General features: G+C 36.7%; 2 non-coding genes across 2 annotated transcripts; one reads left to right on the forward strand and one right to left on the reverse strand.

Moving 5' to 3' along the window:
- Positions 1-13,366: 13,366 nt before the first annotated feature.
- Positions 13,367-13,530, reverse strand: LOC141422726 (U1 spliceosomal RNA). Its single transcript, XR_012447473.1, has one exon. It is a non-coding gene; the product is annotated as a U1 spliceosomal RNA (small nuclear RNA).
- A 20,244-nt stretch (positions 13,531-33,774) lies between these two features.
- LOC141422936 (small nucleolar RNA SNORA38) lies at positions 33,775-33,899 on the forward strand. Its single transcript, XR_012447627.1, has one exon. It is a non-coding gene; the product is annotated as a small nucleolar RNA SNORA38 (small nucleolar RNA).
- Positions 33,900-72,089: the final 38,190 nt, after the last annotated feature.

The following is a 72,089-nucleotide window of genomic DNA, read 5'->3' on the forward strand; positions in this document are numbered from 1 at the left end:
GGTCCACAGCACCTTAGTGCAATCACCAAGGCTTTACATGTGAACCTTTGGTAGACACTCATCCAAGCCAGACTGAATGGTATTGGCAAAATTGAATTGCACTAAATATATTTAACTGATTGGAGTAGAGGAAACATTTTAATGTATTTTTTCAGGGGTCAAATCCTAACCATGAGAGGCTCATGCCATGTGGCATGTAGTAGGTCATGATAAATTCTCCAGATTATAGGAATAGTTGTTCAAGTTGATTTCCTGTTTATTTGCTTTTTTACATTATAAGCAGATCTGAGTTGCACCAAAAATTGTTACAATTTGTATCTGTAAGTATCTCACTTGCTAAAAATAAAACAAAACTTCTACAGCATCACTGGCAGAGTAACTGGTATCTACTTATCCTTTCACACAGAATGTAACAATAAAAGTGAATACAATCCATAAGACACATTGTTGATGTCATAATATGAAGTACAGGACTATCATTCCTGAAAAAAGTGGAAAAACACTAGGTGAGGCCCATGATTTTGTATCTCTTTTTTTGCCTGGAAGTAGAAATATCTATCCACCATGAAATCCATTTTTAAAAAAGACCAAGAAATAATGAAGCCCTAGCAGCAAGAAGTATAATCACAGCCAAGTCTTTTTTTCTAAATACCATTCTTTATTAAAAGGAAACAAGACTTGTTGGGGGGGGGAAAGGATGATACCAGTGCTAAAACAAGGAAAGTAATGATGAGCCTGGGTTATCATGTACATCTATCAAGTAATGAAACTATCAGATACAGCCAAAACACACAGGAGCAAGGTTGAAGGTGGTCCTATGTCTAAACCTGGGACAATTAAGCACCTACATAATGACAGCAATAAATAAAATATGAATTTATAAAACTATAAAACCACTGGGTTGAAAAACAAGTGAAAGAATGGAAAGAAGGAAAACTATTATGTATAGAAGGCATGATTAAGTTAAAAAACATAAAGATATTCTAATATCAGTAGATTATTATTTAAGACACATCATATTCATATGTATTTAAAGTATCCCCAAAAGAGTAACTAATTTGAAAAGTAAATTGTTAACTTTATAGTGTAGATTCCTGGTGGCCACCACCTTATCCAAGTGATTAAAATTTAGTATCATCAAAATTGGGTCTCACTATCATCATGTGATTTGGTGATAAACTGAGATGACAACTTCACTAAGAGAAAGCATACAAGGGTCGGATTGTGACAGTTAACCATGGCCTTTAAACTGGCTAAGAGTTGAGGAAGAGAAACTCAGGGATGTCATCACTTTCAGCTGATGACATTGAAACCCATTAGGCCAACTGGTCTATTTAAGTTCAACTGGTAAGTCCCAAATATGAGAACAGTTCTAAGTCCTACACATTTTACTTCTTTTTGTATAATTTCAAATAAATAAAAAATGAGATTTAGTAATGTGGATTCAATGGGTTTCTGTCCAGTAAAAATGCACCATTTTTTATTTCCAATGTCCTTGCACCTCTATTAACATTGTCAGCTTACAATTGTATTTTGTAATGTAAAATGATTATGACACCAATCTTTTTCTTTGTGTTAGCCAAACTCCAATATGCTTGCATCAGGTAAATCTATCCTTTGTGAAAATTTGAACATATTCAACATTTTAAGATGAAGTATAAATACATTTTGAGATTTTTTGTTTTTCCTAAACTGTCAAAGCACATGAAAAATTAAGCATCAAGACTTACCATATAAAGCACTATGCCTATAGATATTTAGTCCATTAGGAAGAAACTGTCATTTAAAACACTCTATGACTCAAAAGTACTTACAAAATTACCCTCCAGAGTTTCCATATCTCTATCTCAAGCTTCATTTCTGTTTGGAGATAGTTATAAATGATTATTCAAATAAAGAATTCTTTAAGTTAATGTCAATTCTTTTACTTTAAAATGTAAAATGGATATGAAAGTTCTTAGTTTCTCAGAAGTTTTATAGGAGGAATAACTTATAAAATATAATTATGAACAAAACAGTATTAGAATGGAGAACCATGAAATGTGACACTACGTCAAATAGTTTAGTCAAATGTGACAGACATGGTACTTAATATGCATGCATACACAAGTAGAAGACTTCACAGTTACAGAGAATCATGTCAAGTTTAATAGTGCAAAGGCAAAAGAAACCTGGGTGGAGTTTGGAGTCAGAATATAAAAAGAGATGTTTGGATAAGGGAAGTTAGTTCAACAGAAATATCCAAATAGAAAATAGAACTGAATAAATTCTGAAATATAAAACCACAGGCCAGCTCATTATTGAACAGCTGTACATAATAATCTATAGGTAACCTATTTTTTATATTTATGAATGGGTGTATGGAAAAACTTATATGAAGAAACACACTGAGGCAGTCGTCCCATTCTCAGCCTTACAGTGAACCTGCAGGCTATCTAGAACAGGAGCAGAGGAGTCTGTCAGTGGTCCAAGAAGGGGTCCTTCTCTCCCTTCCTGCATCCCTTCTCCATCCCCCAATTCCCACACCCTTCCTTTTCTACCAGAGCCCTAACTGTTAGGATTCTGTGAATCTGATGAAAAAATATCCTTACCAAACATTGGCATTAAGGGAGAACAAAGTTTCTTGTCATTACAGGAGAAACATCAAGACTCCCTGATGTACTAGACTATAAACTCTGTAGTAGCTTATGCCAATGAAATAAAAACAGTCAAGCAGCACAAATGTGTTATGAAGTGTTTGCGAAAGTGATTGCACCAACACTAAAGATACATATTTTTATTGACTTAAAGAGCAGCTTAACAAGGAAAACAAATGACAACAAGAGAAATGTCTAATACATTGAAAGACAAGTCAGGAGAGCATTCTGCATGAGACTATGGCAAAATAGTTATCAAAAGGAAACAACAAATGTTGGCGAGGACTAGGGTAGGGAAACAAATACTATTGATAATGTATGTAAGTGTAGCCACTATGGAAATCAATATAGAAGTGCCTCAAAAAACTAAAAATAGAACTTCAATATGATCTTGTTAAATCACTCCTGAGCATATATTAGATAGAATATAGAAAAACAAACAATGCATACCCATGTTTATTCTAGCACTATTAATAGTACCCAACTATAGAATCAGCATAGGTACCCATGAACTGATGAGTAGATAGTGAGAATGTGGTATATCTACACAACAGAATACTTATTCAGTCATAAAGAAGAATAAAATTGAGTTATTTTCAGGAGAGTGGGTGGACCCAGAGATCATCATAAGTCAGATTCAGAAAGACAAATATCCCAGGTTTTCTTTCATGTGTGGACTCACATGAAAAAGTGACAAGAATGTAAAAGGGTAATTTGTGGGGGGACAGAAGTGGAGGAGAGAGTATGAAAAGAGAAGGTGATGAGGGTATAAATTTTCAAACTATGTTACATGTATATATGGGAATATCATAAAGAAAGCCATTAAAAAATGTATTTTAAGAGGGGAGATTAGGGAGACAAAAGAAGTAATAGAGGAGATGAATTTGATCAAAGTCTGTTACATGAATACATGTACAATGAAACTTCTTTGTACAAATACACTAATAAAAAAGGAAAGAAAAAGAAACAAGGAAAAGGGTAAGGCAGAAGGCATTGGATGTAGAACGAATACTTTTCTGTTTTTTTTTTTAATCTACCTTGGTATTTGAACATTTGTACAAAGTGCAGTATTAAAATAAACATACAGTTTTGTTTATTATTTATGACATAATAGTCATTTTCCTTTAGAAAAAATCTGATGGTAGAGATAAAGTACAATCAGTCTATGAAGAGAACAATCATCAATCTGCTACGCAAATTGTAATTTCCATAGATAGAATGCAATGAGTCACAGCATTTTCCCTTTTTCTCCCATTGAATCATTTGCTCCAAACAGGGATTCTACTCTTGCTTACTTCTTGCTCTTGCCTTTTGCAATGTTAAGTTTTATTTCACTATACACCAAACAGTCAAGACTTTTCTTTTGTTCTTCCTTTAACAAATATCATTCCCGTGCTGACCAGTATGAAAGTCATTACCTACATGTAGCTACTGAGTGCTTAAATGAGGTTAATTCAAATTGACATTGCTGTAAGTGTTACATATACTATATTTCTAATATTTGTAATGAAAAGAATAGAAAGTGTAAATATCTCATTAATTTTTTATTGGTTACATGCTGAAATGATATTTGAATACAGGAGGTAGAAATTTCATCAATTTCATTGTGAGTTTTTATATGAATCTGAAATAGCATAAGGGTCTTGCATGATATCTACCAACTCAAGTTCAGGAAGTAAAAGTGCCCTCTGAGCCACTCTGAGTGTTATCACACAGTGTTTATCGCCTCTGCTCCATTCCCTCCATCTCTAACTCGTTGTGCTTATGGAAAGCAATGGCAGAAAGAACTTATTGGAAAGATAAATAGATTTTGAAAGGCCATCCAATTTGTTTTCCAAGTTCTAGTGAAAAGATTTGAAACTCCACCTCTGTATGCCCCACATGGTACTTTAGCCACCTAGGGATGACTGTCACACAGGTCAGCACAGGAAACAAGAACTTAAAAATGTAATTGTCCTTTTCCTAACATTCTTTAAAAGCCAAGCTCTTCTGAACACCAAGTTTATATATTAAACTAAGTTTATGCATTAATACATTTCAAATAGACTGTGAAACATTCAACTTAATAAAAAAGAAGTAATTTTTTTTTTTGGTGGGAGGGCAGTATTGGTGTTTGAACTCAAAGATTCACATTTGTTAGGCAGGTCTTCTACCATGTAAGCTAACCCCCCAACCTTTTTTGACTTTAGATATTTTACAGATAGGGTGTTGCTTATTTGCTTGGGGATAACCTCAGATCATCCTCCTCCTACCTATGCAGTAACCTACGTAGCTGGTATCATAGGCTTGTGCCATCATACCCGGTTTATTGATTGAGATAAGGTCTCTCAAACTTTTTTCCCAGGTTTGTTTCAAACTGGGATTATCCTAGTCTCTGACTCTTAGGTAGCTGAGATTACAGGCATGGGCCACAATGCCCAGCAAAAATAAGTCATTTCTAATGTTCAAAGTATTTTAATGTATGTTTACTGTTCAGTAAGAACTTATTAAATTGGGAATCATATGTAATAGTCTAATTTCTATTAAAGATAATGTTTGGCTTAACATTTAAAAAAAAAGGACTAATTGCATCAAATGTGTTATTTCATTGACTAATTCAGGGTTAACATGCTTCTGTAATTCTGTAATTATGTCTAGTGGCTGTTTGTTGTCTTATGAATGTGTTTGCTTGTCCAATTTAATGATCACCTAGGCTGTCTCATTTCCATCTTTCATGCTTGTTTTAACATTTCTCCTCTGCCATTCAAGGTACAGTGTTAGCAGAGCGCCCTAACGTCATTTCTATAAATGCCATCAGTTTGCATTAAAGGTTTTGTTGTAAATTAAGAGCCCTAAATTTAAACTCCAGCATTGACAGTGCAAGATTGAAAAGAGAGATCTGCATTAGATTCAGAGATTAAAGCCAGATTCCATTTTTATAATTAATACTCAGACAATTGTGAAAGTGTTCAGAAGATGGAAGCCAACTCAGATTTAATGTAATTAAGTAAACAACATGTTTGTTTTTAGATATCATTATAAGCCACTTGAAATCATTTTTGGATTAAGGCTTGAACATAAATAAGCTAAAATAAGATGTGTGTTTTCATTTTGGGAGAAAAGAGCTTCTGATCTTGGAGACTGCCATGAGAACAAAAATCAACATCTGCAGGAGAGGAGTGATGACTGTAGATTGTTTATGTTAGACAATTTTTTAAACCACCTGCTATACCATCTGTACCAAGAATCCTAAAAATTGAAAAGAAAATAGATGTGGAAATGTGCAAGCTTAGAAGTAAATAGTCTCCTCTCCCAGATCCAGTTTTACTCTACCACCAAAAATATGTATTCACATGTAATTCAAGAATGACCTATTTCAGATCACCCTTGTCTCTTCTCCATAAGCATGTATATTGTTTTGCTTAGATGAGTCAACAATCAGATTTCTTTTTCATGTTGATTTGTTCTAACCAATTTTAACAGCAAATCATATCTTATTCAAACTAATTACTGTTCCATATGTTTGTCTTCCTTCTCAATTACATTAAAAAAATTGTAGGAGCAAGCATTTTATCATTATGATTTTTTACATTTATGCATAAATTTAGTAACTCATTAGTCATGAATTAAGTATTTATTAAATAGAAAAGTAACAGGAATATATATATGAATAAAATCCAAACATCACCAACGAAGAGGTTATATCTAACTGGAAGTGTGATATTTGAACAAAGAGCTTCAATTAAAGATAGTGAATAAAAGGGAGGAAGAGACAGTGTTTGGTGCACATTGAAAATACCGGTAATCAACTTCATGTTTTCATTCTGAAACATCACATTATGAAGTAAATGGCCTTAAAATCCTATTTTAGTAGTTGCCTGCTTATTTTTAGGGCTTAATTATTAGAGTGAGGAAAGTGAGCATATTTTAAGGAATACCCTCCAAAATGCTAAATTCAATTTTAACCTTTTTCTGGGTGTAGGAAGGAAATTTCATAGTGTTCATAACAGGCTGGACTTCTGCTATAAGTTCAATAAAGATGGCTTGAATATTGGAACTGTAAAGCTGTGAAGGAGCTTTCTCAGAGCCCTTTCTCAGGTCCATTTCTCAGACCCCCTTTTCTAAGCTTTTCTAAATTTCTCAGATGATTGGTTTGTCATGCTCACTGATACACTCATAGCTATATGTTGCCCACTGCCAAATGGGAGTTGTGTTGCCTAAGAGGTTAGTCCCTTGTGGTATTGTCAATGACTGATTCTCATGAGATTGTAAAAGGCCAACATCCTTGGTTTGGATTCTTCCTCAATTGTACAATTTTTGCTACAGAGTTCCCATGGGAATCAGACTGAAGTGAGATACCAACTTATTTGTTTAGCTCCTTTCTTTGTCTTGTGCTGCTTTTTTCATGCCCTGGCTCCTGAGAGCTCTACCTTCAAAAAAAGAAAAAAATCTCACACACTAGTAGCCTTGACTTAGTTTTTGTTTCTTGAGAATCTAGTTTCAGATAGAGATTAAACTATGTTAAAAGTACTTGTGTGCAGAATTTCTGACTACAGAGAGTGTTCCTATAGAGAATGCACAGTAAACTTACTAGTATCTCAAGTTGCCATTTTCCGTTCAGTATGCAGGGCTTATAATCAAGTTCACTGATATTTGCATAATAAAGGGCCAAAGGAGTTCATTAAGTAGCTTCCTTTGTATAGCATTTCCCTTTAGAAAACCTAGATTGAGAGCTCAATAGACTTGGTGAAAGATTCAGGAATGATTTAAAAATGCTTTTAAAGATTACCTGGGTCAGAGAAATGCAGGGGTATTGAAGAGTAGAGATAACTGGGCCTTAAGAAGCCTATAACTAAGAATAATAGAGAGCAATGGGCTTGGGGACTCACTATATAAAATATCAACATCTTTACCCACCACCCTGAGTAAAGATGAGAATGAAAATAACTATCAACAATACAAAATAGAAGAAAAATATTTGTTTTAATAAATGTAATTACAATTGCATGAACAAAGATGAAAATATAGTAGAGAAGCTTTTTATATTAATCTTCAGAGTGGTGCTGATGATTCATGTAATGTATCTTTAGATAGTTCAGAGAAAAAATGGGGGGTGAATGAGGAACAAAATGATGAAATAAGCAAATAGAGTGAAAAGTTAACAAGAGCTGAAACTGAATAAACATACATGCCTGCTCCTTCTATATTTTTATTCGGCCACATTCTGTAAGTTGAAAGTCAAAAGTATATTTTCAATAAAATAGTACAGATTTAGAGACAACTCATGGTATGGGCACTCTATTTCAGATATTTATTGCCTGTGATTCTGGAAGCCACTGCAGAGTACTCAAATCCATAGAGTTCAATGGGCTATATTTTCTCAGGCATGGTATAGACTCAAACTCTCGCAGGGACATTATCGTCTTCTTTTTACCATGGAACAACTTTGGACTAAAAAAGTATAATTTTAAGTAAACACATTTATTGTAAGTATATCATTCTTCCATAAATGGCAGAAGGTGAAAGGTAAAGGAAAATACATGTAGCTGTGAGGGAACTTAGGAAATGCCTCCTTAAATATTCCACATTAGAAGGTTGGTGTGACTTAGGGAACAGCAAATACAAGGAGGAGCTTCTTCTGAACTTCCTTTAACCAGCCTATAGACAGTACTCCCCAAAAGAACTCAGTTGTCATCACTCTTTCTGCAGAAAATCTCATCAAACAGATAAGATTGACTCATATTGAGGAGAGTAGACTTTGGCATTGACCTAGACAGACTTTATCATAGGCTATCATCTTTCCTTCTGAAGGTCCACTTATCCTTCTTAAAAGTCTTTTGCTTTCCCCTAAATTCCATACATCTCTCTTTTCCTCTACTCTATGAATCCTGTAGGTAAGATTCTAGAGCTCACTGGGTGAGCTTCCCTCATGATTTGTTCCTACTCATATAGTACATTTGTATATCCTTGCCCGGTTAGTCTGTTTATTTCAAGTGATTTCATAAGCTCGGTTGTCAAAGCATTCAGAGGGTTGAGGGATTTTTTTTTCCTCCAGTACCAACCATTTTCCTCACATCCCTCCATCACTTGCCTCTTACCTCATCATCCTGCAGCCACAGGTGTGTTCCCTGTAATGATTACTTTGTAACTTCAGACTCTGGCAAATAGAAACAGCTCTTATTTCAGAATGTGTAAGAACATCTCAACTTTTCCTTCCCCACCCAACTGGGAAAGATTTCTCCTTCTAGGCAGTTAGAGTGTTTTGTTTCTATGAAATCATGGTTAGTTTGCCCATGGGTTAGAAGCATTTGGTTAGTATATAGGGAGCATAAAACTTAAGATTGATATAATATTTGAATGTGCCTACCACTAAAATTGTCTATAAAAGGAATATATGAAAATCTGGTTTTGTTTTGTTTTTGTTTTTTGAAGGTACAAAGGTATAGGAGATAGAACTGTAAAGATTGGATAGGGTTAAAAGCACAAAGGAAGGAAGATAAAAGAAGTTAAGAATATGAATATGGTTGGTGTACTCTCTATATAAGAATGAATATAGAACTCTTAAGCCTGTTGAAATCACTATAAGAAGGGGAAAAAGGTACAAAGAAGAAAAATAGAGGAAATGACCTATTTGGGTTATAATACATATACACACGGAAATGTCACAAGGAAACTGTCTGTGTAGCTATCTTAAACAAACAAACAAAAAATGTTACTTCTTTTTCTTTTACAAAATTGGAAAACAGGAGGCCAGAACAAGTCCTGTATGGGGGTGTTGGTACCAGTAGAAATGAAGAGGAAGATAGCCTTGAAACAGGGCTGTAAAACAAGGTAAACTGTCAATTAAAAGCTGTAACCTCAGACAGAGCTGTGAGAAATTGCCCATTAGAGCCATGCAAAAGTTCAGGACTGAGATGAAAGGCATCATGCAGAGATAAGCACCATTCCTGCCTTTCTTTGTCACCACTTGTAAGTAAACTTTCCAAAGCAGGACTCCCCTGCTGTTCTTATCTAAACCTTAGGTCTCTAACCCACTACTAGCCCTACTTTATGGGAGAGCACATTCCTTGTAACCTAATGCCCTGCACTGCCTTTTAAATATCCTGTGAATCCTTTGTTCAGGGCTCAGACAGAGGTACACATCTGGGCCTGCTAGCATAAAAATTAAAATCTAAGTTCTCCACTCCTCCAAGTGTAGCTTGGTTTCTGCTCTGACTATATTGCCACAACAGTAGGGGGTAGGATGTGAGGAAAGGGTGTAGGAGGGTGAATATAGTGCAAACTCTATGTCTACAAGTATGTAAAAGCAAAAATAGTACATGTCTAAACTATTCCAGGAACGGGGGCAGGGAGGATAAAAGAAAACTACAGAAAAGGTGAATTTTAAGTATGATATAATTGATATATTGTAAGAACTTCTGTAAATGCCATAATGCACCCCTTTCCAGCACAACAATAAAAAATGTTTTTAAAAAGTGCAAAGGAAATTCAACAAGCAGGATAGTGTTTGAGGTTGTATACTACAAGAATTCAAACAAGATTACAGCTGTATACTACAGCAAGAATCTTGGAAATTTTCCCTCATATGTGGACATTAGATCAAGGGCAAACACAACAAGGGGATTGGACTTTGAGCACATGATAAAAGCGAGAGCACACAAGGGAGGGGTGAGGATAGGCAAGACACCTAAAAAATTAGCTAGCATTTGTTGCCCTGAAAGCAGAGAAACTAAAGCAGATACCTTAAAAGCAACTGAGGTCAATAGGAAAAGGGGACCAGGAACTAGAGAAAAGGTTAGATCAAGAAGAATTAACCTAGAAGGTAACACCCAGGCACAGGAAATCAATGTGAGTCAACTCCCTGAATAGCTATCCTTATCTCAACCAGCAAAAACCCTTGTTCCTTCCTATTATTGCTTATACTCTCTCTTCAACAAAATTAGAGATAAGGGCAAAATAGTTTCTGCTGGGTATTGAGAGGATGGGGGGAGAGAGAGAGGGCGGAGTGGGTGGTAAGGGAGCGGGTGGGGGCAGGGGTGAGAAATGACCCAAGCCTTGTATGCACATATGAATAATAAAACAATAAAAAAAAAAAGAATTCAAACAAGATTATAGCTGTATACTATAGCAAGAACTTGGAAACTTGGAAATTCATTTAGAATAGGACAGACATTATCTGACTTGTGAGCAAAAATGATAAAGTGGTCCACAATGTGAAGGAAAAATTATAAAAGAGAGAAAACAGAGCAATCAGGTGTCTTTTGCCACAATTACCTCAGTGAAGAGCTGCTATAGATAGTACATTGAGGGTCCCCCAGTAGTCTATTTGTTAAAAGCTTGGTCCCTGCTATGGCAGTGAATTATTAGGGGGCATTGGAATGTATGAGATGGGACCTAGTTGGAATTCCACAGATCATTGTGGAAAGGGATCATTCCAGGTCATGCTCTGGAAGGGGATTTGGGGATCCTGGCCCCTTTCTCTTTCTCCTTTTCTTCCTGGCTCATGATATTATGCCCTCCTGACATATGTATTGCCTCACCAGAATCCTAAAACATTGAATCCACTTCATCATGGACTGGAACTCCTGAAAGCATGAGCCAGAATGAGACTTTTCTTTACCTAAATTAATTGCCTCAAGTATTTTATTATAGTAATGGAAAGCCCAACACAAGGATGGTGAGGATCTGAACACGAACCAAAACATTTGATCCAGGGAACATCACCTTCATCTGTATGCAGGAAAGGGGAAAAATCTAAAATAGTGCTAAGTTATAGAGAACTTTGAAGTTCATGTTTATGGGTACTGAAAACGTGCAAATTTGGGATTAGCCCAAAATCTGATGAGCTTTGGGGCATGTACATAGCAGTAACACTGTCGTAGGGTTGGTTTTAATGTGGATAGATAAGAAACAAAATAAAGAAGTAACTGTTACATTTTCTTCCTTTAAGTATTCATTTTTGCTCTCTTGTTATTCTACAGCTAAAATGACCTAGTGATGACATCCTGTATTCTGAGAGAACATTTGAATTTCCAATGTCTTTCTATCAGTGCTGTTTTGTTTTAATGAATGACATTTGCCTTCATTGGGGTATGATTTGAGTATGTCATATGGAGTCAATGATTCTTCAGTGGGGTTCTATTATACTAAGAATGCCTATAAATATATCAATTATTCCTAATTGAAACAATAGCATTCATTATGCAGCCTTGGAGACTGGTAATATTATCATCTTAATGCTAATTGTCAACAATCTGTAAATATACATGCAGAAGTAGAAGCACCAGGTATATAATTTTTTTCTCTTTCTCAAATTACATGTCTTGCTAGCAGACTATTGTTAGCACTGAAATATAAAAGGAACCTTTGATATCATTTATATTATTACTTGATCTAGATTATGTCTGTTTTAAACTGGCAATATGCTTTATTATTGTGTTAGTGTGTGATCATTTTAAGATGAGTGCATTGTTCCAGTCATATCTAAAGTCTTTAGAGTGCAGATTAGCAAGTATAAAGCCTTAGTGAATAACCTGGAGGTTAATTAAGTCTGCCAAACTAAACTATCCTGTTGCTTAGACTACTATGTTGAATTGTGAAGTGCCTACTCAATTTACATTCTGCTCACTAATTTCATTAGGATTCTTTAAAATATTTTATATATGAGCTGGATTTTAAATAATATTTTTGGCAAATAGAAATATACATTTATAAGATAACTTTTCCATATTGCCTCAAAAATTAATATAATCATATTAATTATAATGATGTCAGATAAGTCTACTTAGAACTTTTATATTCACTAAGAACAGCATTAACATTTTCATAAGCTAGCAGCAATTGGTAATATTCCTTGGATTTTTTTAACTTTCTTCCCACGACTGGAATGAGTTTATTGGAACTAAGAACTAAGAATCAGAATGAGCTTCTAAGAAATAAGATGACCATTATCCATTGGGTTAAACAATTTTCTACTGTTCTATTATTGTGAAATTTAACAGAAAGAATCATTTTATTTTACAGGGACAAATTTGATAAAATAATTTAGACTAGTAATTTATAGATATGACTATGCATCAAAATAATCTGTGAGTTCTGTTTAATTTTAAATTTCAGATATACCAAGTGGAATCCCTCATTCACTGAGAGTTTCTTAATCCACGAACAGACGGGTGTTTAGGAACCTCTGATGTGAACAGCTCTATCCCTCTTTATCATTATCCCTCACAAAAGTATTCAGTTATCCTTTTAGTAAGTCACACTTATGGGAAAAGTCAGCATAGTGTGCTGGCCTAAACCAAGGAATTTATTAGTTGTTTTGGGATTAAATTTTGTACTGCTTTTCTCGGACTATGTTGTTACTTAATATCTCTGTGTTTCACTTTTTTGTGTGTATAAAATCTTGTATATGTAGATTAATTGAATTAATATGCATGTTTCAGGTTTAGGGTTATACAAATGATTGTTAAATAAATGAGGTATTTTGCAGGTTCATTTATAGTGACACAGGAATGCACAGTTTATCATGGCATACTTTGATTATATTAGGGAATGAATCCTTATATGAAAACCATCATTTCTGATAGAAAAATGTCACATATTAGTGAACAGTTTGTTGGCCTGAAATGAAACTATTGTTTTTGTTATTGTCTTTATTGATTCAACAATTATATCCACACTACAAGAGTTTGTGGTCTAAGTTCTCTAAATGTAAGAATAAGATGTACTTTTCTTTTCTTTTTTTTTTTTTTCAGGGGAGAACACGAATGCAGTTCCCCACTACCACAAATTATGCAGTCGAGTTTCCCTCATTTGGGGAAATCTCAGGGGTCAGCACATCCAGAGTGCATTGGATAAACCTCGCCCTGGGAAAACCACCTTCATGATCATGGTATCTCCCCTGCCAGGTAAGTATAAGATGTACTTTTTGTATAAATTAGAGGAATGAAATGTCTTGTAATTGCTGTAAGTGGAACAGGGAAGGGGGAGAGGAAGATGGTGGGGTGATATAAGCTAATTCAGAATTGTCACAATGAATGCCCCTTGTATACTGAGTATATCCTAATAAAAAATGAATAAAACAACCAAATACTTTTAAAAGTAAAAAGAAAATTAAAGAATAAAATGTACTTTTGATATTCAAGAAACTATCACTAATTTTGGGAGTCAGTATGTAAATTAATAATTTCTGTATGATAAACTAAGTAAAAAAATAAATAAATTCTGGATGCAAAATGCTGGCAGACAAAGCAGAGGCATTTGATTAGTGAAAGAATTATGTGAATTCTGTATAGAATCAGTATGTTGTAATCAACAGTGTTGTTCACCAAATAGTTTTAGTTCTTCCATCTTTGTGACACTTCCTTCCTTCTTCCCCATCTTCTTGGGTGGAATCTGGGTCAATTCTGCCCAATGACATGTGCTCTTCCTTTTGTCTGGAGGCTGGCAGAAGATGGTACCTACTCTGTCTGTTGTGCCTTTGTGGGATGAGCCTATACCCAACCCAACAAATGTAATAGTTTAGCACTATTATTACTAAACCATAGAACAATTCAATGCCAAAAAGTAGAGTAGATGGGGCCTGAATGTATGAGTCAGGGTATTTGAAGGTATTTGGGGTAACCATTATTAGTATGTTAAAGGTTAAGGTGAATTGACAAGGTTCAAGAAAGAAGGAACTCCAACTCAGTGATTTTTTTATGAAAATTATGCATTGGAAAATTACATTTCAAAAAATGATTATAAGTTATGGAGCAAAATAGTAATATTTAATAGCTACTAAAATTTATCAACATTTTGGTAATGTGGAAATTACATTCAAGGAGACCAATTTTGAAGACAGGATGAGAAATTAGCAGATTGGAGAATCCTGATGTTTTTCCACTGTATCTCCTACACTAAAGACAAGCTTCCCTAATCATGATTAATGCCAGTCCTTAAAATATTTCCAGTGTAACAACCTATGTAAAATGCCAAACCAGCAAAAAGCATGCCAAGTAATAACTGGGAATACATATCAGTTCCCTTCCTCTGAAAAACTATTATATGTAGGATATTTTATCATGTTTGTGAAGGGAGCTCTACTTCCCTTTTTGTAGCTTAGTGAACAGCTGTGTTTGTTTTCAACAAAATAAGGCTAGGTAGTGGGAAAACAAATGTGTTAGAATACATGGACCCATGATGCCTGTGACATTTTTTTGTAATCCTTAGGTCGTAATGAAGACTCTTTGATGAAATTTTAGTCAGAATTCTCTGAGCTCTCTTCCCAGCTAGGATTCCACCTTGGCTCTGGTCCTTGCCAAGTTCAATTTTAGCAAAATTCTTTCTAAGTCAGTTTAGCAAGAATCCCTCTACCCTTGATGTCTCCTCTTATTTATCCACTGTCCCCTCACTTTGTTTGTTAGCTATAAATCCCAATGTGTCTTTGTTTCTTGCAGAATTGAAGACAGTCTCTCCTCACTATTACAGTAGTGTCTTGACACCTATTTCAAATATCCCACATATTTGAAAGTGTTAGAATAATTTTCTCTTTAATAATAACAGGATAGTGATATTTAGTTTCTCCATATAATGGAGTCAATGATTGAAGATTTGTGAGGGAGGGCGCAGGAATCAGGTGAGAGGCCAGAGGTCATAGGACAGCCATGTTTCAGTTATGGCAAAAGGTCAAATAGCAGTTAGAGAAGAGGAGGTTGAAGCAGTTCTTTTGATAAAGAGTGAATTCCAGAAGATACAATAAATGAACGCTCAGTTTATCAAGGGCTTGATTGTAGTCATTTTTGGAAATACTTAGAGCCACAGTGTAATGATAGCATAGGAAACTGGGAATCATATAATGATCTTGGATTTCCTTCAGAACCTGAGGAAAATAGGGATTTTAGGCAGAAAACAGTAAATGATCCTCAGTTTACAATGTGGGTTATATCCCAATAAATTCATTGTAAGTTGAAAATACTAAGTCAAAAATTCTCTTAATACACCTACCCTTCCAAACCTCAGGAAGCTGATCGGAAAAATATAATGTACTGTATGGACTGTTTCCTCTTGTGTCTGTATGTAACAGCCTGGGAGGTATGGCTCACTATGGGTGCTCAGTATGGAAAGAGAAACTTATACTGCATATCACTAGCCCAGAAAAAGATCCAAATTCAAAACTAAAAATATAGTTTGTACTGCATTCATATGTATCACTTTTATACCATGTTGAGGTTCAAAGATGCTTAAATCGTTGAACTATTTTAAGTCATGGTAGTTGTACCTGACTACTGCTTATACAGACTGTGTATGGTTGTGTTTATCTCTCTGGCAAAGGCAATCCACATTTTGTCTATTCTTCGAAGCCCTTTTTTAGGCTGTTCCATTGACAACATATTGGACTGTACCAATAATAATCTTCTGCATTTCAGTTTTACCTTCTAATAATTTTAAGCAATAAGTAACATAAAACTAGGAAAATGAAAGAGAAAATAACCTGAGAATAATAATTGCAATAACTAGTATGCATGGTTCTTATGCCAATATTTTTAGCTACTTTTGAGTTATTTCCCATATTTTTTGTCAGTGTCCAAGCTACTATGAATGTGGAATGATAAACTCTATTTAGATATGTTGTAATTATTACTTAAGTTTCATGTAGTAGAAAGGTCACAGGATTTGGAATTAGACTTCTACCTTATTTGCAGCTCTTATCTCTACAGTTGTGTTTCTCCATCAGAGCGTACATTAGAAGCACCTGCTGTATGAGCTCAACTTCATGTGAATGTAATCATCTTGACTGCCGTAGAGTAACCCCAGTTAGTTCTTCTCATGGTATCTTAGCAAACTATAGAGAGACAAAATCACTACAATGGCAGGTGGAGCTTTACAAGTAGACCCTGGCACCCGGAATGTGCTTGACTCTCTTGATAGTAACTTAAAATAAGTTAGGTACATTCTAAACTCGATGAGGTCACTTTTGTCCTAACCAATATATCTGCCCCTCCTTCTGACTGAAACTGTGGGGATCACTTGGTCTTGTGGTCACCCAGGAGCATAGGTCTGTCAGTAAGACCCCAATTAATTGTACTGTGTGCAATCCTAGATCTATCTGATTTTGTTTCTTCAATTTCATGGCACATTTGGATTGGTTCTCATACATTAGAACTAGGTTGCTCCAGAACAACCAGACATGTTTAAAAACACCAATACCCAGGACACATGTTACAAAAACTGCATCAAAATTTCTAGACTGGGGCCCAGGCAACAGTAGGTTTTCAATGTTCATCTTAACAGTTCATTACTTAGCCCACACTGAGACTCTTTACTTTACAGCTTACTGAAAACTGCTAATGTATACTTGTAGGTATAGCTAACCACTTTTAAATTCAATTTTACCTATCTAAAAACAGAAGTGATTATCCCTGCTTGATTGATTACTAGAAAATTACATATTAATTCTTCAAAATTTAGCTTTGACATTTTAAATAGAACACATAATGCATCTATAATAATGGCATACTTTCTCATAATCAATTTGTTTGCCACAGCAAACAAGTTTTGGATTGTAACCAAAATAATCACTATACAGACAACAAATGGCTTCAGAATTATGTCACAAATGATGATTTGTTAATGTGTTTTTTGTTTAATTATCAAAATTATACTTCAAAACCACATCTTTGTAGAAATAAATATAAGCCTCATTGTTTAGTTAGGTTGTTTTGTTTTATTTTAAACACATTTCTCTTGACATAATTTCAAATTTAAAGAAAAATTGAAGGAAAAACAGAAGGAATTCTTATGTATCCTTTACCTAGGCTCACCAATTATTTACAGTTTGCTCCATTTAATTTAGAACTTATAATCACATTATCCTGAAATTTTTGAAAGAAAATTGAAGATATCATACCCTGTACTAGTAAATAGTCAAGTACATATCTTCTAAAAATAAGGACATTTTCCTATAAAACCATAGTATTGTTTTAAGTTTTTCTGGAATAGTAGAAAGGGCAGTATGTCATAGCATTGAAGAAGATAATGCTTATAAAATACTTAACAAAGTATCAAACACAAAGTGAATATTCACAGTAAATTGTTTGGATTAATTATTAATTGTGAGGCCAAGAATTTCCATATATAGATTTTTTTTCATATCCCACAAGAATAGAATGGTGCTGAAGTCATAGGGAAGTAATATCAATCCTGATAATTTAAACTGAGTAGTAAATAATTTATTTATTAGAAACCCATAAACAATTGCAGAAAAGGGTTTATCTATAAATAATATTGGTCTATAATCAATACAAAATTTTCTCTTTCACTAGTATGTAAAAGTTAATTTCATTTACTTAATTTTATTCTAATATTCTCTCCTTTAGACTCTGGTGAGATCACATGCCTTATTTTGCAGATAATATCTATTATCCATATCACAATGAAGCAAAAGAAAAAAGTTATGAATGTTATTTTGTCAATATCATAAAAATTTACCAACATGTAATGAATAAGAATCTGGAAATTACTAATAGGTAGTAATTGGTAGAAAGTCCCCTAAATTTAGGTAGGGCTTGAACTTTGGTGAATGGAAGATCAAATCCTGAGAAATCAAGTGTCAACATCTACAAAATACAGGAATAATAGCATATACCTCATAAGTCATCATGAGGTTAGTGCAAAACTTTACGTGAAACCCATTCAGCAATGATGAAATATACTTAGTTCTTAATCTGACAAGTTCAAAGACATGGCATTCAGACTTTTGACACTATTTCTCGTGTGAAGACAATGGAATCAAGAGTGAAGTCCCTGTATACACTGTAAAGGAAGACTCTATTTAACAGCATGCTAGTTTCTTTTACATTTGTTTTAGATGACACTTTCTCTTCCCTTTAGGCAATGGGAAGCCTGGCATATGCTCAAGTGGAAGAAAAGCTCATACAGCAGATTTTCACCAAGGAAGCGTGTGCCTTCCCAGATTTATTTTTGAGGCACTGATCTATGTGATTGTATAGGCTATATGATCTATATGATTGTATGGGCTAGAAGTTGCAAGTTCAAAATTTTCAGGGAAGACCAGCAGCCTGGCAGCACAGACAGAGAAGTAGATGAGGCAGTCTTGAAGCAAATTCTTTCTAGGGAAAACCCCAGTTCTTACTCTTAGGTCTTTCAGCCTATTGGATGAGCCCCATAGACATTTTTAAGGCTAATTTCTTTTACTTAAAGTCAACTGATCATAGATGTCAATCATATCTACCAAATAGCTTCATAGCAACACAAAAAGAAATGTTTGATTAAACAACTGGTACAATAGTCTCACCAAATGGACAAATCAGAATAATCGTCACCTGATAAGTGTGTCTGTGTGTATGTGTGTATGTGTGAAGCAGCAGCATAGGGTATGGGCTCTTTGCTTGTAGAACAATTCCATGCTAGAGAAATGAAACTCTTGCATATAACAAGTGATAAACTTAGCTTATGATTTCATGTTTTGATTTCTACATATGCCTTCTGTGACTTCACTTCTCTCTTGCCTCCTCGTATTCATGCTTCTCTCCTAATAACCACTGGATATGCAGAACACAATTCCCAATACCACTCTTCCTGGCAAAGAATAAGCCTTTAAACTGAAACATTTCTCCATCCCATGTTCATGGAAGTGTAAAGGAGAATGAGTAATATTTTCTCCTTACCTATCACCGATTTCATGGTTAAGACTTCCTGGTTAAGACAACAAAAGAAAGATTAACAAGAGAAAAATCATACACATTTATTTCAGTTTTACCTGAAATAAATTATATCTTCATTTATGATGATAAATGAAGTCCCCCAAACCTAGGTGAAGTGTGTTTTTATGGAGAGTCCCACCAAAGTGTAATGGAAAACAAGGACATATGATCTAATGGAAATAAATCAAGAGAAACCGGTTTGTTAGGTCCTTGTTGATCCCCATATGGCATTTCTTCCCTCAAGTTTTAGGCATGACACCTGTCATGTAAGTATTTTTAGGGGAGAAAGGAGAGAGAGGGTCAGAAAATGATCATTTTAGGTTTTATGACTTGCTCCAGAGTAGGAAAGGGAGGGGAATTTCAGTTTCTATGGCCTGTTTCAGGAGGGTTTGAAAGGTGAAAGACCTTTGCTCCATTTTCTTCAGTATATAATACTTGGCATGCCAGGGGCCAAGTTTTAGGGAAGTACTTCCTGTAACCCATCAGAAGCTACTGATTTTCCACATACTCTATTCTTGTATGACTTTGGTTGACAAGTTAATGGATTGATTGTTCTTTTGTTTTGGTAAAATTCAATGAAAACAGTATTGATTTAGGGTATATGTGTCTTGACTTCAAATGTTTACTTAACCACATAACAACCATATGACTTTGAAAAACTTGTGTAATCTCATTGAAGCAGCCACATTGCAGGAGAAAAAGGACATTCTGTAAAGATGTAGCCCTTTTGTTCTCAATCAAAGACTAGAACCATATGCTTTTTTCTTAAATTTAAAACATGTCCTATTAGTGTGTTTCATTAAAGTAAACATTTTAAAATTTTAGAGTAGTTTTAGCTTTGCTTAGTATGTTTGATTTGGATAAATATTTCTCTTCCTTTATTCTTCCTACTTGATTTTGTAATAAATTCCCATGAAATATGTGTTTAAAGCAAAATTTTGAACAAATCAAAATTGAACAAAAGTAATTATTCTTGATTTCCTGAGGAATGAAGGAAATTCAGCATGATATTAAGTCAAAGAGACACTGTATGCTCAAAGAAACAAAGAAAGAAAAATAGGAAAATGAAAAAAAGAAGCTGGTAAGATAAAAGGAGGAAAAAGTTAAAATCAATATATCCTATAATTGTAACTAATTTGCATGTGCTTTTGAATGAAAACCTTAGCATATCACATATTTCTATTATGATGATGACCAAGCCACTTACATTCTCTCATTCCTCAGTCATTGCTGAGTATACATGATGAATATGTCCCATTCACCTTTCTTGTTCTTATTCGGGCGCTTTGGCATATTGGATTTTAGGAACAACTATAGGTAATTAATTTTCCATGTCAAGATGCTATTATTTTCCCATAGCTGAAGATGTGCACTCTAATATTGATCTCTATTGTCTTCTTATGTGTGAGTTTCATTGCCAGAAGGAGACCATGAAATCATTACAAGCATTGATTATGCTCTGTCCCTCTTTTGCCTTTCCTAGCTACAGTATCCACAGAGAGCTGGACTCTAAGATTTGGCAAAACACTTGTCTATTTCACCATCAGTATTTTTTTCTATCTCTTTATATTACAGAGTATCAGAAAAGAGGAAAGTTCTATATTAGTCTTAGTAATTGTACATGATATTGGTAGTATAGTAGTCTAGCTGAGAAAAGTACAGAAAATATTTTGTGTAAACAAAAAGACTGAAATTCTCTAATATGTATGTGATACTGAAATCAATTACAGTGCTTGCTTTCTGTGCCTTAAAGGCCAGATTCCTCTATAAGGATAAATATCATTCTGTTACCTAATGAACAAAACAAATATTTGATAAACTAGTGACTATTTGTTATCTACAAGTGTGTGTCTGTGTGTGCATAAATGCTTAACAGGATTCCATATACTTTATATCACAGTAAAAATTACATGTTGTTTAGAACTCTAAAATCATTAAATACGTCATGGATAAAACATAATATAGAAATGCTCAATTACTCTAATATTTAATATTACCTTTTACACATTTACAACTGTGTGAAATTATTGACAAAATATACAGGAAACCCCAGCCTTACTTTTGTTTGTCAGTTTGCATTTAACCTAGAGCCAGAGCACTCAGGATTCCCAGCGAAATACTCTGCTAACCACAGTATTCAGAGAAAAATCACTATTCTCAGTGATTGTACCAAAAATGAACTAAAATGTGTTAAATACCTTAAGAAGTATATATTTTACTAATGACACACTTTTTCAGTTAAAGCAAATTTACAGAGCTTCCTCAACGATGCTCAAATTTTGAATGGCTCCGATTATGTAGCTGATTTTACTCTTGAAATTCCTTCTAGTACCTAAAAAGGAAATCCTCAGGTAAACCTTGAATTATACAAACATCTTTCTGTCCATATCTGACTTAGGCTTACATGTGTTTAACTCTACCAAAGTACTTCATCATCAGTTTTTGAAATGACAACCTAAAGATGAAGGAGAGGCAAGGGTTTTGTCCATCTGCTCCAGTGATGCTCTGCTTCTGTGAATCTGAGAATAGTTTCTTTGCTCTACTGATCTGTCCAATAGGTTTGGCAGGCAATTGTGGAGACCAACCTTTTCTGTTACATCAGAGTTCTGGGGTCAGCTATAGTAGACTTAGAGAAGAGTCTTTTCTTTGAATGTTGGAGCTTCCACCTAGTGTGAAAAACCCACATGACATTGTAATTTTGGGGAAGAGTAGCAATGAAAGACATTCTGCTTGGTCTGAGTAAAACATCACTCTTTGAACACTTTTGCAGTCAGTAACACTGTCAGACAAGTGCAGAGAATTCTTTTTGTATGGAGTTTGTCTTTTCATCATATTCTTCTGATGGAGATCTGCTGATTATCACATCAGGCATTCATCTCTCCAGACACCATTCTTCTGGGAGCTTGACTGATTTTAGATGAGAATACATGTGCTAGCTACATTCACAGAAGAGATGAAAAATTTAGAGATGCAATCAGGAGAAATCACTACTTGGAAAAAGTACCTGTCCTTGCTTGTCAGTTTATCTTTTGCTATAGGCTTTCTCATTCTGGAGCTGGTCCAAGCAAACATGCTTTTGCTAGCAGGCTGAGAAGATATTGACAACATGATTTCAACCTACAGGTAGATTGTGGGTCTCTGGCTGTGAGCTGAGTGAAGTGTCTCCTCTCAAATACTGGAAAGGAATTTGCCTTTTACTAAATTAGACAACTTTCATTATGTCATGCCATGGTCAGATGTCATTGTTATGGCAACAGGTGTTAGTTAGCTGCATTCCAACTTTCCCTCACCCTGTGATTCACGCAGCTCCACTAACTTAAGGCAGTAAAAATGTTTTATATAATATATATGAAACATTGATTGATATATGAAACATAAATATATAGATCATATAATTATATATATGATATATCATATACATATTTACACTCTGAGTGAAAATTTAGGAATGGAAACATTAAGGTAAAATTATTCAGCAAATATATTTTGAAAAATGCATTTATACCAGTGTGTGTACTTTAGGTTTGCTGCCAAACTATAAGCAGGATGGTACAAAAAGGGTTGGCAATGTACAAAACAGTGCAAGAAGCATTTAGATATGATTGGATTCACTGTAGGAGGCATGGTACATAATTCACTGTGTCTTTTCATTGATGACATTTGTGTTGAGTTCATGTGTAAAATAAAGTTGATTTTATTTCCAAAAGCATCTTGAAAGTGCAAAAAGGTGTTTTAAATGGTAGGCAAAAGATACTTTAAAGTACTAGGAAACAAATTATTTATTTATCTATGGTTCTTGATAACACAGGAATCTGTCATTTTATATTAAGCATGTAAGAGAGACCCAGAAACTTGTTAATTCACTTGGAAGAATTAAAAGTCACAGAACCTGACTTTGGGTAACATGCACATGTTCTTGAAAAATAGATCATATGTGGGGGGTTTGTCTCAGTAGGAGGGAGGAGAATACAAAGAAAGGGGGTAAGACCGTGAATATGGTAGAAATATTATGTACTCATATATATAAATGGAAAAATGAGACTTGTTGAAATTATTCCAGTGATAAAAGAGAATGATGGAGGGTGTGTATTAAACTCTGACAAGAAATTTTGTAAGTGTTGCAATGTATCCCCATTATAATAATAACAAAAATAAATTCTAAAAAAACAGCAATATAAATTAAAATGCTAAGCTATGTGACATTCACAAGATATATACAATCCTTAGATTTGTGGTGTGTAGTAATCAGGGAAACTCTGTAGATAAGATAGAAAGTGGGATAATCTTAAGGGAAAATAAAAGAAGGCATGGAGCCCAGAGTGGGAGCAGGAATCATCCCCATGGCAGCTGCCAGTTTGCATCCTGGGAGACAGGGAGGAAAGGTAAATGAATGGAGATAGACACAAGGTGGCTCTGAAAGACATCACATGCTTTCTGCCTTATGTGGAGTCTAGTTCTAAAAAAAAAAAAAACGAATGATACAGTTTAAAAGTAGGTGACTTTGGTGGGAGGAACCACCAGGAGTGGAATGTGGACAGGATGAAAGGAAGGGAGAAAAGGGGTTAAATTTTATCAAAGTACATCATACATGACTGAAAATAGAACAAATTATTTAAAAAGAAAGAAATAAGAATACATTATATGCATGTAGGTATATAGCACAACACTTCTTTGTATAATTACTATATGCTAATAAATTTTTCTAAGAGAGAAGCATAAACTGCACATGTCGGAGAATTGAGACAACACTACATAGTGAGACTTACTGCATAGAAAGTGTAGGCACTGATTAGGTAAAATTCTCTCAACTCCCTTTCCTCAGTTGTGAATCCTGTAATCTAGTTTCAGTTGAAGCTTCCTTTGTAGAACTAGTTGTTATCTGGAACTCCCAAGGATGATTGACATCAGCCAAATCATCACAAATTATTTAATTATATAATTGTCATCTTGCCATATTCACCTGCCCTGGACATTGGTGTTCTGTTGGTCTATTTATTTTCTAATCAACTACAGATCTACTAGAACATTTAAAAATGAGCTTTGGGCCATATGATCATATCATTGGTTTTTATTACTCCAGTAAGTAAACTGAGTTTGGAATAATATCCTTTGCTTTTCATTAACTTTCATGTTAGTGAAACAAAATTAAATCTTTTAAGTAGGGGTCTAACATTTGGATCTGCTGGTAAAGTATCCTTGAAGGGAGCCAGCTGGATGGGGTACTTACTAGTGAGGAAGCATCATCATTGCTGTGGAAATTTAATTGCCTATTGACGCAGAAGACTCCATGGGGCTTATGATCGTTATGCCTCTGAGAACAACTTTTTGGGGTCTCAGTTTATCTGAAGGTTGACATCTATTATCAAGGTTAAGTAAAACAAGTTTCACAAAATTCATTATAAGAACAAAAGGGTATATATAATAATTCACTTATTATTAAATAGACCCACCTGTTCAGGCAACTATGCATGGAAATGTTTCCTGCTTAGCTTGGGGAATAGCAAAGTAAAAATTATAGATTTATTTCTTCCTCTATACAGCTTTGAACTTATTAAACTGAGGAACTGGAGCTTGAGAAAAATGTCACTTAATTGTGAATGAACAAGAAGGATGTAGTTACAAAGCATTAAAAGGATTAGTCTAACCTGGCTAAGCTGTAGACTTTAATTTCCTTTCTGTAGAAGGATACGCAGCAGGGCCTGGATTTTCTTGTCCATGATCTTGGGTTTTTTTTTTTCTCTAGTGCAAGTCCTAGTGTTGATCTGCTAAAATCCTGGCAATATTTATCCATTACAATTTCTGAGGCTAGGTAGACATACTACACTTAAAAATTTCATTTGTTGGTCTGCTATTGTAGGCAGCTTCTTGGCCTATTTGATAGAAAAATGAGATAGAGAGATCAAAAAGAAATTAGAGAGAGACAAATTAAGGCAGAAAAAAAAGAGGAAAGAGAAAAGAATGTAGTAAAATATAATTGGCTTGAAATTCTGATATTCATATTTATTTTCCTCCCATTGGGAGATCACACCAATATTTTAATTCTTTTAATTTTTATTGTACTTTGTTTCAATACTATAAAACACAGCATTTGGTTATATTCAATTATATAGTTATGACTATGGTTGTTATAAATTGATTTGAATTAAATTAAGCAATAAACTAATGCTAAAAATACGAGAGGGATCTATTCTACTCTGCAAGGCTAGCACACAAAATGAGGAGGGAGGGTTATAGTTAGGGTCAGGAGAATAAAGCAGAAATTTCAAGGCTATCAGAGCTTTGTTTCTGACTCTTATGTCTTTGCCTTTCTGTTGTTTTCAGCTCTTCTTGATGTGCAGCACTTTGTGAGCAAAGGCATTCCTGGGACATAGTTGCTGAAATAGAGTTGGGATACAAACATTTTATCAGAACTCATCTATGAGCTAAATGGGAAGGAAGCAGAATTGGATAGGGGAAAAATGTTGAGTTTTGAAACATGCTTGATAAGGTGTTGGTCAATGCGACATGTAGCACTGGAGCAAGATTGTCAATCATGGTTGTCCTTTCTCAGACTGTGTTGGAGCACCTATGTATAGCCTCCTTGCTCAAGAACAATATTTGGACTGCCCCCAGAGAGGTACAAAGGACCTGACTTTAGGAAAATGCTGTTCTTATTACATGAAGCTCTGACCATTCCTGAAGGGCTGACAGGAGGCTGTGGACTGACCACACTCCCCTCAATCGATGGCAAATCTTTCCTCAAAGGTGTGAGTGGTGCATACCCTCTGGCTTTCTCATCTTCACAGCTTAATACTGTTTGCACATATACTGAGTTTCACTCATATGCTGTCTACTGACTAAACTATAAGCGTTAGAAGACAAACGTGGTCCTTTACCACTTCAGTATTTCCTCACCATTGCTTGAGCAATGAGAAACATGACATCCAGAGCTCCATTACCATGTGAAGTTTGATCTTATAAGCCCTAGCAAAATTCTTGGTTGGTTGCTGAACAGGATATAGTTAAACAAAATTATGAAGTTTTTAGGTTATATTGTACAGAACAAAAGAATTCCAGTGAAAGAGAATACAGAAGGAATTCATGGAAATTCTTTGCCTAGGCAACTTCAAGGGGAAGGAGGATAACACTTTGTCATTTAAAAACTGTATATGTGAATTAGTGTTGGCACCTTTGTTTCCTGCTTTAGTTATCCTCTTAGATATATGACATTGTTCAAGGCATTTACTCCTCTGGGCTCAATTTAAATCACTCAAACAAGGGGTTAGGGAGAGATGTCACTTATAATGTAACATTTCATGAAATCGATAAAAGCATGAATGGTAATATGATGGGTATTTCAGTTATTTATTACACAAAGCTAGATGGCTGGCCCAAAGATTAATTATGTATGCTTTTTCTTCTAATTTAGAACTTTTCTGATCATCTGGTGATAAATAAATAAACAAGGAAAATCAAAAGGGAAAAATAACATTGAGAAGCCAAGTTGAAATAAGTCACTCATGATAGGTATGAGTAGCTACAATAGAACCATTATGTCAAACCTTGAGTCCTAGCGTGGACAAATGTAAATTCATCTTTCCCTACTGATTAGCTCAGGGACTACGGATAGATCACTTAAACCTTCTGAACTATTTTCCCTACTTTTTATAAGAGGTTTGAATCTTACTTAATGTATTAAAGTTAATTTTGTAAGATTATAATTAAACTATCCAGAATAAGATACTTGTAAAAGTTTATGCATGCCTTGATTACTTATCTATAATTCTTTCAATCCTATATACTTTAAGGAATTTTACCACTAGTAGGTCAGAGTAGAAGAATTTTTAAAGCTGCTTTTCACAATGGCATGGAAACTTGGGATAGCTTGAGGTACTGATCAGTTGAATAGAGGTAAGGGTCCTAGAAACATGTAAAAGTATAGTAAGCAGAGCAAGAGTGGAAAGGATAAGATTCCAACTTCCTATCTTTTAGAGTTCTCCCCCTGACTTGACATGTCATTTCTGTCCCAAGTCTATCATTTCCAAATAGAAATTTTTACTCTAAGATAAAATGCAATTTATAAGAGGAAAGAAGTAAAATTTAGTTCTAATGGAACTAAAATGAGCCCATAAAACAGAAGCCCTTTTGAAATCATAAACTTCACTGAAGCTACCCTTTCAATTAGAGCTCGTCCCAAGTATCCGTGATGTTTTCATTGTTTTTCAGTCATCAGAAGTTTTCATGAGGCAGGCATAAATGCAGTAGTGGATTACTGGAAGAGTTGTACAATCATGATTTTTCAAATCACCCTACTTTATAAATAGGAAATTATACATTAATAGTAAATAATGATTGTGTTCATAATGTCCTTATCTTCTAATCAACCTATTCTGATCTACTTTGTTTTATGAAAGCAAATTGCTAGCACTGGCAGAACATGAATTTTCTTTTTAGAGGAAATACTAAGTTATTCAAAGATTAATTTCATGTAATAATGGACTGGTTCCTACTTTAAGTGGCTTTGAACAGTCTTTTGGAATTTTTAGAAGTGAAATATATCTCAATTTTTGTTAATGTATAGTCAGTTGAAGCTCATGAGAATATTTGAAATTATCTGGTTAACCTCTTTTATTTTTCCAAAGGATAAACCTGAAACCATGGAAGCTGAAGAGATGTTACAGCTCTTTATTGGTAGAGTATGAACTGAACTCAAGCTTCTGACACCAAGAATTGTGCAAAGAAAACCACCCTTGCCTTCATGCCCTCAATGTGAGCAATCCTTTCCTTATGGTTCTAGGATTCATCTACATTTGTTCTTGTGTCCACCAAATAGCATTCTCTATGTATTTGGTCTTCTAATATTTATGCTACTGTATCCAACAGTGAAGAATGATCAAGGGATATGTTAACTCTTTATTACCATAAAAAATAACTGAAATAAATCAACTTATAAAGAGAAAAAGGGTCATTTTTGGCTCACTGTTTTGGAGATGTTAGTCCCACGGTTGGTTGGCCCTATAAGTTTCAGGCCTGTCACAAAATAGCACATCACGGTGGAGAATGTATGGTGGGGCAACAAGCCACTCATCCCATGGCTAGAAAGTGAAAAAGAGAAGAGGAATAGACCAGGTCCCCACTATCCCCTTCAAAGTCATGCCCAGAATGCCCTAAAACCTCTCACTTGGCCTCTCCTCTTAAAGATTCCATCAACTCCAAATAGTACCACTGGGGAATAAGCCCTTAACATATGTGCTGTTGGGAGTCACTCTGGATCAAAGAATAAAAAATAGGTATGTGTAACTCCAGGGAACAAGATAATTATAGTACTATCTCTAATTATTATAGCAAAAAAATAGATCTTAGAAGTCATTTACAATGTTTTATTACAAGTGTGAATCCTTCTAAGAGAATGGTCACACAACCCTTGAAGCAATGTTAAAGACAGAAACTTACTGTTTTGTGTGCCATTATAAGATAGTGTTAAACACTGGTTATTCATCTGCTTAAAACTGTAATATTTTCACTCAAATTTGAAGATATTTGAGTAGCCATTTTTCTTTTTATCTGTTGTCCTTTCCAGGCAAACATAAACTATTCATCTGTTTGCAGACACATCATTGCAACTATTAAAACTCTCTTTTATTATTTCTTCTGGTTGTGTTGGAAATGGAACTTGGAGCCTTGCACATGCTAGGTAAGTACTCTAACACCAGGCTACATACACAGCCCATCACTAAAACTCTTTAATCTCAAATTGATTAGGTTACTCATTCATTCTCAAAACATTTAGGACCTTAAAAATTCTTGGCACCAGAGAACAGAAACATAAGTTTATAAAATCATACTATCATAGTCAAGTGAAGAAAAAGTTAAGTAACTAAATACCTGTGAAGTTCTACTTTAGTCACAATGTACATTACTCACAAACCTAAGTCAACTTAGGAATATAAATGACTGAGGAAATACACTTAGAAAATGGGGAGAGGTAGAGGTTTCTAAAACAGATGCACATTGTTGAAACTATAAAATTAACTTAAGTACCAGAAACAGAAATGATATTAAAGACCACTTCTACTGGCTAGTTTTGGAAATGAAGAAAAGGGAACTCATACAAGTGACTTTTCTAAAGTTCTGTAGCTTCTCTGTGGTAGAACTGAAGGCAGGACTTGCTGAAAAGCTGGCATTTATCTGTATGGACAGGACAGAGGGTGCAACATTAAGGGGTGGAAAGGCATTTCAAATAGAGAGAAAAGACAGCATAAGGCTTGGAGACCAAGACTCTTTAGGAATTTTAATGGTTACAATGAGTAATTGAGAATGACGAGGCTGTGTAGCATCAAGAAAGACTGACTGAGAAAATGCCCATTCATAAAAACAAAATTAAAATTTAAAATCTCTTGTGTGCCTTTTATTATCCAGTTCCAACATTTCTCAACTACCACTTTCAGAAAATTCTTCTCTCTGACTCACTCCATTGATTTGCTGTCATCAATTAGAAAGAATTACAGTAAAGAAGTAGGTGTAATTGCTCTTTATTCCTAGTTTTGGTTCATACAAACGACTCTTCTGATTCACATCATTTTTCCTAATTTTTACCTTGTAAAGAGTAGATGGGTAGAATTCTTGTTGTCATTTTTTAAATTGTTTTTTATTATTCTAAAACAGGGAAGCTGCATCAAGATAGTGCACAAAGTTCATGTCTTTTCTCTCAGTCTTTCAATTTACTTTTCCATGGATATTTTTCCCTCACTTTTTTTCGCTGACATGGCAGAAGAATTTTCTTTACATTTCCATCCCTTCCACAAGCTTCTCTTCATGTCCTCATGCTCTGATACTACAGAGGCTAGGACCAGAGAAGGTAGGGTCCAAATAGGCCAACCCCATGGATGTCTCATGTGTGTGAATAGCAGATATTTGATAGAAAGTAAATAAATGCTACTACCATCTGCTGTTTTTCATCTGTAAATATAAGAGTGAGTTTAGGAGGAATAAAGGTGAAATTCTGCTTGCTTAGAAACAAAACAGCTATGTGAAGTCTTAAAAGCCTGTAATTTACCCAGGAGCTGAAACGTATGCACTCTCAAAATAACCAAAACAAAGAAATAATCCATTTGAAAGCTCTGGGAATTACAGTCTCTCAGCTCTAAATTATATCTTCCATTAGAGTGGGAAGAATCCACTTGCATGTGTTGTACAGATAAACAAGACATTTGTAATTTTGAGTTACTTGAAAGCATGAGGTGCCTGTGGCTCAAAACTTGTTATAAGGAAGATCAGATTCCCTCACAAAAAATAGGGGTACACACAATTTCTCAGCCAGCCTTAGAAGAGGAGACTCATTTTAAATGGGATATCCCAAACAGTAATTGATTTTCATCATAACAAGATGAAAGATTTTCCTAGTGTCGTTTTAAAACAATACAAATTAGATATTCAGATGCCTTGGGGAAGTCATGGGCCTCAGTGTAATACACACACCCACACTCCAAACACAGCTTTGGACTTTGGGTAGTAAATTCCTTAAATACCATCTTCACTGTCTCTACAGTGACCCTTAATACCACTTGGAGACAATGATTTGTTAATTAATTAATCTCTCGGTTTATCTTTCCCTATGCCATGATTCTTACTCTAGGAGAATTTATAGGCTACAAAAGGAGACAGAGGTATAAACATGCACTGAATAGCATAACTGTAACTGCTTTAATGGGGTTTTATTCCAGAAACTATGAACACAGAGGTAAAAGTTTCCCGGGGAGAATTCTTTGGTATTTAAGTCCTCAGCTTCCTGGTTTTTCCTGGCTTTATGCTCTGGGTTGCTGACATTCTTTTGTCTCTGTTGTCCCCAGCAACAACATCACCTCCCTCAGAGTCTCAAAATATACTCTCTAATTTATTTCCACATAGAGATAACTGTCAAGAATGGTAAGGCTAAAAAAGCCAATTTAGACCCTAGAAACATCATTTCAATCATGATCCAATGGATGAAAAGTATGCCTGTGAAGGAGTTTGGTGGGAAGAGGCAGCAGGCATCAGGTACTTGTCTAAAACCCTTTAACAATTCATGCTAATATGTACCAGCTCAGTACTAGAAGCACATAGTGTATTGCTGTTTCTACTCTGGGGCCAAGCACTAAACACTGTGTAACTGTTACATGCTGAAAGCACACCTCAGCTCCTTGACATGTTCCTCTTTCCTAAAAGAAAACTCAAGAATACGTCATGTATATTGCCACCTGCATTTATTGCTACTTTTCTTGTGTCCTGTTTCTGTGTCCCTTTGCTGCATAACTTGATGACTTACAGATTTTCTGGGCTTTCAGTGATCCAGTTGCTAATATTGGCTTCTGAAGGTTCTTCCGATCCTCTGATGTTTTATCACTTAGGATCCATGAAAGGGACACAACAAATCGCCTCAACCTGTTAAGACACAGAAACTGCAGTTTGCAAACTCAAACAGGTTCTAGCAAAGGAATTTCCTCCAATATGTATGTGAAGGATTTCTATGAAAACTCTTATGCTTTTATAAAACATAAATTCACATTTACTTACATTGTTACATTACTAAATACTAAGATAGTTATGTTATACAGTGCTCATAAAAGTGGGCATTTTAACCAACTGTGTGACTTACTATACTTTTTAATACTCACAGCTTTTAAAACCCCAGGTTTCACAATAAATATTTTTTAAATGATTTATGTTCATCCTACTTATCATCACAACAGAGTTGTCAGGATATTTCTGTAGTATACAAGGAAAATAGGATGAGCTATTTGGAACTGACATAAATTAAAAAGCTTTCTTCTCAAGTTTTTCACCTTAGGAAGTAAGCAGAGCCACAATGATTCAGGAGTAAGTTGAAAACATCTTATTGTTTTGCTTTGTTTTAAATTTGAGGTTAACTTACTTCAGGTTCCAAAACTAAATTGTTTTGCATTCCTGCTGGTACTAAACTATCTATTTAGACAGATGTCTGCTCAATTAAACAATAACAAAACATTTTGAAAATCTAATCACAGTAGCTTTGTTTCATTTTGGGTTTTATACTGGTTTATATGATGTTTAATGCTTTGTAGGTGACTTGGATAATCAATTACTCTGGACAACAGTCAGATTCTAAACTCGGGGAAATAAAGGGAGATGGGAGGTTGTATAATTTTATTTAATTCCAGCAAAGCTTAGGAGGACAATCATGGTCAGATTTGGAACATCCATTGAGCTCTGCTGCAATGCAGCTTCCACTGCTGTACCCATAGCTTTGCTCTTTCCTCCTTCCTTCTTTTTCCAGCCATACTTACCTTCTCACCAGATTCTCTATCCTTTATATAATAATGAAGAGAAAATTAGGCATTCTGTCTTCTTGGCACATGTCTAGGTCTTTCTCTCCATCTTAGATTTGAATTTTCTTCATATTGATTTTTTTAATAAGCACTTTTCTCCTATTCTTAACCTACTATGTACACCCCTTAGAAAAAGATGCACGTCAACAAATACTGTATATTGTATGCACACGTTTGGGTATGTGTATTTTCAGACATTTTGTGAGGATGGGTTTTACACCTTTTAACAGATTTTCCAAGGACACTTAGGAAAGATTATAAATCATTTTATTATTTGTTCTGGGTTTATTTTTAAATCATTAATGCAGTTTATTCTTTGTGAGGTCTCTACATCTACTTCTGTATTATCACAAGATGAAATCAAGATTATCTAAATTGAAATTTACCATCCTAGCTAGGATTTGGTGGCTGCTAGAGAGACTGAGAGCTGGAAGAATTCTGTTCAAGGCCAGCCTTGTAAAAAGTTTAGGAGAACCCAATCTCAATCAACAGCTTAGCCCGGTAGCATATGACTGACAGCTCAGCAATGGCGAGAAACCTAAAATAAGAGGATCATGGTCCAGGCTGACATGGACAAAACATGAGGGCCCTATCTCAAAAATAACCAGAGAAAAAGTGGTTGGAGGCATGGCTCAAGCAGTAGAGTCACCTGCTTAATAAGTGTGAAGCTCTAAGTTCAAGTCCTTGTAACTCCACTCCCTAAAAAAAGAAATTCAAAGTTGCCAGACACATACCTTTAGCATGCCTCAACTTATTAGTGTCATATCTGAGTATCTCTAATTTTAAAAATCTCTATTAAACAATGGATGAAGGGTAATATTTTCAACATATGATGTGAATCATTTGGTTAGCCATTTACACAAAAAAACTCAACCCTTAGCTTATACCATATAAAATTAATCCAAAATGAAATATAGAACATTTCAGAGCTAAAACTCTTTCTAGAAGAAAGCAAAGGGGAAAATCTTAGTTACTTCGAGTTTTGAAAAAGATTTCTTAATAAATAGAACATTAAAAGCACAAATTATAAAATATTACAGATCTAGCTTTCATTAAAACACATTTTCTCTTCAAAAGGGGAAAAACTTTTTGAAAACAAAAAGCTAAGCCATAGAGAAAATTTTTGCAAAATGCACATCTAAAAAAAGAATTTAGTACAGATTATTAAAAAACTTTTTTTGGAGGCAAAGAAATGTGGATTTGGAGAAATCTGGGGCCAGCTTGCTCTCCACAAGCCCATGATCAACCATCCCACATAGAAAAAAAAAAAAAAACCTTTTGTACTCAATAGTGTGAAAACAACCCCATAAAAGAAGTAAGATTTTAGTGTAGACACTTCCAAAGGATGATATGTAGGTGGTAAATATACACATAAAAATAAGTTCAACACCATTAGTGATTATGGAGACAGTAAAACAATACTAAAATCTACTACTTTCCCATTATGATTTAAAATGAAAAATACTGGTGACAAGTGTTGGCAAAAATGTGGAGCAACTGGAGCATTCCTACACTGCTGGTGGGATAATAAAATGGTCCAGCCACATTTAAAAAAATTATAGCTGTAGGCTGGGCACCTGTGGCTCATGCCTATACTCCTAGCCATTCAGGAGGCAGAGATTAGGAGGCTTGTAGGTATTTTAAGCATTTGACTAAGACAAATGAACATAATTATACAAAGACTGGATTAAGAATATTCATAGCATCTGTTTTTATAATACCTTAAATTGGAAGCAACCCAATTTGATGTGCAGGTGAATGAATAAACAAATTGTGGTCCATCCTTGTTACTAACAATAACAAGGATGACACAATGACATGTGCAGACAAACTGGCTGAATTACTGTTTCCAGGTCTGATTGTCTGCGTTTCTTCTCAACTTGAATTTTAAATTCATCATGTTGGTACATTTAACTCAGCCACGATGGAAATATTCTCACCATGAGAATCGGCAAATTCTGTAAATCAGTCCACTCACCTCTGCCACCAGAGAGCTGGTTATTAAATATTTCTCAGCATGCCACTGGATGGATACAAAAATCTGTGTGGATCTACAGGTCACTGTGATGATTGTCTGAAAACAAAAAGTATGATTCTATTTGTATAAAATTGTAAAAAAATGAAAATTAATCTCTAGTTCTAGATGGTTTATTATTGGTTGCCTAGGAATGAGGAGAGAAATAAATTATGAACTAGCATGGGAAAACTTTGTTGTGCAAGGATATTTTCATTATGTTCATGGTGACAGTGGATTCTTGCCAGGATCGCAGAGGTCCTTGGCCCAAAAAGGCTCAGGGCAGGAATGAACAAGACAGGGCACACAAAAGGACTCACTCACTAAGGAAGGGAATGACAAAACACATATCAAGAGGGCCAGAAGGGATGACCAACTGGCAAAATTTTATTTTTCTCAGCCAACTTTATACAAAAGAGGAAGAGACTTAAACATCAAAAACACTCTGACCTAGTTACAACTTTTCTGTTTTTCCCATCCTCCATTTTTACTGCCAGTGTCCTTGACTAAATATAAACTTCTTTTTAGTCAAGGGAAAGAAACCATTTAGCGTTCCTTCCCACCATGATAGAAACATGGTGCACCTTCAGATTCTGACCTTGTTGGAATGCTGCTAAGCCACAGTGACCTTGTCAGACTGTGGCTTTTGGTTTTCAACAGATTCTGAAGTTTATACATATATAAAAACTATTGAAAATGTATACTTTAAGGGTATAAAAATTTTAAATTAATTATACCTTAATATAGATGAAAAATCCATTCGAGAACCAAATGAGCAACTTTCTCTTGCCAAATTATGCCTTATTATCTTCCTCAGTATTTTCTCTAAACTCTAGATTTTCTCTTGGAATTTCTGTGTCTCCAACCCCAGCCACATGTCCATATGAGCTCTTCTCATCTGTGCAACCTAGCTTTATCACAGCAATGCAGTCATTCTTCCAACTCTATACCTTCATAGTCATGCCTGGCTGCACTGTCTTTTAGGACTTTAATGTAAAGTCCTAAAAGGTGAGCCTCAAATCATTTATTAATTTAACTCATTGCATAAATATTATACTACAAGAATAATTGTCAGAAACTTTTTCACAGAATGGATTTGTGTTCAAAGAATTTGGGCTCAGATCCCTACCAAAGGGATTAGGGAGTGAAAGCTGACCACTCCCAGATGTTGTTTTTGAAGGAGACAGCCAATAGTCTCATAGGACAGAATTCTCTAGGGAAAAAGTGATTTTTCTGCCTTGAAGGATTAAGGGAAACAAAATTCATCTGAGAAACAACTGGGTATTTCAGAATTTGGACAAAAATACCCATATTCCTAGAAATGTATTAATATTAAGAAGTTTAAAGCCAGGTGCCAGAGGCTCTCACTTGTAATCCCAGTTGCTTGGGAGACCAGGATCAGCAGGACCAGGCTCCAGGCAACCAGGGCAAATGTTAATAATTCAAAAAGGATGCTTCCTAAATTTTCTATTTTTATAATAGTAATAACATTAAAGAAACATTTTAAATAATGAATTTCCATGTCAGTATAGATATGGTCTACTTCATAGATCCTGTCTTAATTTTTGTTATTCACTACCATATTTAAACTTGTTATGGACAAATATTAGTTTGTGGCTCACACTAGAGTCTCACATCTGTAATCCTAGTAACTGGGGAGGCTATAATCTGGAGGATCATGAGTCCAGGCTACCTCCAAGAAAACGGGAAAAAATTCACGTCACCCTATCTCAACCAAAACTGGATCTGGTGGCGCATGCCTGTCATCACAGCTGTGCCAGGAAATGTAAAAAAGAGGATCATGTTCCAGGTTGGCCTGGACAAAAGCTGAGACCCACTCTCAAAAATAATCTGAGCAAAAAGGGCTGGAACCATATCTGAAGCAGTAGAGTTCTTGCCTTGCTAGCAATGTCCTGAGTTCAAACCATAGTACAAAACAACAACAGTAACAACAAAAAGATGTAAGGCCTTTTTAGCTTTGGTTACTAGTTTTCTGCAAATACACCAGGTTCTTTGTTATAAACTAAATCATTCAAGGATACTTACCTCCCTACTCCTACTCAATATAGTCCTGAAATTCTTAGCCAGAGCAATAAGGCAAGAAGAAGAAATGAAAGGAATACAAATAGGTAAAGAAAGAGCCAAAGTACCTCTATTTGCAGATGACATGATCCTATACCTCAAAGACCCAAAAAACTCTACCCCAACCCCAAAACTCTTAGACAACATAAACAGCTTCAGCAAAGTAGCAGGATACAAAATCAACTTACAACAATCTTTAAGGCTACTTAAAGATTTTTGGTGTAGCCTTTCTATACACCAATGAACAAATTAAGAAATAATATAGGAAAACAATTCCATTTACAATAGCCTCAAAAAAATCAAATACCTAGGAATAAACTTAATAAAGGATGCAAATGACCTTTACAAGGAGAACTGCAAAGTACTGAAGAAAGTGATCAAAAAAGACTACAGAAGATTGAAATATCTTCCATGCTCATGAGTTGGTAGAATCAACATAGTAACAATGACTACACTACCAAAAGCAATCTATATGTTCAACACAATTCCCATCAAAATCCCAATGACATTCATCACAGAGATTGAAAAATCTACTCTAAAGTTCATTTGGAAACACATAGGCCATGAATAGTCAAGGCAACACTGAGCAATGCTATGTGAATGGAAGCAATGCTAGGAATCTGTATAGCTACCTTTATCTCAAACTAGCAAAAATGCCATGTCTCACTTACTATCACTTATGTCTTCCTTCAACAAAATTGAAGAGGTCAGAACAGGTTCTGTCTGGAAGCGAGGGGTTAGGGGGAAGAAGGAGGAAGTGAGGGACAGGGGGAAGAATGTCCCAAACAATGTATGCACATATGAATAAATGAATAAACAATAAAAAAAGAATAATACTGGAGGTATCACAATACCCAACTTCAAACTATACTATAGAACCATTGCTGTAAAAACAGCATGATATTATCATAAAAACAGGTATGTAGATCAGTTGAACAGGAAAGAGGACCCAGGTATGAATCCACACAGCTACACCAACTTTATTTTTGACAAAGGTGCCAGAACATATGATGAAAAATAGCCTCTTCAACAAATGTTGCTGGGAAAAGTGGTTATCTGCCTGCAGAAAACTGAAACTAGATCCATGCCTATCACTCTGTACTAGTGTCAACTCAAAGTGGATTAAGGACCTTAATATCAGACCCAAAACTCTGAAGTTAGTATAGGAACTAGCAGGGAATACTCTGGAAGCAGTGGGTATGGCAAAGAATTCCTCAGTAGAACTCCAGCAGCCCAGCAACTAACAGAAAGGATGAACAAATGGGCTCTAAACTGAAGAGACCACCCTCAGACTGGGAGAAAGTATTTGCTGGCTATACATCAGACAAAGGACTGAGAACCAGAATATACAGGGAGCTCAAAAAGCTAAACTCCCCCCAAATCAATGAACCAATAAAGAAATGGGCAACAGAACTAAACAGAACTTTTTCAAAGGAAGAAGTCCAAATGACTAAAAAATCATGAAAAAATGCTCACCATCCCTGGCCAGAAAGGAAATGCAAATCAAAACCACACTAAGTTTCCACCTCACTCCTGTTATAATTGCTACCATCAAGAACACCACCACCAACAAATGTTGGTGAAGATGAGGGGGAAAAGGAGCCCTTATACACTGCTGGTGGTAATGTAAGCTAGTACAACCACTATGGAAAACAATATGGAGGTTTCTTAAAAAACGAAGCATAGATCTGCCATATGATCCAGCAATCCAACTCCTTGGAATATACACAAAGGAATGTGACTCAGGTTGTTACAAAGGCACCCATACATCCATGTTTATTGCAGCTCTATTCACAATAGCCAACTATGGAGACAGCCAAGATGCCCTACTACCGATGAATGGATTAAGAAAATGTGGTCTTTATACACAATGGCATTTTATTCAGCCACAAAGAAGAATGAAATTTTGTCATTTGCAAGTAAATGGACTGAACTGGAAAACATCATCTTAAGTGAAGTAAACCAGGCTCAGAAGGCCAAAATTTCATGTTCTCCCTTATATGTGGATTATAGATCCAAAACAAATGCTGTAATATTATTGGACATGGGTCATACATTAAGGGGAGGACACATATGGGAGGAATAGGGAATAGGAAGGAAACCTAAAACTTGAATGTGGTGGATGTGCTCCTTGTAAAAGACAGAATAATGTAATCTTAAACTAGCAGAGGCCACTATGGGAAGGGGACCAGGAAGTAGTGAAGAGGTTTGCCAGAGATGAACCAATGTGGGTTGCAATACCCAAGTGCGTGGAAGCAACACCAGGAATCTCTCTGTATAGCTATCTGTATCTTAAACTAGCAAAAATGATATGTCTTTCTTACTATCTCTTATGTTTTCTATTCTACAAAATCAGAAAACAAGAGAGCAGAATCAGGGGTGGGGTGGGGAGGGTGGCCCAAACAATGTATACACATGTAAATAAATGTGAAAACAATAAAAAGTAAATAAAATCATTATTAAAAAATAAGCTAATTTGAGTCAAAAAATAAAATATTTTATTTTAAAACTATAGATGACCATTCTAACACATGTATTTTTGAACAGAGAAGAATGAGTATTTCTCATGGTGCATGTGCATTATCTGAAGAGGGAAAAGGCAAAACATTGAGAAATGAAGAATTAAGGATATGAAATGGAGGTTGCCTGGGGGTGATAAAGAAACATATTACACATTGTAGTAGAAACATTACAATATTACAAAAGTCTCCCATCATACATACCTGACTCTCCAGTTTTATGGGAGGAAATAATGAAGTCAAAAATATTGCTGAAATAAAATGCCTGCTTACTTCTTACAACCTAAACTCTTGATTTTTTAGCAAATCAATTAATTCTCCAAATCTTTATATTTCTAAGGTTTGAATAGCTCTACGAAGTTGAAAATGTTGATGCTGAAACTCACAATCTCACTTTGCAGCTGCGGCTATTTTAAGGCATCACTTTAAAAAATGCAAGAACTTTGAACAATGAATCTTCTGTATCAGATAGGGTATCAGAGTCCAATAGAAAATGTCAAAAATATTCACTTGTCTAATCTTGTCATTTAATGCATGAAACCTTACTAAAAATCAATTTTTAATTATTTTTCTGAGAGCTCTAATTCTTTCTCCACACTATTGGACCAAGGCCAGGGCAAGCAAGTACAGTGGTGAGAATGAGTGAAATTCATTAATGAAAATATTTATTGAATGATGCACAGTATACATTATATCACACCAAAGTTCACTCACATATCAAACCCTCTTTAGAAGTTATTGGAGAAAAGTGTAAATTCAAAATAATTCAGACATGTTATTCTGATGTAAATGCTCTTAAAAGTAGCTTCTTTTTCTGTGATGGAGTATATTAATTTTTTTTCTCTACTATCGGTGGAGCATAAGAGACTTGAATCTCTTATGAAGCAAAGCTAAATAACTTAGCCAAAGCACATGTTTTTGTGATGGATATAGGCTGACATGAGACTGCCTAAAAGGCATCAAAAAGCTTAAGGATCACCTTCTATTGTTCTCAAAATGAACATCACTGGGTATATTGTTATTGTTACAATCACCTCTTATTCACTTCCATGGAGGGGAACAGACTGCCTGTCTTTGCTCATGAAGATGGCTGAATGCATGACATCTGACAATGGATATTCCTAGACTAGGTGAAAAGGACATCCCATGCCATACAGGGCCACTCAGGAATTATATTTGGAGACAGAGCAAACACTGAGGGGCTGTTAGAGGCAAGATATTTAGTATAAAGAGTGTAAGGTGACCACTGATTCCCATGAGAGGATACAGTGGGGTCTGAATAGTTTGGGATTGTAGGATTCACAGCCTGGCTCCCTTTCCCATTTGTCATTTCATCCAAGTCTTCCCCATGATGCTCTGTATTTACACTTGTAGGCTGTTGACAGGCATAGAAAGAATTCTGTGAGTAATACTGGTTTCTCAACAGCAAGATGTTTGTAGACAAAAAGTTAAAAAAATAAAAGAGGCCAAATAGCTTAAACTCCAGCAAAAGAACTCAAGAAAATATTTCACGTTAATAGCTAATTTCACTAACAATTTAAAAACTAAATTCACCATTATCTATCATGATTGAGTAACAAATATTTTCATTGACTGTCAGGATTGGTTTTGAATATGTTTGATTCAAATGATATTTAGCTCTGGTAATAGGTGAAATCTGTTAAATACTTTCTTTCCAAGGAATATAAATTCAAATAAAGAACTCCCAAAATGTATAATTAAACACTGGCAAATATAAATGCATTTGAATTTCATTACTCTAAAGATATCATGAAAAGAACAATTGATATTCTCATTTCCTTCGAAGGGTCATTTTTACTTGTAGGTAGCATGAGTAAAACTAATTTCAATTACAGCAATTCCATGGGATAATTTACCCAACAAAACAAGTTTCGATTCTCTCAAGAAATAAAATTTATAAGGAATTTCACTTTAGGACACAATGTTTTAGTAAAAACCAGATGAGGAGCTGGGTGAGGTAGCTTATACTTATAATCCCAGCTCCTTCTGAAGTGGAAATAAGAGGTCCACATTTCAGAGCCAACTCTGGACAAGAAAAAAAAATGTTAGTGAGACCCTATATCACAGAACAAGCTTGTCATGGTGATACTCAGCTATAATCCCAGCTAGTTGAGAGATCATAGGTAGGAGGATCCAAGGCCAGCCCCAGACAAGAAGCATGAGATCCTATCTGAAAAAAGAGCAGAGGACATGTCTCAAATGGTAGAGTGCTTGTCTAGAAAGTGAAAGGTCCTGAGTTTAAACCACAGTACTACCAACAGGTGAGGCTAATGCTCATCCTGAAAAGTGAGGAATGTATGATAAGGAATAGAGGCTATGCCAACCCAAAAACTGGCACCTTGGTATCTTCAGAAACAACAGAAGCGGGACAGTCTTTCCTGCTTTCTCTCCCTTTCATTTACTCCAGCTGACCTTCCTTTACTAAGCCATAAGACCCTCATCCCAAAAGGGTACTTTCTATACCTGGAGAAAGGAAAGAGGCTGTACAGACAAGAATAGGAACAAAGAGAGCTTGCTAAATTCTGCCCAGTTCACTACCATCAGATCAGACCTTAGTGTCCCCCAATCATACTTTCCCATGGTTATCCATAAGAATATATAGATTCTCTTGCTTTGCTTAGACCGTCTCTTCTGAAGGCTCCTGTGACATATAAACATATACTGAGTAATCTAATCTTCCTTCCTTTTGCTAATCTGTGTTATAGAGATCTTAGCCATGAATCTTGTGATCGATGAGGGAAAGGATATTGCTTTTCTCCCCAGCACACAGCGCATAGCAGCAGCAGTGTCTGGTTGTTGTTTTCTTATTTGGCTGCAGAGAAATTTCAAAGCAGTTCTCTAGGTGGCAGCATCACTCTAAAGACCTGTTCACAAAAGATAGCAAAGGCTCAAAGAAAATCAAAGAAAAAAAAATCGAAAAACAAGCTTTCTTTTTTATTTCATGTCACTGAGACATTAAAATTACTTAACTGCACAAAAAATCTTGGGGCCTGTATAAACCAACTGGATAAGAGAATAGAGGGCTAATAGGGACAATAAAAGTAATAGTAATTCAAGCAGCCCGTGTCTTCCACCTTCGAAAAATAGATGGCTTAGCTATCTAATATTTTATTTCCAGGGAGGTGGCGGGTAGTGCAAACGTTTTCTGCTCTTATTGAGCATGTACTTTTGAAATTGTATTCTGAAAATCACAATCACCTTTTTTAAAGCACTTAATCACATTCAAATACAGATTTCCTTGAGTAACTTAACATTTGACAGAATAGTGTATGATTTTAAAGAGAAAAGATACATTAAAGTTGCCATCTCATCTTTTCCTCCTTACTTATCTCTTTTCCTCTCTGATGAATTTCCTCCTTACTTCACACTTCTTAACGCCATTTTCTCCACCTCTCCTTTCCTTTACTCTTTGGTATTCTGAGGCATTTCCACAATTCTACATCTATATATACAGGACAAGAATAAAATATTTACAATTTTCAAATCTCTTTGAAAGTGATTTTCCTAGTGGAAGAAATAAAATTCATTTCAGAGTTACAAGTAATGACTTAAGGAAAAAAGTGTTGGTAATGCAAGGTGAAATTTGAATCTCATCTACATGGATGAAAAATATGTTACAAATGTATATAATTGTGTATTAACTTATATAATAAGTCAATAAATTTTAAAATGTCATTGGTAACCTGGAAGATAGAGTTCAGGAGCTCAAGCCTCAAATTAAAAGAGAGCTATGATAAAACCCTTGCAAAGAGAGGAACTCTGTCTTCATTTTATGACAGCAGGGATGTTTGCCAGTAAAGAAAAAGACCCTTGTATTGTGTGTGCATAGACGAGAGACATTATGAATACTTCAAAAGGAAAATACTTTTTTTAGTGAAGTTCTTATACAATACAACTCTGGGATTTCACCTTAAGCAGTTCTAATCTGATGAAGCTGTTATTTTGACCCCAATATTTGATTATGAATTTTTTACCTTAAGACACCGAAACTATAGAAAGATATTTCTGACTGGTGGGCAAAGACATTATTTTAGCCAACTGTATGCAGATCTACAGACTCATTCTGCCCTCTTTCCTATACTGCTTATCAGTCCTTAGTTACCATAAAGTTCTAGACTGTTTTTAGTTCTTTATAAACCCAGAGCTTTTCCCTCTCAGAAATACTCAGACTTTAATCGCTTAAAAACTTCACTCACTAGTGTGTATTTCTTTGCTTGGCACAGTTCCTGTATACTCAGCAGTCTAATTTTTACCTCTTGTGGGCTTTGTTTTACTTGTCAGTCTGATAACTCAAAAAAACCCATGATTTTACTGTCACCTTTTTCCCTCTTCCTTATCATCAGACATTAGCTAAAAATCCATTTCACACAAAAACATCATCTGCAGAGTGCTTTATTTACTTTATTCTACTTTCCCTGCTCTTTAGGCTTGTATCACACTGCCATTGAGCTACCCCTTTCTATTTCTTAGTGCCATTGTAGTGAACTTCAATAACTCTGACTTAGATAATAAAATTCAAATTCCTGGAGTTTCATGAATGAGTTGCCATACGTGGTCCTATATATAAAAATATTTTTTTAAAATTTTTCCTCCTTCTAGTATTCTGAATTTAAGTACTGTTGGTTTCTTTCAAATATATCTGTTTTTCACTCTTTGCATCTCCCTAAACTGATTTCCTCATTTCTTCAAGGTACATCTTCTACAGAGAATATGACAAATGTTTGCCTTTTCAAATTCTACTGATGTTTGAGGACAGGATTAAACTTCTTCTACTTCTTAGAAACCTTTTAGAGCTTGATCCCAGTCAATTCTCACAGTCCTGAATTTCCAGCTTTCATTATAAGTACCATTTATTTGATGACTAAGTCAGCACTACATGGTAAGTTCTCTTGATTTTTGATTGTGTTGTAATTTAATTTTTGACAAGCATTTTTCACATTCATCTTTGTAATCTTTACATCTTTGTGATTCCTTCAGCAATTCAGTTCAATTAAGGGTTGTTGATCACTTGCGATAAAGAAGACATCATTCTAGCTTCAGAGTGTGTCAAAATTCGTATGTACTGGATTATTACTTGCTCATACATAACCTGCAAATTTTAGCAGTTTAGCACAACAGAGGCTTTTGTTTACTGATGCACCATGTCTATCACAGATACTTCTGTTACTCTGCTCACTGCCCAAAACCCAGGCTTCCAGAGCAGACACTGTCTGGACCACAGTTGCATCCTTGGCACATAGAAAGAAATGATGACAAGCCTCCGCCTAACTCAATGCTATCCACCTGGAAATAATGTACAGAACTTCTGCTCACACTTTACTGGCAACATGATTCACATGGACAAAATTTATAGGAAAGATCAAAGGAAGTGAAAACCTGCCATAAACCCAGCAACAGAACTGGAAGTATCTAGTAGAGTGTGCACACAGGTATAACAGAGTAGTAGGTGTCACAAACTACCTCATCTTGGAACAAACATAACCTCATGATATAACCCAATTATCTATTTATGATATAGATTATAAATTTTTTATATTGTAGTGGGTAGAATTGTAACATCTTGTATGTTTTCAGTCAACCAGCATTTAATTATGTGTTCTGTGTGTTTTGCTGTTTTTGTTGATTAAGTGTTTATCAAAGTTGCTACCAGAGAAGGATGACTGCATTCTGGTCCCAGGTTTTTTCTTTATAATATGCTCCAAGTAGTTAAGCCTTGTAGATAAACACTAGTCAAAGCTGGATAACAATAAGAAGTATTGAATTTAATTATTTCCCAGTCTAATCCCTAGAAAGCAGAGCTAGTTAAAGCAGAAAAGAAAAATAATTGAGAGCTGGTAATAGCCTTCTTATACTAATTTTGAAAGGTTACTTAAAATAAGATGTGCATTTGTTTGGACAATATCCTGCCTAAAACATGCGCTTGGGGCAATGTTTATACAGTAATTAATATTTAAAATAATACAAAATACATTAACTACATTAACCCCTCATAAAATTCATAGGCTTTGGGGCGTATCTTTGCACCTGAGTGCCTGTAGGAAGAAAAACCTTGCCATCTGCATTTAATTGGAAATTGCCTGTTGCTTTTGTTCCATAAAAAGTAATCTTGTAAAGGACGTCTGTATTAGGAGAAAAATGCCAACAGAGAATCACCAATAAAAACAGAACCTGCAGGCGTTGCTTTCTTCACATAGATATTGGTTCTGTAAATCCAGTCTTGCCTTGTAAAGTTAATGAGGCTCCTCCAAGCTTTTAAAATGAATACAACTGGAATCCACATAACCAGAGAAATAAATGGAGGTTAACCATACTATGGGTTTATATTATACTCTCTATGCTAACAATCCCATAAAGAGTTGGTCTAAGTGAACAGGGATATTAAACATTTTATTGCATTTATATTGAAACACTCATTTGTTGGAGCTGCTGTGAGCTGGGCCAGAGAGTTAGGTCATCAAGCACATGTTCCTTGAGAAAAGGAAGGAAAAGGAGTAAGTCCAAAGGAATATGAGATAGTGGGAAAAGTATGAAAGCAACAGAAAAGGATTCAATAATGCAATAAATGAATACAGAGGTGCAAGTAATAGTACATAAAAAGAGAAAAGAAATTTTAAAAAAATGTGTGCTAAGGAGATGCTGGGATACACCTGTGCTGAAATTACAGATAAAAACTTCTACATCTATATGTTTTTTAGTGGTACAGGGGTTTGAACTCAGCTGTTTAAACTTGCTAGACTGGTACATCTAAATTTCATTTTGGTGTGTTGAGGTGTGTGTCTGTGTGTGTGTGTGTGTGTGTGTGTGTGTGTGTTGTTTGGTTCTAAACTATTTCTAAATGAAGAGCAACAAATTTACAGTAAAGGAACAAAGTTCTAATTCTACAACTCAATGCATTTTTGAAACAACAAACCACCCATGTAATCATTACCAAAATATTCAAAATCTTTCCAGAATCCAACTGCTCCTTAATTTAATGCCTCCACAATTCACTATACCCTCATATAGCCTGACATCTATCTTCATAGATTAGCTTAGGTCACTTTCGAAATATTATAAACTTTATTCACATTGAATCATTTGAAATGTACTTTTTTGTGTCTTGTATCTTTATAATATTATGCCTTTGAGATTCATGCACACTGTTTGGAGTAGTATAATTTGTTCTTTTATATTGCTCTATCATATTGTTTTATGATATACCAAAAGTCATTTATCAAGCGTAGTGTTAATGAACTTGAGGAATGATTCTTGTTTGAAGTTATTATGAATTCAAATGCTACCAATCTTCTTGGCAATGTCTTTTGAGGCACATGTACATGTTTTTTTCCATATATCCCTGAAAGTGAAGTTTTTGGAGTATAAAATAAGCAAAGCTCAGCTACAGAGGACATTGTCAAACAGTTTTCCAGATGATTGTATTAACTGACACTCTGTCAGCAATGTATGAGAATTAAAGATGATCCACATTTTTGTTAGTACTTGATAATGTCAGTACACTGACATATTTAATTTCTTCTGTTCTGTTCATTGGCTATTGTATCTCATTTTGGTCTGGTCTCCATTTGCATTTCTAAAAATGACTAACGAAGTTAAATACATATTTGAAAATTCATTACATTTCAATGTTATTTTTATATGAGTGACCTATTCCTATTTATAACAACCATTTTGGGTGTATTTTGTGTATTTTTCTTATTGATTTCTTATTGGTTGTATTCTAGGTATAAATTGTCAGGTAAATATAGCGCAAATATCTTTTTCCACACCACAGATTACCTTTTACTCTCTCATATGGTATCCTTAAATGATTAGCTATTTCTTAATTTTATGAAGTCCAATTCATCAATTTTTCAATGAATTTTGATTTCTTTGCATAATTTTAATGACGTTGTCTGGTAGTTTAGAGCTAATCAATTTAATTTTTAGTTACAGAATTTATTTCAAATTGGTTTTTGTTTTTTGGTAAAAACTAGCTAAGTTCAGGATATTTTTTTCCATAAATATTTTCTTGGCTCAGTAATAATATCCTGAAAACACCAGCATTCCTCTCCTGCCACCTCCAGTCTCCACACTGATAAGACATCTTTCTCTTTAAGGTGACCTGTATGTATATATCTGGAATCACTATATGCAAAGATTTTGGAATCTTTTCTGTCTCATGGGTTTATTTAACTACCTCTATACAGTTATAATGCAGTTTTAATTATATGGCTATATAATATGTCTTGCTATTATAAGTTCTTCATTTTTATTCTTCCTTTTCATTTTACGTCCTTTGTATTTCCATAGAAGTTATAGAAACAGCTTGTCAATTTCCACATGCCAAAATAACTACTTGCTAGAGTTTTGATTAGTATTAAATCTTTGTTGTAATCTGTGAACATGTTATATCTCTTCATTTATTTAGGTCATTTTAAGGCCTGTCAAGAACTATTACCTATTGATTGTTAGCCATTTATCATTTTATTTGTTTCTACACATTTGATACTCTGATATTTAAAAAAAAATTTCCTCCCTATTCTGTTGTTGCTTGTGCATAGAAATATCATTGCAGTGTTTATATTTTCATATCAAGAAACTTTAACGTCATCTATAAATTAATCTTATCATTTATTTTTGGACTCTTCTAGATTATCTAATTATATAATTATGTTCACTGCTTATACATTTATCAATCTTTCTTTATTGCACACTAGGGTCTTCAGGACAGTTTTGAAGAGAATTGGTGATCGTAAATGTTTTCATTTTGTTCCTGATCACTGGAATAACCAACCATTCAATTGTTAAGTATTAAACTTGATGAGGTTTTCATTTATTTTTATACACAGCTTTTATCAGATTAGAGATGCTGTCTTATAGCCACACTTTGTTTAGAGGTTTTTCGTTGCTTTATTAAATTTTTTGTTTTTAAAATTATGAATGGTTGCTGAATATCACAAAATATTATTTTCATGTATTGTGGTAATTATACCTTTATTATATTAACATGTTGAATATGTTTTTAATAATGGATTGATTTTTTAAAAATAGTCATTTGGGGGCTATTCAGATTTTCTAATTTCTTTTTGTAGTACTTTTTATTTTTGATTTATCATACACTAATAATCCAAGGGTATTTCATTGTGATAATTCCATACGTGTGCATAAGATACCTTGAACAAGTTCACAACCACCATTATATTCCCATTTCCACTCTTTTCCCCCCAATTTCAAACAGTATTTGGTGGGTTTCATTATGCTGTCTTCATATGTATATGTGCTGTGTACTTCCATCCTCCTCACCCCTTGGTATCCCTTCTGTTCCCCTGTCCCCGTCCCACTGACCTCTCTCCAGAGAGTCTCCCATATACATTCTTGACCCATTGTTATTATTAACATCGTCGTCATCATTTTAGGCCTAGGTTCCACAAATGAGCATGCACATGTGATATTTGGGCTTTTGAGCTTGGCTTATCTAGCTCAATGTGATATTCTCTAATACCATCCATTTCCTGCATGACGTATTTCATTTTTCTTTATGGCTGAATAATATGCCATGGTATATATATTTAGTTTTTTGTGTAACCTCCATATTGATTTGCATTAGTGGTTATAGTAATTTATATTCCCACAAACAGGGTATAAGTGTTGCTTTTTCACTCCACATCCTCACCAGCATTTGTTGTTGTTTGTTTTCTTGGGGATGGCCAATCTGACAGGGTAAGAAGAATTTTAGTGTAGTTTTGATTTTCATTTCCTTTATGGCTAAATGTTGAAAAATGATTCATGAATTTATTAGTCATCTGTACTTCTGAGAACTGTCTGTTCAATTTATTAGTTGAATTATTTATTCTGCTGTTTGTTTTTCAAGCTCTTTGCATATTCTGGATATAAATCACTTATATGCTGAGTAGATGGCATAGATTTTCTCCCCTTATGGGGGTTGTATCTTGATTCTGGTAACTGTTTTTTTGTGCAGAAACTTTTTAATTTGATACAATCTCATTTGTCAATTATCACTCTTATGTCCTGGGCAATTGCAGTGCTATTCAGAAAACAGTTGAATATGCCTATATCTTCCAGAGGTTTCATTACTTTTTACTGTAGTAGTTTCAATGTTTTAGGTCTTTCATTAAGATCTTTGATCCAATTAGAGTAGATTATTGTCAGGGTAAGAGATAGAGGAGTAGATTCAGTCTTCTGCATGTAGATACCAGCTTTCTAAGCACCATTTGTTGAAGAGGCTTTCTTTTCTATACCGTAAAAAGTCTTCGGTTCCTTTGTCAAAGATCAGATGGTTGCAGTTGTGTTGTTTTATTTCTGTTCTGTCCCATTGGTCTTCATGTTTATTTTTGTGACAGTACCAGGCTGTTTTTGTTACTATGACTCTGTAGTATATGAAGACTCGTATTGTGATTCCTTTAGTATTGTTCTTTTGGGGGTCTTTTATTGTTCCATATTAGTTTTAGGATCTATTTTTGGATTTTTGTGAAGAATGACATTGGGATTTTGATTGGAATTGCATTGAATCAGATTACTTTTGATAGTATAGCTATTTTCATATTAATTCTGCCAATCCATGACCATAGGAGAACTTTCTGTTTTCTGGTTTCTTCTTTCATTTCTTCTTTCAAGTTTGTATAGCTTTCACTGTAGAGGTCTTTTGCCTCTTTGATTAAGTTTATGCTGAAATATTATTTTGAGGCTATTGTAAATGGGATTCTTTTCCTGTTTCTTTTCTCAGCCTGTTCATTCTTGATATAGAGAAAAACTACTTTTTTTATGTTGATTTTATATCCTGCTATTGATGCACAGATGACACATGCAGGAATTTCAGGTGTTCAGGATTCTTGGGTCTACTCTGAAAATGAAAGCGTGGACATTCACCTCAGCTGCAGAGGTTGGAAAGATTTTATTTGTAGAGAAGAGAAGAGAAAGGCTGCATGCGGGCATACAGGAGGACCTGGAAACCTGTGGTCCCATGGGTCAGGTTGGATATTGGGTTTTATAGCCTTTTTGTGTATTGCCTGAGGGTAGAGGTGTCTCTCAGTTGCAGACAGATGTTTCCTGGGAAGGAGAGGTGTCTCCTCCACCACTTATCACTTTCTGGGATCTCCTGTAGTCCATCCTTCACTACGTTGCTAAAAATCTTTATAAGATCTAGGAGTTTTCTGCTGGAATCTTTGGAGTCTTTGAGGTATAAAATCATATCATCTGCAAATAGGAATAATTTGACTTCTTCCTTCCCTTTTGAATTCCTTTTACTTCTTTCTCTTGACTTTTTGTTCTGGCAAGGAATTCCAGTACTATATTGAATAAGAGTTGGAGAGTGTCCACCCTTTTCTTGTTCCTAATTTTAGTTGAAATGGTTTCAGTTTTATCCCATTTAGCATGATGTTGTCTATAGGTTTGCCTTATATAGCCTTCATTATGTTGAGGTGCATTTCTTCTTTTCCTAGTTTCCTCAGAACTTTTGTCATGAAACTATGTTGAATTTTGTCAAAGGTTTTCTCTGCACCAAAAAAAAATGATAACGTGGTTTTTGCCCCTCATTCTATTTATGTGTTATATTACTTTTATTAATGTACTTATGTTGAACCATTCTTATATTCCTGTAATGAAACCAACTTGATCATGGTCTATAATCTTTTTAATGTATTGTTGAACTCTGTTTGCAAGTGTTTCACTGGAAAGTTTTACATCTATATTCATTAAAGAGATTGGTCTATAACTTTGTTGTGTTCTTATCTGATTTTGGAATGAGTATAATACTGGCTTGATAGAATGAGTTTGGTAATGTTCCTTTGTTAGGGTACAAACGTTAGGGTACCTTTGAGGCTTGCAGCCCACTCAGCCTGAAACCCACCATGGCTAACATGACCCAAGCCACCACTTACTGGAACAAAGGGAGGTGGGACAGTTTCTGGGAACAGGGACTGTTTATGGTTAATCTTGCTAAAATGGTATGTGAGTCAATGAGTTGAGACACCTGGTGTTTATCAAGTTCCTGATAAATAATCTTCAAGTAATCTGGCCCCACCACCAGGATGTGGGAGATATCAGAAATATGTGACCCCAGGGACCATAAAAATTGCTGTGTAACCATGACTAATGTCTAAAAAAAATATAAAAGCAGCCTGAATTTTGTATTCGGGGTCCGTGTTGAAACCCACTGCGTCGGGCAGATACTTGGACCCCAGTTAGCTGGAAATAAACCTCGCTTTGTGGCTTACATTATCGTGAGTGTCTTTTTGGTCCTCTGAGGGGTGGTCAACTCTGGACCCCAACATCTGGAGGGCCCACCGAGATCTGAGCCCCTCCCTGAGAGGAACAAACAGCCTCCGATACCGAGGTTTAATTGGGAAAGACCGTGGAAGGAGGATTGGCCACCTCCGTTTGGAGGGACTTAGAGTCCCCGTCTGAATCTGGTTGAGAATTCTCATTGAGTGGAAGGAAGGTGTTACAGCCCTGGAGGCTTCACTATTGGAAGTTGTGGGAGACATCCCCGAAGGTCAGGAGCCACACCAGCATCCTCAGTGAACACTGTTTGGATGGTCTTTGGGTAAGGATCCAGAGTCTGGTGTGAATGGAATTGCACCTGTGAGAGTGGTCTGGTTGACCGGCCGGTACTTGTGTATGTTAGAGAGTCCTGTGTGAATTTGTTTGTCTGCTGGAATTGTCTCTTTTGTTCTTTGCTGTCTCCTCTGTCCATCTCTCCTGATCATCATGGGACAGGCTCAGGTAACTCCTAAGACCCTTCTTCTGAGTCATTTTTCAGAACTCCGCGCTAAAGGACACAATTATGGTGTGAAAATTAACAAAGGTAAGTTTGACACCCTTTGCTCAGCGGAATGGCCAACCTTTAATGAAGGCTGGCCTCCTCAAGGTACCTTCTCCTTGGACACGATTAAGAAGGTCCGAAATGTCATTAATAGACCCAGTCTTCATGGCCACCCTGATCAATATCCCTACGTCCTTATGTGGCAGACTTTAGTAGAAGACCCCCCTTCCTGGCTGCGGCCATTTATCCATGGAGCACCTACAGACCGGCCCGCAATACTGGCCATGTCGGGGAACACCCCCACTCCCATTAATTCCCCTAAGAAGCCTATCCTGCAGGGAGACCCAACTCTCCATCCATCCTTGATAGACTTAGATTGTGAAGTAAATCCCCCGCCATATGCCGCTGCTGCACCACTCCAGCCAGAGGCAGCTGGCTCCTCTAAGCCTCCCCACTCATCAGCCTCCCCGTCTGCACCCCCTGCCCCGGTCTCCGGACCGGCGAGAGGACTCAGGCTCCATAGGCAGGGAGAAGAAACCCCAGAGGAGGAGCCCTCCTCCACTTCCACCGGGCCCCCCATCCTCCCGGTGCGGGCCCTGGGTGGTGCTGGTCCCGAAGGGGAATGCACCTATCAGTATTGGCCTTTTTCAAGTAGTGACCTGTACAACTGGAAAGCCTAGAATCCTCCTTTTTCTGAGGAACCTAGAGGCCTGACTGATCTGTTTGAGTCCATTTTGCATACTCACAGTCCCACATGGGATGACTGTCAGCAGCTCCTTCGGACCCTATTCACCACCGAGGAATGGGAGCAGATTCTCACTGAAGCCAGAAAGAATGTCCCTGGCGACAATGGGCGACCGACTACCCTGCCAAACCTGATTGATGATCGTTTTCCTTTAAACAGACCTGACTGGGACTATGGGACTGCAGAAGGTAGGGAGCATCTCCGGGTCTACAGCCAGACTCTTATGGCAGGCCTCCAGGCGGCAGCCCGCCGCCCTACCAATTTGGCTAAGGTAAAGGCAATAATGCAGGGGGAAAATGAAAGCCCGGCCGCATTCCTTGAGTGTCTTTATGATGCATACAGACAGTATACCCCCCTAGACCCACTAGTGGAGGTGAATCAGTCAGCTGTGATAATGTCCTTCATAAATCAGGCTGCCCCTGATATTAGGAAGAAACTATATAAGCAAGAAGGGCTTGGGGAAATGACTACCCAGGATCTGATGAAAGTAGCTGAAAGGGTTTTTAACACCCGAGAAACCCTGGAAGAACGAGAGGATAGAATCAGGAAGGAGAATCAGGAACTGCAAGAAAGGATTCGGAAAGAGGACAGGGAACACCAGAGTAGGGAAAACAAGAAACAGCAAAAAGAGATGGCTAAGATATTGCTAGCAGGAGTCCAGGGTCTGGCTGGACTGAGTTCTGGATGGGCCGGCCCCACACGTCCCTGAAGAGATCGACCCAGGCTAGGCCAGGGACAATGTGCCTATTGTAAGGAATACGGACACTGGAAGAAGGAATGTCCCAAACTCCAGGGTCACCCGGGACCAAATAGCAGGCCCAATAATGACGCCTGGGTCCTGTTAGCCGGAATGGACAGTGACTAGAGGGCACGGGACTCGGACCCCCTCCCCAAGTCTTGGATAACCATATATGTGGAGGGGAAGCCCGTGAGATGCATGGTGGACACAGGGGCCCAATATTCAGTCCTTAATAGACCTACTGAGCCACTGTCCCAGAGAATTAGCCTTGTGCAGGGAGCCACTGGATCCAAGGCATATCAATGGACTAGCAAATGTCAGGTGGATTTGGGCCGACATCAGGTGACCCATTCCTTTCTGGTCATTCCTGAATGCCCTGCCCCCTTTCTGGGACGTGATCTGCTAAGTAAGGTGAAGGCTCACATTCACTTTGAGCCGGATGGTATCAAAGTGACAGATGGACAAGGACAGCCCCTCCAAGTCTTGACCATGTCTCTCTTGACCATGTTCTACTTGCGGGACCCTCTCCTGAAACCTATTGAGTGGTCCCCTGAAATGGCTTATTGGATTCAAACCTACCCCCAGGCTTGGGCAGAAATAGCAGGTGTGGGGCTGGCGGAACATCGAGCCCCGGTAATAGTAGAGATCAAGGCTTCGGCTCAGCCCATCCGAGTCCGTCAGTATCCCATGTCTTCCAAGGCATGGAGGGGCATTGCCCCTCACATAAACCATCTCCTGGAGGCTGGAATATTACGGCCCTGCTGTTCTGCTTGGAACACTCCACTCCTCCCTGTTAAGAAACCCGGGGGAAAAGACTATAGGCCAGTCCAAGATTTAAGGGAAGTAAACAAGAGGGTTGAGGACATCCACCCCACAGTCCCCAACCCCTATACCTTGCTGAGCCATTTGCCCCCCTCCCATGTTTAGTATACCACTTTGGACTTGAAAGATGCTTTTTTTAGCATAGCCCTAGCACCCAATAGTCAACACATTTTTGCCTTCAAATGGCATGATGAAAATACGGAACCCCTGGACAGCTAACATGGACTAGACTTCCACAAGGTTTCAAAAACTCCCCTACTCTGTTCAATGAGGCTCTTAATCAGGATCTGGACTCATATCACCAGAGCCACAGTTCCATCACACTTTTGCAGTATGTAGATGACTTGCTTCTGGCAGCTGCATCTGAAGCTGAGTGCTGGCAAGCCACTGGAGACCTCCTCCAGGAGCTGGGGAAGTTGGGCTATCAGGCCAGTGCAAAGAAGGCTCAAATTTGTAGACAAACAGTCACCTACTTGGGGTATGAACTAAAAGAGGGAACCAGATGGTTAACGAATGCTATGAAAGAAACTATTCTCAGACTCCCCGTCCCCACCTCAGCTCGAGAAGTCGGCGAGTTTCTGGGGATGGCAGGCTACTGCCGGCTGTGGATATTGGGGTATGCTGAACTGGCAAAACCCTTATACGAGGCAACTAAGGACAAGGCCCCTTGGGCCTGGGGGCCAGATCAACAAAAGGCCTTTGAGGAGCTCAGGACCACCCTCTTGAGAGCCCCGGCCCTGGCGCTGCCAGACCCTCTAAAGCCCTTCACCCTCTTTGTAGACGAAAGAAGGGGGATAGCAAAAGGGGTACTAATGCAGCGCCTAGCGGCCAGTTGCTTATCTATCCAAAAGGTTAGACCCAGTTGCAGTGGGCTGGCCCCCATGCCTGCGGATCATAGCGGCAGTTGCCCTAATGGTAAAGGACGCAGATAAGCTCACTTTTGGGCAACATCTGAAGGTGGTAACCCCCCATGCAGTAGAGGGAGTCCTAAAGCACCCTCCAGGTAGATGGATGACCAATGTCCGACTGACTCATTACCAAGGGCTCTTGCTGGATGTTCCCCGAATCCTCTTCTCCGACCCAGTTTCTCTAAATCCGGCCACCTTGCTGCCAAATCTGGACCTGGAAGCCCCTCTACATGACTGTCAGGAGATTATAGCTGAAATCACCCAAGTGCGCCCCGATCTCCAGGACTCAACCCTACCCAACAGTTAGCTGGTATGGTATACAGATGGGAGTAGTTTCGTCTCAGATGGGGTGCATAAGGCAGGCGCAATGGTGGTGGACCAAGGTGGGAGCATAATTTGGAATGCCCTGTTGCCCCCGGGGACCTCAGACCAGAAGGCCAAACTGATTGCACTGGCAGAGGCACTCAAGCGGGCTGAGGGAAAACGAGTGACTGTTTATATTGACAGCCATCATGCTTTCAGCACCGTCCATGTACATGGCACCATCTACCGGGAAAGAGGTTTCATTACAGTGGAAGGAAAGGAGTTACGTAATCTCCCAGAGATCCAGAGACTACTGACTGCGGTGCAGAAGCCCCAAGCTGTGGCGGTAGTACATGTTCCTGGTCACCAATCTGCCCAGACTCCAGAAGCTACGGGGAACCGGCGTGCGGACATAGCGGCCCAAAATGCTGCTTTGGCCTCCACAACCCTAGCGCTGACCTTACCCGTGCCCAAGCTTCCATGCTTGCCACCGTGACACAAGTACACCCTGGAAGACAAACAATGGATCCAAGATCACTGGTGCCCAGAACCCAATCAGCAAGGCTGGTATCGTGATATCGAAGGGCAGCTGATCCTTCCTGAAAAGTTAGGAAGGATCTCCAATTTACATCGAGCCAACCATTTAGGCAAGAAGAAACTACTCACCCTCCTCGAGTCGGCCCGCCTCTGGTTCCCGCACCAAACAGCCCAGATTCAAAAGATTGTGGACCAATGTGTTGGGTGCCAGGCTATGAAACCCAGCAAAAGGGGACTCCTACATACAGGTACACGGGTACGAGGGAGGGCGTCAGGACAGAGCTGGGAAGTGGATTTCACTGAGGTGAAGCTGGGAAGGTATGTGTATAGGTATTTGTTGGTTCTGATAGACACTTTCTCAGGCTGGGTGGAGGCTTTTCCTACAAAACGAGAGACTGCTCAGGTTGTAGCTAAGGTTTTGCTGGAGGAAATTATACCCAGATATGGCATCCCTGAAACTCTAGGCTCTGATAACAGTCTGGCTTTCATCAGTAATGTCCTATAAGGGCTGGCCCGGGCAGTGGGGACTAATTGGAAGCTGCATTGTGAATATAACCCCAGAGCTCAGGGCAGGTAGAAAGAATGAATCGGACCCTAAAGGAGACCTTATCTAAATTAGCCATCGAGAGTGGCAGAGACTGGGCGGCCCTCCTACCCTATGCCATCTTCTGGGTTTGAAATTCACCATATGTACATGGATTGACACCTTTTGAAATTCTATACGGGTCTCCGCCCCCCATTATTGTCTGAACCCTACTGGACCAAGACCCCAGTACGGCCCCAAATTACTTGGCCAGTTTAAAAGCCCTACAGGAGGTCCAACGTGAAATCTGGCCCATAGTGCGCACCTTGTATGAGACAAAGGACACATCGAACCCAGAACATGGCATCATCCCAGGGGATTGAGTATGGGTAAAGAGGCACAGAGCCCGCACTCTGGAAGAAAGATGGAAAGGCCCTTACCTGGTCATTCTGGTTACCCCCACTGCTCTTAAGGTTGACAACATCGGGCCTTGGGTCCATCACTCCCACGTGCGTCAAGCCAATCATCAGGAACAGAAAAAGGCTAGAGAGTGGACCGCACGGTGGCACCCAGATAACCCATTGAAGCTGAAGCTTTTGCGACCCCAGGAACATGCAAAGTCTTCAGGAGCAGCCACGGATGGGTTGGCTGGTCTCTCTGATCTTGCTCAATGCCCAGAGTAGGAGCCTCACAGAAACCAACCCTCACCAGCCCTATAAGCAAACCTGGATACTCACCGATGGGGAGACTCATACCACCCTTAACAAGACTACTAGCACTGCCCCCATAGGAACTTGGTGGCCGGAGCTTCAATTCTGCTTCAGAGACATCAATCCTGCCTACAAGTCTACTGCCCTGGAGTCAGCCCGACGTTATGGTTTTTATGCTTGCCCCGGCCACAAAAAGAGCAAGGACTGTGGGGGGGATACAATACTCCTTCTGTAAGTCATGGGCATGTGTCACATCCAACGATGGTGAATGGAAGTGGGGGATATCCAAACCAGACCTAGTCAAATTTGCCTTTGTAAATGGGGTATCCTGGGGGTGCAGAATTCTGTCACCCACCCATAAATGCCAGCCCACAGATACAGATAGAATCGAGGTCACCTTCACTGACAGTGGCAAAGAGGACACCCCCGGGTGGATACAAGGTAAGGTGTGGGGACTTGTGTTTTATAAATATGGTGGACATTCTGGCTCTACCATAGTAATCAGATTAAAAGTTGAGCCCATGGGGCCACCGTCCAAAATGGTAGGCCCCAACAAAGTACTTAAGCTGCCCTATGTAGAGCCATCTCTCCGACCTCGCACAACCCCAGTCCCTACCCAGCCTCACACAAAGGCTAGTATTAAAACTCCAGGACCATTAGGTACCGGCCCTCCCTTGGTGAAGCCCAGTCTCATGACCGGGTCCACAGACCCCCTCTGGAATCTGGTAAATGCTGCATTCCTAACATTGAACCACACCAACCCTAATATGACTACCTCCTGCTGGCTGTCCTATGATTTGAGGCCCCCATTCTATGAGGCAATAGGGCTAAATGTCACCTACGATATCTCAACTAGTGAAAACCCCACCCAATGTTCCTGGGGAGACCGTAAGAGAGGTCTGACCATACAACAAGTGAGCAGCCAAGGAACCTGCTTAGGGAAGGTGCCAGTGGGAAAACAGGACCTATGTGCTGTTGTAAAAGACAACCCCACCTGGGGCGATGGTATTAAGTGGGTAATTCCAAAAGGCAATGGATGGTGGATATGCTCACAGTCCGGGCTCACCCCTTGCCTATCAACTAATGTGTTTAACGGCTCTAAAGAATTCTGTGTTCTAGTGGCTGTGCTGCCCCGCATCATCTATCATTCTGAGGAGAGCCTATATTCATACTGGAATACAGGAATGGGTGAGAGAAAGAAGAGAGAGCCTATTTCTGCATTAACCATTGCTACCCTACTTAGCTTAGGGGTGGCTGGGGCAGGAACTGGCATAGCCTCCCTGGCTACTCAACATAAAGGGATGTCCTCACTGCATGCGGCCATAGACGAGGATATAGAGAGGATAGAAGCCTCCCTTAGTCACCTAGAAAAATCCCTTACCTCTCTATCTGAGGTAGTGTTTCAAAACTGACGGGGCCTAGACTTATTGTTCTTTCAGCAGGGGGGAATATGTGCTGCCTTAGGGGAGGAATGTTTTTATGCTGACCACTCAGGGGTAGTTAGGGATTCTGTGGCTAAAGTGAGGGAAGGACTGACCAAAAAGGAAACGATAAAGGGAAGCCCAAGAAAATTGGTTCGAAGCTTGGTTCAATAGGTCCCCCTGGTTCGCTACCTTGGTCTCTACCCTGGTGGGCCCTCTGATCATCTACTGCTTATCCTAACCTTTGGTCCTTATATTCTGAATAAGCTAGTGACCTTCATGAAAGATCGAGTTAGTACAGTCCAACTAATGGTCCTGAGGCAGCAATACGAACAATTACCTAGCCCTGAGGATGTTTACGCTAGTCGCCCAGATGAGCATGATTCCTCATTATGAACAACTAAAGGGGGGAATGTTAGGGTACAAACGTTAGGGTACCTTTGAGGCTTGCAGCCCACTCAGCCTGAAACCCACCATGGCTAACATGACCCAAGCCACCACTTACTGGAACAAAGGGAGGTGGGATGGTTTCTGAGAACAGGGACTGTTTCTGGTTAATCTTGCTAAAATGGTATGTGAGTCAATGAGTTGAGACACCTGGTGTTTACCAAATTCCTGATAAATAATCTTCAAGTAATCTGGCCCCACCACCAGGATGTGGGAGATATCAGAAATATGTGACCCCAGGGACCATAAAAATTGCTGTGTAACCGTGACTAATATTAAAAAAATATATAAAAGCAGCCTGAATTTTGTATTCGGAGTCCGTGTTGAAACCCACTGCGTCGGGCGGATACCTGAACCCCAGCTGGCTGGAAATAAACCTCACTTTGTGGCTTACATTATCGTGAGTGTCTTTTTGTTCCTCTGAGGGGTGGTCAACTCTGGACCCCAACACCTTCCCTTTCTATTTCCTGGTACACTTTGAGGAGGATTGGTGTTAGCTGTTCTTTAAAGATCTGGTAGAATTTGGCAGGGAATCCATCAGATCCTGGGCTTTTGTTTATTGGGAGCCTCCTTATTGCTACATCAATCTAAGTACTCTTTATAGGTCTGTTAAAGTAGTTTATATTCTCGGTTCAATTTTGGTAGGTTACATGCTTCTTGAAATATATCCATTTCTTCTAGATTTTCAAGTTTATTTGAATTAGAGGTTTTCTAAGTATTTCTTTATGATCCTCTATATTTCACTGATATTTGTTGTAATGTTCTCTTTTCATCTCTAAGTTTATTAATGTGGGTTTTTTATATCCTTCTTTTAGTCAGGTTGACTAAGGGTTTATCTAATTTATATTTTTGAAGAACAAACTTTTTGTTTCATTTATTCTTTATATAGTATTTTTGTCTCTATTTCATTAATTTCTGTTCTAATCTTTATTATTTCTTTCCATCTGAGAATCTGGCAATTGATTTGTTCTTTTTTTTCCCCTAGGGGCTTAAGGTGCATCATTAGGTTATTTATTTGAGATTCTCTCTCTCTCTCTCTCTCTCTAGCACTCCATTTTCTGCATCCCAAAGATTCTTATGGGTTGTGTTTTCATGTTCATTAGTTTATAGGTACTTTTGGATTTCTTCTCTTCTTTTCCAATGACCCACTGGTCGTTCAACAGTGTCCCGCTCAGTCTCATGTGTTTGAATGTTTTTTGTAGTTTCTTTTGCTGATAAGTTCTAGTTTTTTTCCATTACAGTCTGTTAGGATATGGGAATAATTGTAATTTTCTAATATTTGCTAAGACTTGCTTTATGTCCTAAGTTGTGATATATTTTGGAGAAAATTCCATGGGCAGCTGAGAAGAATGTGTATTTTTTATCTCTTACGTCCATTTGGTCTACAGTTTAACTTAATTTAGAGGTTTCCTTATTGATTTTTTTTGTCCTGATGGCTTATCTTTTGGTGAGAGGGTGGTATTAAAGTCTTCTATTGTCATTGTGCTGGAACCTATCTGTGGTTTTAAGTCTAGGAGTATCCAGTAGTGTTTGTTTAATGAAGCTGAGTGCACCAATATTGGTGCTTATGTTAGCAATTATCATTTCATCTTGATTGATTATTCACTTTATTAATATAAAGTGATGTTTGTCTCTTCTAATTTTGACTTGAAGTCTACTTTAGCAGACATGAGTATAGCTACTCTTCTGATTTTTAGGTCCATTTACTTGGAAGAACTTTTTCCACCCTGTCACCCTAAGCCAGTATCTATTTTTGTCAGTGACATGTGTTTCTTGTAGGCAACAAATGGTCACATATGACTTTTTGGTCCAACCCACAGTTCTATGTCTTTTGATAGGAGAATTGAGAACATTAACATTCTGTGTTAATATTGAAAGTATGGAGTGATTCCTGCCATTTTGTTGATTCTATTTTATTCCTCACTTGTGTCTATATCAGTTTGGTAGGGTTTATTTTTTCTCATGTTTTCATGGTTACATTTATCTTGCTCTTCTGTATGTAGGCTTCCTTTGAGTATCTTCTGCAGTGTTAGTTTAATACTCATAAATTGCTTTCATTTTTGTTTTTCATGGAAGGCTTTTATTTCTCCTTCAATTGTGAATTATGGCTCTTCTGGATATAGTAATCTAGGTTTGCAGTTGTTTTCTTTCAGTGCTTAAAATACCTCATCCCATACCTTCCTTGCCTTTAAGGTTTCTGTTGAGAACTCTGCTGCTATTCTCATGAGTTTGCCTTTATAGTGACATGGTGCTTCTCCCTTGCAGATTTCAATATTCTTTTCTTTTTCTCTATACTTAATGTTTTAACTATAATATTACATAAAGAGATTATATTTTGGTCAAATATATTTAACATATCAGATGCCTCTAGTACCTAGATAGAACTCTCTTTCTCAAGATTTCTGCTAATACTCCTCTGAATGTATTTCCTATGCCTTTGGCATGCATATATTCTCTCTCAATGCCCATAATTTATAAGTTTGGTCTTTTAATGGAGTCATAGAGTATTTGCACCCCCATTTGTACTTCTTTGTATTTTTCTAATTCATCATCTTACTATTTAAGCCCCAGTAGTCTATCTTAAGTTGGATCCATTTTACTGGGGAGACTAGACATTTTTATTTGACTTATTGAGATTTTCATTTTCAGAATTTCAGTCTGAATTTCTGTACCTTTTTTGAATTCCTCTTTTTGCTGGCAGAGTGGCTCAAGCAAGTGTAAATTCATTTTTCATATCCTACACTGTTTTCCTAATTTTGTTTATTTATTTATTTGTATCCTTTTTGGATTCTTTCATCTTTCTGTAGACATCCTCTTTCATTTTGCTGATCATTCTTATAACCATGTTTTTAAGGTTTTGGGGGTGCTTTCTTCCTTTTACTTTCCTTAGTGTCTGTTATTGTGGAGTTTTTGAACGTTAGGAGTGCCATGTTGCATTGTTTTTCATATTTCTATTGTTTTTGTATTGAGATTTGTATATCTAAGGCCAAATTCATTGTTTAGAAGTTTTAATCACCACTGTGCAGTGAGAGAACTGCAGCGTAGTTTTGTATCACTGGACTTAGGGATATCTCCATAGGCAAGCTTTTGCATGTGTGTCCAAGGCACCGGACCTAGTCTGGTGCTTAGATAGAGGGGAAGTAGCTGCAGTTTCTTGTATTTCCTTGTATATGAGTTGTGGTAAAGGTGGGGCTGATCAAAGGTTAGTTGTCTACTTCTATGCTGTTTCTGCCTTACAGACCACTTGACGTACCTTGGAGTGAAGTCTTCAGTTTCCTCTTCCGCCTAAGGTAGATGGGACTGGAGCTACAAACTTTTTCTCACTTAACCATGTTGACTTTTTGTTTCACCATATTTTTCAGTTATCCTGTCCCTCTGCTGTGATTCTCAGTTTTCTTCTTCTCTTTTGCACTTCTTTATATAGTTTTTGTGATCCTGACTCTTATTCATGTAGTATGCTTCCATTCCTCTACCATCTTAAAAGCTCTTTCTCTAATTCCACTTATCAAGTTTTTAAGTTAGTTATTTCAAGTAAGTTTTCATTTAACCTACAATTCTGTATTTATCAAGAAAATTGTTAATACTACTCTCCTGTTATCTATTGATATTTTAAACTTATTTACTGATGTCCACATGTTTCTTTCCTTTTTTTTTTTTTTCTGTACTAGGGCTTAAACTCAGCCTTCACCTTGAGCCAGTTCACAAGCCCTTTTTTTGATGATAGGTATTTTCAAGATAGGGTCTCCCAAACTATTTGCATGGCATGGAACCGTGTCCTCCTGATCTCTGCCTCCCCAGTAGCTAGGAAATGAGTCTCTGGTGCTTGGCTTAGATAAACAATCTTAGTTCAATTTTTTAATAGTTTTGCAATTTCTTTATATACTTAATGAAATTTTAAGTCATCATGTCTATCAGGTAGGAAGACAGTTATTTTTGTATTTCTCAGACTGATTTAGACTTTTCTATTTATCCTTTTATTTTTATAATTTTACCTTATATTTTCATTCTATTAAAAACACAAAAATTCATGATAGTTTTTTGTCCCTTTAACAGTCATTTTTATCATTATGAAATGTTCCTCTTAATCTCTAGTCATTCTTACTTTAAACTATATCAGTCTATGAATTTACTGCCCATTCCTGTGCTTCAGTGGTATATTTATTAATCCTTTGAATTTCAACCTTGCACATAATTATATTTTATATGTGCATCTTTGAGCTACCAAATAAAATTCTTTCTTTCTTTCTTTCTTTCTTTCTTTCTTTCTTTCTTTCTTTCTTTCTTTCTTTCTTTCTTTCTTTCTTTCTTTCTTTTCTCCCTCTCTCTCTCTCCCTCTCTCTGTCCTTATTTTAATCCAATGTAATCTTTTCATTTTAGTTGGAATACTTATATTTTTATACTAAATTTACACATTGTATGTTGAGGATTAAGTCTGGCATGTTGCTATTCATTTTCATATCACCTATTCTTATTTCCCATTCCTTCCTTCTTTTGTGTATGTGTGTGTATTATTGTTTGATTTTGCCAATAATTTAAATTTACATTTTTCAATATGAAATTTCTACTGTTGGTTACTATTGTAGGTTTGTCTGAAGCTCATAACATGCATTCTTAAGCTACTCAAGCCTTCCTTTAATTACCACATTAAATATCTCAGAAGAAATACAAAGACTGTGCAATACTTAGCATTTATTCTCTCCCTCTACCAATTGTTGTCATATGTTTTGGTACCACATACATTTTAAATCCCAAAAGATTTTGAAAACAGCCAATATTTGGATAAACTGTTCCTTATATTTGCCTTTTCACAGTTTTTTCATCAAATCAAGTCTTCATTATGACCATTATCAATCTGTCTAAAACTCTTCTTCAGGATAAATTTTAGTGCTTGTATGTTGAGAAAGGATTCTCTCAGCCATTATTTCACTTTTAATTTGAGTGAAATAACAGCTAAGTAGAAAATTCTGTTAAGTTTCATCACATTAAGTATTCCATCCTGATTTCTGCCTTCTTTCTGTTGAAAAGTTAGCTTTCAGTTGTTTTTTTCTCCTTCAACAGTAGGAGCTGTTTAAGATTTCCTTTTTATTTCTCATTTTAGTAGTTTCTGTATGATGTATGTAAGTGTAGTTTCTGCAGGATATACGTAGTGCAGGGTTTTTGTTAGTTTGTTTACTTCTTAAAGTTTACTGATGTTCTGAAATCTCTCTGATTTAAACTTTTCTTAGTTTTGAAAAATTTGTCTCCAATGTCTCTTTAAATATGGATCTTTTCCAGTCTCTATTTCTTTTCTTTTGTGGATCTATAAAGACAGACTATGAACCATATCAATAAGAGGTGGCCTATTTTCAGTTTTTCTTATTCCCCGAGTTTGACAACTAAAAATCTGATGTTTTAACTTGATCCTTTTTTACTTGGTAAGACCCTGAATCTAATTTTTATCTTCCTAGAACCATGAGACCACAACATTAGCTACACACATCTTTGTTTCTTACAGCTGCTTGATGTTTGGTTTTGCTGTGTTCAGTTCTGCATGTTTAGCTTACAAGTCAGCAAATGCCTCAAAAGATCATACACAGAATGTTGGACTCTGCAATTCTTCTTGGCCAGGGATCATAGGTCCACTGCTTAGCAGTCCTGAACTTCATTTCTGTGTGTGACAGCTCTGTTCATCCTTGACCTGTAGGAAATTGGCAAGTGTCCCAAGGAGAAGCAACAGTGAATTCAGACTTTATATCAATGTGTTTCCTTCTACCTAGGATGTTAGTTTCTTCCATTCTAACTGCTTTGTTTGTTCTCTAGTGCTTCCAAACAGCTGTTGTATGTATGGTATCCAACTTTTATAATTGTTCTCAGTGGGATAGTTAGTCCAATATCAGCTATTCAGAAACAGAAATCTTCTTTGTTCTTTTAAAGAGTAACATTATTTGACAAGAATATGGCCTTGTTACATTTCTCAACATATTGAAAAAATGTCACGGCAAAAGTGCCAAGATTAAGGATAGACTATTCCTCTGAATCCTATGAATTATTTGTATGAAAAGTTAATCATAAATTATCACTTTCACTTTGATCCTTGTGATGAAAGCAACAAATGTAATATTTTATTCTACAGTCTACAATTTTACCAATAATTATCTTTAACCACTTTCTTCTTAACAACTAAAGAAGCATGATAAAAATATGTTTGCATACATGGAGAAATGAGTTACCAGGAGCCACTTTTTGTTACATTATTAAATTCTATGGAATTGTAGAACTGATGGAAACTAAGAATGTGGGGTCAAGAAATTTTGGATCATTGTGTCACCTCCCATCAGAGAAACCTGAAGTATTTTTCTTGTCTTCCCTCTGGGAGTGTTTGTGTCTACTTAACCAACAAAATACAAGAAGGTGATAGTATGAGAAGTCAGTGTGAATCTTCCCAGGTGAAAGAAAAATCATGGGTCTCATCTCCACTATTCATATTTTCTGTTCTCAAAATAACATGTCTCCTCTACCTGACTATTCTAATTTGGGACAAAATGATGAAAAGGAAAACAACACTATTAGGTCTGTTGGGAAACATTAGGTTGAGAGCAGGAGTTCTAAAAACAATCCATTGTTCAAAAGAAATTTGTGCCTTTTGTTTTTTTTTTGCATTGCTTTGTGAAACTTTGAGATACATAAAATGACAAACTTCTGTATTCCTACTCTTACTCTGACATCAGATGTCAACACTTCTGACATCGGATGAATATGGGTGCATTTCTTCATATACCAAACAATTTTTCAGCAAACAGCAAAGTGTCCTCCAATTCAATTCAGTTCTGGCCCTTTCTACTGGGGTCAACACCAGATCTCACAGATTGAGGACTCAGGTCCCACAAATCTGCCCTCATTTCAATCTTCAGTCACAAACAGTAAGCTGTCACTGACATTTATGACCAACCAGTTACAAGGTGGGGTTTCAAAATCCCTCCCTTAGGTTTGACTAACTTGCTGCAACAGCTCATAAAACTCAGGAAAATTCTTTAAATGTATTTTCCAGCTTTTAAATAATAGAGGTAGTGAGAATACAGATGAGAAGTCAGGTGAAGAGACAGGTACAGTAAAGTCTGAGGAAGTTACAAGCCAAGGAGCTTCTGCCCTCTGGAATTTGAGGTGTACCACCACCTGACATGTTGATGTAGTCACCGATCTGAATGCTCTATGAATTCTGTAACTGAGGGATGTTTATGATACTTTATTACAGAGGCAGAATCAATCACTAAATCCATTTCTAGCCCCTATTCTTTCTCTGGAGAATTAGAGGGGTAAAGTTGAAGCTCCAAGCTCTTAATCATGGCTTAATATTCCCTGTGGCCAACTTTTGTTAGGATCACATCAAGAGTTACTTCATTAGAAAAAAAGCTACTCCGATCACCCAGGAAATTCCAAAGAATTTTAGGTACTGTGTCAGGAGCCAGGGCAAAGTCCAAATATTAATACAGAAAATTCTCTTAGAAATAACAAGGGTTTTAGGAGCTCTGTGTAGGAACTGGAGTTAGAAAAAAGGTGTGCATTTCATATTATTTCTCAGGAATACAGCAATGCTTACTTGTTCACATGTTGTGTATGGATGCTATCATGCTTCACCTGCAGGACTGGCTAGCTGCAACAGAGACCATTTGTGGTCTGCAAGGTGAAAATTATTTACTACCAGAAACTTTATAGAGGTTTTAATCCACTAGTTTAAAGATAAGCAAAGGATAATCCAGGGAAAAATTCGGGCACAGAATTTCTAACTATGATGGCAACAGTTGAACTACAAAACATAAACCCAGCAATAGGAGAATCTGCTTCCTTGTGAATATTTTTTCTGATGTTATCTGGTTGTATAACTTGTTATCTTGAAACCTTCATATCCTCAACTCTAAATGGGGACAATGGGGGGTAGGAAGTAGGGGGAGAGGTGGCCCAAACAATGTATACACATGTAAGTAAATGTAAAAATGATAAAATTTAAAAAATAAAATAAATCACTGAAGAGCAGAAACCTGCTCTCTTGGCTTACAGCTTCCACCTGAGTCCACCATGCTTTCCTCTGTATTTCTCTTCCCTGCCTTTTAATAAGCTCCATTTACACTACCCCCCAAAAAATAAATAAATGGAGACAATGACATGATTACCTTTGTGGGGTTGTTATGACAATTAATTAAATATTACCTGTAAAATGCTTAAGTCATACTCCATAACTTACTATCTTTTACTTCTCAAAAGCTTTTTAGAGGGCAAAAAGGAAACGTTTTAAGCAAGAAAGAAAATAAAAACAGTATTTAGCTTTGACTTAAAGAAAAACTCTCCTTCTGTGTGTTCTCTCCAGATATCATGCTGTGTTTCCTAAGCCCTAAAGATTCTCACTTGCCAATTATAAGCATTGCCATTTCTTTATTTCTTCTAGGTCAAGCAGGATATGTTGCAAAATAACTGCATGTAAAGTGTAGTCAATTTAAAATACAACCTAGACCATGAAGATTTGATATTTTTAAATATCATTGAATTTTCTATCTCCCTAAATTGAGTAAGCATTTAGAAACATCCTTCATTGCAGTCTTCAAATATGAAAACTGAAACCTGAAGGCAATTGATGTTTTTCATAGATAATTAGAGAACCAGGGTCATAACTGGGCACATATCACATGATTTTTAGGTCACTGTTCACTCTCCTGCCTCTAACTCTGCCATTGCTAATGCAAACAAATTCTTAAGATTTCTTCTTTCTTTGCATCCAAACAATTTATTTTTTTTCTGTTGTTATTTTGACTAAATTATCCCTGACATCAATGAGAATATTGTATACAATTATATCTTGATTGCAATTTATTTGAGTCCAATAATGCTTTTAAAATTCAGCTGTTTCATTTCAATTGGTTAGTTCATAATTAACAATTACTTGTTTTTATTTAGAGAAACAAAATAAAAGATGTGATTAAATTCTCCACTGCAATGACGTGATTTTCATTTGCTTGTTCCCGAGTAATTTCTTTTCTCTTTTACGTAAGATTCTCCATTGAGTGCTATGAGGATTAGTAGTAGACTATACTACAGGATGACTGAGGGATAAGGAGGAAATTACCATGTAAGTATAAAATGTTACTAGTTTTATGGTGAATGCTTTTTAATTGAGTTAGTTTTATAAGTTTTCCAGTCAACTGATGCATTAAATTTAGTCTTCTTGTGAGCTGCAGATTAACTTCACAATTTTCTATGGTCACAAAGCACTGAAATTGCAAGCTGAGATAGCCCTTGGAGGTGGATTTTTTTTTATCCAAGTGGTCGTAAATAGAAGCAGTTTCAGGGTGTGCATGCTACCAAAGGAAAAGAAGCAATTCAAAATGGGCAGGGTAAAGTGTTATATTGCCTAATTATGGTCAGTTTCACTAGGTAGTGCAGAGCTTATGATAGAGATCCTGTCTGGCTTCAGGAGCCAAGAAGCCTGTGCCATTTAAAAAAAAATCACAGACTGGTTGTGTTGACTCCAACAATGGGTATTTTTTCCTCACAGTTCTGAAGATTGAGAAGGCTACAAATCAAGGTGCTGCACGGTGGATTTTCCTGAGGATCTTTTCTTGACTAACAATGAAGCAAATTCATTGATTATATAAGTTCCTCCTTGTGTAGTCTTAGAGAAAACAAGAAAGAAACACTTCTGGTGTTTTTTTATTATGAAAAAATGGTCCTATTGAATCAAGAGCCTACCCTTTAGGACCTCATTTAACCTTAATTATTGTCTCAGAGTTCCCTTGCTTAAATGCAGTCACATTGGGATTTGAATTTCAAAACAGGAATTTTGCAGAGATATATTTAGTCCAGTCCATCACATCTCAAAAAAAAATTAAACACTATTATTAACAAGACCAATGTGTGGTCAAAGTCTTTCTAGAGTTCTTGCCAGAAGTCTTCTCTAATCCTAATTATTCTATGCCAACCTGCTTGTTCCCAAGAATTTTGATTTCAATGGCTTTTGTTGGTGACACAGTTTTGGCTACAGGCAGGCTACCATCACTCCTGCTTTTATCTGTAATTGTGCCTATCACTATCCATCTCTCACTTTTCTGTAATAATACCTCAAATATCTGAGCTGAGCATTTTAAGCACAAAAGCTCAGCTATTTTTATCAGAACCCATACCATATTTATGACTTCCATAAAACACAACAGATCATATCAACACTGAATTAAAACAAAATGAAAATAGCTATAACATAAGGTTATAGGTACAGCTATAGGTTCTGCCCCATCTTTTGCATTACAGGGGATGAAACCTAGATTTTTCTTTTTATGGGTTTCACTCCATAGATATTATGTAAATTTTCCATTCTATCAAAAAGGACTATATGATCAATTTTAAGATGTTTGAATCTGCCAGCTTGCTGTTTGAATTAAAGCAATACTGTATACTTGTTAAAAATTTATTATGGTTAAATTCCTTTTCTTTATTTGCTGGTAGAAAAATATCTTACCATATTGATTCCACTGACTAGAGATGAAGAAATGAATGGCCAGAAAATTCTTGAAGTACCAAAGGTATAAAAAGACTGAATTCTTGAAGACCAAAGGTATAATGGTTCTATTATTTTGATGGAACTGGGATTTGAACTCAGGGCCTTCCACTTGTTACCAAGTGCTCTGCCACATTAGCTGTACCTTTAGCCCTTTTTAGCTTCAGGTTAGTTTTTCACAAGAGGACTCTTGTTATTTTCCCCAGGCTGGCCTTGGCTGTGCTCCTCCTATCTATATCTCCTAAGAGGGTGGGATTGCAGGTGTGTACCAATGTGCTCAGCATGTTTGGTGAGATGGAGTCTTCCTTATTTTTGCTCAACCAGTGATCATCCTGATCAATACCTTCTGAGTAGCTGGGATTACAATCATGAACCACTGTGCCTGGCCCCAAGGTACTGTTCTTTCTTTCTTTTTTTTTTTTTTAACATTGTTATTAGTTGTACAGAGGCTTTCATTGTGGCATTTCTATACATGCTTACAATGTCCTTTGATTGGGTTCATCACCACTATCCTTCTCCTTCTTTCCCCTCTCCCTACCTAAAATGATTTTGACAGATTTCATTGCTCTGTTTTCATATAAGTATATAAAGTACATGGACCATATTCACCCCCTCTTTAATGTCTCCATTAACCCTCTCTCTCCCAACCCTTAACAGGACCTCTTTTACATTCCTGTCCTTCATCAGTTCATTTCTCAAAGAGATTTCACCATGATCTGTCACCTGTGAAAGTATTGTGCTTTAACGTGATTAACCCCCGTTAGTCTTCTTTACCATTCCCCCCATTCTGTAATTCAGCAACATCTATTACTTTCCTTTATGCCATCTTTCAACACAGATGTAATTATTTCAATATTATTCACTTTCTATCATTCTCTTCTCCTCTCATCCCCCTTGTCCCTTCAAGCAGTCCTACTATTACAAACATGTTCTCTCTATAGATAGATAGATAGATAGATAGATAGATAATAGAGATAATCATATTTGTGTTTTGTGTATATGTTTATCTTTTAGATCTATATTCCACACATGAGAGAAAATATGTGACCTTGTCTTTCTGAACCTGGCTTACTTTGCTTAACATTGTGACCTTCAGGTTCATCAATTTATCTGTAAATGACAAAATTTCTTTCTTCTTTATGGCTGAATTTCTTAATCCATTCAGCAGTTGTAGGGCACCTAGACTGATTTCACAGCTGGGCTATTGTGAATAAAGCTGCAATAAGCATTAATGTGCTTTATTGCATCCTGATTTACATTCCTTCAGGTATATGCCCAGGAGTGTATCACTGGATCTTATGGTAGTTCTATTTTTAGGGGTTTTTGTTGTTGTTTGGTGTGTGTGTGTGTGTGTGTGTGTGTATAATGGTACAAGGGTTTGAACTCAGGGCCTCAAGCTTGCTTGGCAGGTGTTTTACCACTTGAGCCATGCTGGCAGCCCTTTTCTGCATTGTTTTTTTTTTTTTTTTTCTTTTGTGGTAGTAGGGCTTAAACTCAGGGCCTACCCCTTGAGTCACTCCACCAGTGCTTATTTGTGATGGGGTCTTTGAGATAGGGGCTCATGAACTATTTGCTCAGACTGGCTTTGAACTGCGATCCCCTTGATCTCTGTCTCCCAAGTAGCTAAGATTACGGGCATGAGCCACAGGTGCCTGGCCTGTTTTAAGTTTTTGGAAATATCTTCATACAGCTTTCCATAATGGTTGTACTAATTTGCATTCCCACCAACTGTATATAAGGGTTGCTTTTTCACCATATCCTCATTCCATTTGTTGTTGCTTATGTTTTTAATGACAGTAGGTCTGACAGGAGTGACATAGAACTTTAATGTGGTTTTGATTTGCATTTTCTTTATGGACAGGGATGTTGAATGTCATGTACTTATTGGCCAGTTTTACCTCTTCCTCTGAAAAATGTCTATTTAGTTCATTTGCCCATTTCTTCATTGGATAATTGATTCTTTGGTAGTTTAACATATCGAGCTCCCTGTGTATTCTGGTTGTTAATTATTTGGTAGATTTATAGTTGGCAAGGATGTTCTCCCATTCTGTGGACTGTCTCTTTAATCTGGTGACCATTTTCTTTGCTTTACAGAAGCTTTTTAGTTTCATGTAGCCCCATTTGCCAATCCTTTTTCCTAATTGTTGAACTATTGGCATTCTATTCAGAAAGTTATTGCCTATGCTTTTATGTTTCAGTGTTTTCCCTGAAGTAATTTCAAAGTTTCAGTGTTTACATTAAAATCTTTGATCTACTTTCATTAAATTAGTACAGGGTGAAAAACAGCTATCTAGTTTCAGCTTTCCACACACAGATATCCAGTTTTCCCAGAATATGGTCCTTTTCTTTATTTGAATTTCTGTTCAGCTCTGTTCTTTG

Source organism: Castor canadensis, chromosome 4, assembly GCF_047511655.1.
Source record: "Castor canadensis chromosome 4, mCasCan1.hap1v2, whole genome shotgun sequence".
NCBI classification, from domain to species: Eukaryota; Metazoa; Chordata; class Mammalia; order Rodentia; family Castoridae; genus Castor; species Castor canadensis.